The sequence below is a fragment of the Triticum aestivum genome, chromosome 7D (genome assembly GCF_018294505.1).
Source record: "Triticum aestivum cultivar Chinese Spring chromosome 7D, IWGSC CS RefSeq v2.1, whole genome shotgun sequence".
Lineage (NCBI taxonomy): Eukaryota > Viridiplantae > Streptophyta > Magnoliopsida > Poales > Poaceae > Triticum > Triticum aestivum.
The window spans coordinates 7,619,425-7,691,513 of NC_057814.1; the positions used below are offsets into that span (position 1 = coordinate 7,619,425).

Genomic DNA, 72,089 nt, shown 5'->3' on the forward strand with positions numbered 1-72,089 from the left:
GGAAACAATTATGAATCTTTTCTTTGACAGTACCAAAGTGAAATGGTTTGCTCTTTATCATACTAACCTATCGCACAAAGTTCCGTTAAGTTTTGTGTGATTGAAGTTTTCAAGTTTTGAGTGAGATGTCGATATGATGAGAATAAGGAGTGACAAGACCCTAATATTGGGGATGCCCAATGCACCCCAAGGTAATATTCAAGGAAGATCCAAGCAACTAAGCTTGGGGATGCCCCGGAAGGCATCCCCTCTTTCGTCTCCAACATTATCGGTAACCTCACTTGGAGCTACATTTTTATTCATCACATGATATGTGTTTTGCTTGGAGCGTCATTCTATTTTGTTAGGATTTGCTTGATGTTATTTAGAATAATGTTTTGCATCTTGATTTTCAATAAAAATGTCAAGTATAGCCTTTGTCATGCTTATTTTGCAAGTCTACATGTTGCTGTTTGAAAACAGAAAGTTTATCGGTGTTGCAAACATTCCCAAGAAAAGTAAGAATGTGATAAAATGTTGGAACTTTTTGCAAAATAAGCTCTGATAATTTTTTACAGTGTGTTAAATTTTCATAATTTTTTAAGTTGAATAAGTATGGATCCTCTTGCATTCTTTACAGATTGTACTGTTTTGGCAAATTGCTGTTATGTTTGCATTGTTTGCATATCTTTGCTTATTTAATGATTCTACTTGAGGATAGGAGTATTAAATATGTAGAGGCATTTAGTATGAAATGTTAAATTATAATTTTAGTGATTTGCTATAGTAGAGAATGTAAGGTTTTGGATTGATTTATACTAACTTATCTCACGAGTTCTTGTTGAGTTTTGTGTGGATGAAGTTTTCAGTATTAGGTAAACCGTGATATGAGAGGAATTAAGGAGACACAAAAACTCAAGCTTGGGGATGCCCAAGGCATCCCAAGATAATATTTCCAAGAAGTCTCAAGCATCTAAGCTTGGGGATGCCTTGGTAGGCATCCCACCTTTCTTCTTCAACAATTATCGGTTAGTATCGGTTGAGCCTAAGTTTTTGCTTCTTCACTTGATGTGTGCTATTCTTGGTTTGTCATTTTATTTTTGTTTTGCTTTTTGCTTGCTGTTTTAATAAAACACTTAGATCTGAAAGTTTTTAAATAAGAGAGAGTCCTCAATTAGCTACCCATTTACTTAACTACTCGCATGATCTTCACTTATATCTTTTTGGAGTAGTTTGTCATTTACTCTCGTGCTTCATTTATATCCTATGAGTAACTTGTTGAATAAATTGAATGGAATGAAGTTGAAATTATGTGTTCATATCATGCCTAGTGGTAGCTTCACATTGGGTTTTGAAAGTGAAATCTTTTGAAGCTTGACAATCACAATATTGGTCATACAAGCAATTCATGAATGATTAGTAGAAGGAAGAGGACTTTCACATGCAAATACACTATCATGTAAATCTTTCGTGATTGTGAGCCCCCATCAAAATATTATATGCCAAAATTGTTGACGTTGGACAAGGAAGACAACGTAATGATTTATGTTTATTCATATTCACATAGAAGTTATATTGTCATAGATCCTTCAACATGTGGTGCTTGCCCCCCATCTTTGCTAGCCAAAAATTATGCACTAAGTAGAGATACTACTGTGCATCCAAAAACCTTTAAACCCAAATCTTATTTTCAAGAGTCCACCATACCTACCTATGGATTGAGTAAGATCCTTCAAGTAAGTTGTCATCGGTGCAATAAAACAATAAAAATTGTTTCTAAAGTGTAAGATCATTTAGTGTAAGAGAAAATTGAGCGTTGTACGAACTTGTGATGGCAAAGAAATAAAAGCGACAGACTGCATAATAAAGGTTGCCATCACAAGGGGCAATATAACATGACGTTCTTTTGCATACAAACAAATAAGCGCATGGCAACCTCTGCTTCCCTCTGCGAAGGACCTATCTTTTACTTTTATGTATTTACTTTTATGCAAGAGTTAAAGTTCTTCTCCCTATTCCTTTTTATTTTCTCCTTTGGCAAGCATCATGTGGTGAGGAAAGATCTAGGCACATATATCCAGTTGGATATGGGTATCATGAGTTATTATTGTTGACATCACCCTTGAGGTGAATACGTTGGGAGGCGAAATTATAAGCCCCTATATTTCTATGTGTCGGGTTAAAACGTTTTACTCATGTGTATGCGGTGAGTGTTAGCAATCATAGAAGACTATATGATGGTTGAATATGTGGAGCTCTTACTTAGACTCTGTTGAATAAGTTGAATTGCAATTGCTTAGTGACTGAGAACATAGGTTGTTGAGTTTCAAGAGAATTCATTGTTTGAACCTTAACATGTGAATTGGTTGCTACTTTAACATGTGAACTGGTTACTACTTTAACATGAGAAGTTTTATAAGAAAGAATTATTGTCATGATGCTAGGAAAAGTGATTGAAATTATCATTGATCAAACTTATGCACTTTGCTAGCATTCACACTTCATAAATTATTTCATTTATCATTTACCTACTCGAGGACGAGTAGAAATTAAGCTTGCGGATGCTGATACGTCTCCAACGTATCTATAATTTATAAAGTATTCATGCTATTTTATTATCGTTCTGGGATGTTTTACAATCATTTTATAGCAACTTTATATCTTTTGGGGACTAACCTATTGACCCAGTGTCCAGTGTCAGTTGCTGTTTTTTGCTTTTTTTTACATCACAGGAAATCAATATCAAACAGAGTCCAAACACCGCGAAACTTTTGATGGATTTTTTCTGGACCAGAAGACATCCAAAGGGCCACAGAAGCACCTGGGGGTGCCCCGAGGGGGGCACAACCCACCAGGGCGCGCTTGGGCCCCCAGGCGCTCCCAGGTGGGTTGTGCCCACCTCGGTGGCCTCCCGCACCCCCTCTTCGTCCTATAAATCACCAAATATTCCAAAACCATCGGGGGTAGCCCTAGATCAGAAGTTCCGCCGTCGCAAGACCTCTGTACCCACGAGATCCAATCTAGACCCCGTTCTGGCACCCTGCCGGAGGGGGAGATCATCACCGGTGGCCATCTTCATCATCCCGGCGGCCACCACGATGAGGAGGGAGTAGTCCACCCTCGGGGCTGAGGGTTTGTACCAGTAGCTATGTGTTAAATCTCTCTCTCTCTCTCTCTCTCTCTCTCTCTCTCGTGTTCTTAAGATGTCACGATCTTGATGTATCGCGGGCTTTGTTAATATAGTCAGATCATATGGTGTTTTTCCCTCTCTATCTTGTGATGAATTGAGTTTTTCTTTTGAGATTTCGTTTTTGATTGAATACTTTTATGGATTTGACAGCACTTGATATATGTCTTGCATATAAATACTCGTGGTGACAATGGGGTATCGTATTGATTCACTTGATATATGTTTTTGCACTCAAATCAAGGATTCCCGAGGTGATATTGGGGTAATCTATGCATAGGGGTTGATGCACGTTCTTGTCTTTATTTCTCCAGTAGAAATCTTGAGGCACTTTTTGAGGTTCTTTGTGTTGGATTGAGTATTATGAATCTGAAATTATTTGATGTTATTCTGGTACGAACTCTTGGATAGATCGATCGAAAAGAATAGCTTCGAGGTGGTTTCGTACCCTACAAACGATCTCTTCTTACGTTCTCCGCTAGATAGGAACTTTGGAGTGATTCTTCATCACACTTTGAGGGATGGTTATGTGATCCAATTATATTAGGATTGTTGAGAGATTACACTAGCGAAAGTACGGACCCTAGGCCTTGTTTTCAAGCATTGCGATACTGTTTGTGCTCACTTTTGTTACTTGTTACCTTACTGTTTTTTATTTTTCCTATTACAAAAATCAATATCTACTATCCATATTACACGCTTATCACCATCTTTTCGCCGAAGTAGTGCACCTATACAATTAACATTGTATTTGGTGTCTTGGGGACACAAGAGACTTTTTGTTATTTGGTTGCAGGATTGTTTGAGAGAGACCATCTTCATCCTACGCCTCTCACGGATTGATAAACCTTAGGTCATCCACTTAAGAGAAAATTGCTACTGTCCTACAATGCGCTTGAAGGCCCAACACGTGTCTACAAGAATAAAGTTGCGTAGTAGAAATCATGATAAGATTTGCTTTGCCTATGTAACTTATTAGTACTAAAGGGATCGACTAGATGTCAATTGACTAATTATCATATTTGAGTCAGTCACCTTTTGCCTCTTCACGGTTTCTTTTGGCCGTGACTACTCGGAGCAAGTAATGACGCCACCGCCAGAGTTATGCATGCAACGACGACTCCCTTTTGTGATGGTGCCGCATCAATGCATACACGGAAAGCAGCATCATATATAACTGCATATATATTACAAGCATACCTACGTATGTACGTACAAATATGCAGAGGCCAAATGCAACACATCCCCATCCGCGTAGCTCATAAGTTACTATACTAAAGCGGGAAGGGTTTGGTTTTTCTGGTTTTTTTTAATCTTTTCCAAGCTTCTACTGTTCATTTACATCCATGTCAGTGAATAGTACTAGTGAACAGTATCACAAGTAAACATTACCCTGCATGAACAGTACCGCCACTGAACAGTGCTCCGAATAATCTGATTTTTCCCTTAATTTTTTACTTTCAACGGAGTAAAAATACGCACGTTGTTAACAAAAACTGAGTTTTTTTACACATTATTTCTCTTCTCCTCCTCCTCCTCCACCATCGCGTCCATATATATAGGGTTAAGATTTAGGATTTTTCTACACGTCATTTCTCTCCACTAGCGTACCAACGCAGAGCCGTCTCAATCGTTTCTGATCCCTTCCCATGATGGTGTTGCCGAGGCACAAAACAGTAGGGGCAACACCGCCTCTTCCTCAACACCTCGATTTCCCACGAGGAATCAATGCCAAGGCTGCCGCCGGTCAGCCTTGAAGGAAATATGCCCTAGAGGCAATAATAAAGTTGTTATTTATATTTCCTTATATCATGATAAATGTTTATTATTCATGCTAGAATTGTATTAACCGGAAACTTAGTACATGTGTGAATACATAGACAAACAAAGTGTCACTAGTATGCCTCTACTTAACTAGCTCGTTGAATCAAAGATGGTTATGTTTCCTAGCCATAGACATGAGTTGTCATTTGATTAACAAGATCACATCATTGGAGAATGATGTGATTGACTTGACCCATTCTGTTAGCTTAGCATTTGATCGTTTAGTATGTTGCTATTGCTTTCTTCATGACTTATACATGTTCCTGTGACTATGAGATTATGCAACTCCCGAATACCGGAGGAACACTTTGTGTGCTACCAAACGTCACAACGTAACTAGGTGATTATAATGGTGCTCTACAGGTGTCTTCGATGGTACTTGTTGAGTTGGCATAGATCAAGATTAGGATTTGTCACTCTGATTGTCGGAGAGGTATCTCTGGGCCCTCTCGGTAATGCACATCACTATAAGCCTTGCAAGCAATGCAACTAATGAGTTAGTTGCAGGATGATGTATTATGGAACGAGTAAAGAGACTTGCCGGTAATGAGATTAAACTAGGTATTGAGATACCGACGATCGAATATCGGGCAAGTAACATACCGATGACAAAGGGAACAATGTATGTTGTTATGCGGTTTGACCGATAAAGATCTTCATACAATATGTAGGTACCAATATGAGCATCCAGGTTCCTCTATTGGTTATTGACCGGAGATGAGTCTCGGTCATGTCTACATAGTTCTCGAACCCGTAGGGTCCGCACGCTTAACGTTCGGTGACGATCGGTATTATGAGTTTATGTGTTTTGATGTACTGAAGGTAGTTCGGAGTCCCGGATATGATCACGGACATGATGAGGAGTCTTGAAATGGTCGAGACTTAAAGATCGATATATTGGAATCCTATATTTGGACATCGGAATAGTTCCGGGTGAATTCGGGACTTTACGGAGTACCAGGAGGTTACCGGACCCCCCCCCCCCCGGTAAGTATATGGGCCTTATTGGGCCATAGTGGAGAGAGAGACAGGAGGCCAGGGCAGGCCGCACGCCCTCTCCCCCTCTGGTCCGAATTGGACTAGGAGGGGGTGCTACCTCTTGAGCACTGCGTTGGTTTTTCCCTTGAAGAGGTAAGGGTGATGCAGTAAAGTAGCGTAAGTATTTCCCTCAGTTTTGAGAACCAAGGTATCAATCCAGTAGGAGACCACGCTCAAGTCCCTCGCACCAACACAAACAAATAAGAACCTCGCAACCAACGCAATAAAGGGGTTGTCAATCCCTTCACGGTCACTTATGAGAGTGAAATCTGATAGATATGATAAGATAATATTTTTGGTATTTTTATGATAAAGATGCAAAGTAAAATAAAAGGCAACAGAAATAACTAAGTGTTGGAACATTAATATGATGGAAAATAGACCCGGGGGCCATAGGTTTCACTAGTGGCTTCTCTCAAGAGCATAAGTATTACTGTGGGTGAACAAATTACTGTCGAGCAATTGATAGAATTGAGCATAGTTATGAGAATATCTAGGTATGATCATGTATATAGGCATCACGTCCGTGACAAGTACACCGACTCCTGCCTGCATCTACTACTATTACTCCACACATCAACCGCTATCCAGCATGCATCTAGAGTATTAAGTTCATAAGAACGGAGTAACGCTTTAAGCATGATGACATGATGTAGAGGGATAAACTCATGCAATATGATATAAACCCCATCTTGTTATCCTCGATGGCAACAATACAATACGTGCCTTGCTGCCACTGCTGTCACTGGGAAAGGACACCGCAAGATTGAACCCAAAGCTAAGCACTTCTCCCATTGCAAGAATGATCAATCTAGTAGGCCGAACCAAACTGATAATTCGAAGAGACTTGCAAAGATAACCAATCATACATAAAAGAATTCAGAGAAGATTCAAATATTGTTCATAGATAAACTTGATCATAAACCCACAATTCATCGGTCCCGACAAACACACCGCAAAAGAAGATTACATCGAATAGATCTCCACTAGAATCATGGAGACTTTGTATTGAGATCCAAAGAGAGAGAAGAAGCCATCTAGCTAATAACTATGGACCCGAAGGTCTGAGGTAAACTACTCACACATCATCGGAGAGGCTATGGTGTTGATGTAGAAGCCCTCCGTGATCAATGCCCCCTCCGGCAGGACGCCGGAAAAGGCCCCAAGATGGGATCTCACGGGTACAGAAGGTTGCGGCGGTGGAATTAGGTTTTCGTGGATACTTCTGTTGGTTTGGGGGTACGTAGGTATATATAGGAGGAAGAAGTACGTCGGTGGAGCAACATGGGCCCCACGAGGGTGGAGGGCGCGCCTGGGGGGTAGGCGCGCCCCCCTGCCTCGTGCTCTCCTCGTTGATTTCTTGACGTGGACTCCAAGTCCTCTGGATCACGTTTGTTCTGAAAATCACGTTCCCGAAGGTTTCATTCCGTTTGGACTCCGTTTGATATTCTTTTTCTGCGAAACACTGAAATAGGCAAAAAAAACAGCAATTTGGGCTGGGCCTCCGGTTAATAGGTTAGTCCCAAAAATTATATAAAAGTGTATAATAAATCCCATTAAACATCCAAAACAGAATATAATATAGCATGGAACAATAAAAAATTATAGATACGTTGGAGACGTATCAAGCATCCCCAAGCTTAATTCCTGCTCGTCCTCGAGTAGGTAAATGATAAAAACAGAATTTTTGATGTGGATTGCTACTTGGCATAATTTTCAATGTAATTCTCTTAATTGTGGTATGAATGTTCAGATCTGAAAGATTCAAGACAAAAGTTTAATATTGACATAAAAATAATAATACTTCAAGCATACTAACTAAGCAATTATGTCTTCTCAAAATAACATGGCCAAAGAAAGTTATCCCTACAAAATCATATAGTCTGGCTATGCTCTATCTTCATCACACAAAATATTTAAATCATGCACAACCCCGATGACAAGCCAAGCAATTGTTTCATACTTTTGGTGTTCTCAAACTTTTTCAATCTTCACGCAATACATGAGCGTGAGCCATGGACATAGCACTATATGTGGAATAGAATGGTGGTTGTAGAGAAGACAAAAAGGGAGAAGATAGTCTCACATCAACTAGGCGTATCAACGGGCTATGGAGATGCCCATCAATAGATATCAATGTGAGTGAGTAGGGATTGCCATGCAACGGATGCACTAGAGCTATAAGTATATGAAAGCTCAACAAAAAGAACTAAGTGGGTGTGCATCCAACTCGCTTGCTCACGAAGACCTAGGGCATTTTGAGGAAGCCCATCATTGGGATATACAAGCCAAGTTCTATAATGAAAATTTCCCATTAGTATATGAAGGTGACAACGTAAGAGACTCTCTATCATGAAGATCATGGTGCTACTTTGAAGCACAAGTGTGGTAAAAAGGATAGTAGCATTGTCCCTTCTCTCTTTTTCTCTCATTTTTTTATATATGGCTTTTCTCTTTTTTTATGGCCTTTTTTTTATTTAGTCTGGAGTCTCATCCCGACTTATGGGGGATCATAGTCTCCATCATCCTTTCCTCACTTGGGACAATGCTCTAATAATGATGATCATCACACTTTTATTTTCTTACAACTCAATACTTAGAACAACAATATGACTCTATGTGAATGCCTCCGGCGGAATACCGGGATATGCAATGAATCAAGAGTGACATGTATGAAAGAATTATGAACGGTGGCTTTTCCACAAATACGATGTCAACTACATGATCATGCAAAGCAATATGACAATGATGGAGCGTGTCATAATAAACGGAACGGTGGTAAGTTGCATGGCAATATATCTCGGAATGGCTATGGAAATGCCATGATAGGTAGGTGTGGTGGCTGTTTTGAGAAAGGTATATGGTGGGTTTATGATACCGGCGAAAGGTGTGCGGTATTAGAGAGGCTAGCAATGGTGGAAGGATGAGAGTGAGTATAATCCATGGACTCAACATTAGTCATAAAGAACTCATATACTTGTTGCAAAAATCTATTCGTTATCGAAACAAAGTATTACGCGCATGCTCCTAGGGGGATAGATTGGTAGGAAAAGACCATCGCTCGTCCCCGACCGCCACTCATAAGGAAGAAAATCAATAAATAAATCATGCTCCGACTTCATCACATAACGGTTCATCATACGTGCATGCTACGGGAATCACAAACTTTAACACAAGTATTTCTCAAATTCAAAACTACTCAACAAGCATGACTCTAATATTACCATCTTCATATCTCAAAACAATTATCAAGCATCAAACTTCTCATAGTATTCAACACACTCATAAAATTATTTTTTTACTAATCTTGAATGCCTATCATAATTAAAGCAAATTACCACGCTGTTTTGTAGGACTCTCAAATAATCTAAGTGAAGCATGAGAGAACAATAGTTCCTATAAAACAAATCCACCGCCGTGCTCTAAAAGATATAAGTGAAGCACTAGAGCAAAACTATATAGCTCAAAAGATATAAGTGAAGCACATAGAGTATTCTAACAAATTCCGAATCAAGTGTGTCTCTCTCAAAAGGTGTGCACAGAAAGGATGATTGTGGGAAACTAACAAATAAAGCCTCAAATAATACAAGACGCTCCAAGCGAAACACATATCATGTGGTGAATAAAAATATAGCTCCAAGTAAATTTATCGATGGATGTGGACGAAAGAGGGGATGCCTTCCGGGGCATCCCCAAGCTTTGGCTTTTAGGTGTCCTTGGATTATCTTGGGGTGCCATGGGCATCCCCAAGCTTAGACTCTTGCCACTCCTTGTTCCATACTCCATCAAATCTTTACCCAAAACTTGAAAACTTCACAACATAAAACTTAACAGAAAATCTCGTGAGCTCCGTTAGCGAAAGAAAACAAAACACCACTTCAAGGTACTGTAATGAACTCATTATTTATTTATATTGGTGTTAAACCTACTGTATTCCAACTTCTCTATGGTTTATAAACTATTTTACTAGCCATAGATTCATCAAAATAAGCAAACAACACACGAAAAACAGAATCTGTCAAAAACAGAACAGTCTGTAGTAATCTGTAACTAACGCAAACTTCTGGAACTCTAAAAATTCAGCCAAAATAGGAAGACCTAACTAATTTGTTTATTGATCTGCTGCAATTTGAATCAATATCATATCACGTTCTGGTACTTTTTAACAATTGTTTTCGTGAACAGAAAGTTTCTGGAATTTTCAGCAAGATCAAATAACTATCATCCAAGAAGATCCTATAGGTTTAACTTGGCACAAACACTAATTAAAACATAAAAACAAATATAACCAGAGGCTAGATCAAATATTTATTCCTTAACAGAAGCAAAAAGAAAAAAACTAAAAACAAAATTGGGTTGCCTCCCAACAAGCGCTATCGTTTAACGCCCCTAGCTAGGCATAAAAGCATGGATAGATCTAGGTATTGCCATAATAATAGGATAGATCACGAAAACTCATTTCATATTCTCTACGTTCAGCAGCAAGTTTTCTTTGAGGCAAGAAAAAGTAATCAAAAGGGCTAAATTTAATGGGACAGAAGTCCCCAAGATCAACCTTTGGAGGTATAGGTTCCTCCTTCGGCCCTTCATATTGCACAACCAATTCATCATTATAAGCGTTCTTTTGACAAAATTTCGTAAGCCTATACTCCAGAGAGTATCCTAGCTCATTATTTCGAATAGCAAAATCATTATTAAGTTCAGAAATTCTATCAACTAGAACATTGGTAGGAACCCTTTTTCTAAGGTTTTCATTAAAAGCAAGATAGTCTAGAGATTGAAAAAGCATTATTTCCTCTTAATCAAAGAGGATAGTCTCTATGGGAGGACGGCCAGCGTCCACCCTATAGTGTGCAAAGATTTCTTTGGCCTCTTTAATTATAAATCTGAACTCATGAGCCAAAAAGATAGTAGCGGCACGCTTAACAGAAGAATGCTCAATATTAGAAAATTCTAGGAAAATCCTTTGCATGCAAGGGTGCATGTGCATAAATTGCCTTTCAAGTTCAACTACAAGCATGGCAATAGCGTCCGCAAGACTACTAGTTCTATGAAGAATAGAACTACCCATAGAAGGAAAAGCACCGGAACAAGTAAAGAAATTTTGAATAACCCTTTTTCCAATAGTATTACCACTACCGATTCGGAATTATTTTGTATGTAAGATAGGGGTTCTTCAGCAAGAGCATCAGAATTTTCCATGTTATTATTATTGTCCATATCGACAATAATTTCCCCAATTTCAGACATAACGGCAGCAAACTCAAGGAACACGAGAAAAGAAGGAACGAAAAGGAGAGGGCGAATAAAACAGCAAGGGTGAAGTGGGGGAGAGGAAAACGAGAGGCAAATGGCAAATAATGTAATGCGAGGGATAAGAGTTTGTGATGGGTACTTGGTATGTCTTGACTTGACTTGACCTGGCGCGAATCTCCCCGGCAACAGCGCCAGAAATCCTTCTTGCTACCTCTTGAGCACTGCGTTGGTTTTTTCCTTGAAGAGGAAAGGGTGATGCAGTAAAGTAGCGTAAGTCCTCAGTTTTGAGAACCAAGGTATCAATCTAGTAGGAGACCATGCTAAAGTCCCTCGCACCTACACAAACAAATAAGAACCTCGCAACCAACGCAATAAAGGGGTTGTCAATCCCTTCACGGTCACTTACAAGAGTGAAATCTGATAGATATGATAAGATAATATTTTTGGTATTTTTATGATAAAGATGCAAAGTAAAATAAAAGCCAATAGAAATAACTAAGTGTTGGAAGATTAATATGATGGAAAATAGACCCGGGGGCCATAGGTTTCACTAGTGGCTTCTCTCAAGAGCATAAGTATTACGGTGGGTGAACAAATTACTGTCGAGCAATTGATAGAATTGAGCATAGTTATGAGAATATATAGGCATCACGTCCGTGACAAGTACACCAACTCCTGCCTACATCTACTACTATTACTCCACACATCGACTGCTATCCAGCATGCATCTAGAGTATTAAGTTCATAAGAACGGAGTAACGCTTTAAGCATGATGACATGATGTAGAGGGATAAACTCATGCAATATGATATAAACCCCATCTTGTTATCCTCGATGGCAAAAATACAATACGTGCCTTGCTGCCCCTGCTGTGACTGCGAAAGGACACCGCAAGATTGAACCCAAAGCTAAGCACTTCTCCCATTGCAAGAAAGATCAATCTAGTAGGCTAAACCAAACTGATAATTCGAAGAGACTTGCAAAGATAACCAATCATACATAAAAGAATTCAGAGAAGATTCAAATATTGTTTATAGATAAACTTGATCATAAACCCACAATTCATCGGTCCCGACAAACACACCAGAAAAGAAGATTACATCGAATAGATCTCCAATAGAATCGTGGAGAACTTTGTATTGAGATCCAAAGAGAGAGAAGAAGCCATCTAGCTAATAACTATGGACCCGAAGGTCTAAGGTAAACTACTCACACATCATCGGAGAGGCTATGGTGTTGATGTAGAAGCCCTCCGTGATCAATGCCCCCTCTGGCAGGACGCCGGAAAAGGCCCCAAGATGGGATCTCACGGGTACAGAAGGTTGCGGCGGTGGAATTGGGTTTTCGTGGATACTTCTATTGGTTTGGGGGTACGTAGGTATATATAGGAGGAAGAAGTACATCGGTGGAGTAACGTGGGCCCCACGAGGGTGGAGGGCGTGCCTGGGGGGTAGGCGCGCCCCCTGCCTCGTGCTCTGCTCGTTGATGACGTGGACTCCAAGTCCTATGGATCACGTTTGTTCCGAAAATCACGTTCCCGAAGGTTTCATTCCGTTTGGACTCATATTCTTTTTTGCGAAACACTGAAATAGGCAAAAAAACTGCAGTTTGGGCTGGGCCTCCGGTTAATAGGTTAGTCCCAAAAATAATATAAAAGTGTATAATAAAGCCCATTAAACATCCAAAACAGAGTATAATATAGCATGGAACAATCAAAAATTATAGATACGTTGGAGACGTATCAGGGGGGCGGCGCCCCCCTTTCCTTCCTCCCTCTCTCCCCCTTCCTTCTCTCCTAGTCCAACTAGGGAAGGGGGGAATCCTACTCCCAGTGGGAGTAGGACTCCTCCAGGGTGCGCCAAAGAGAGGCCCCTCCTCCACTCCTTTATATACGGGGGAAGGGGGCACCCCATAAACACACAAGTTGATCACTGATCTCTTAGTCGTGTGCGGTGCCCCCCTCCACCATAATCCACCTCGGTCATATTTTCATCGTGCTTAGGCAAAGCCCTGCGCCAGTAGCTTCATCACGCCGTCATGCTGACGAAGCTCTCCCTCGAAGCTCTACTGGATCGTGAGTTCGTGGGACGTCGCCGAGCTGAACGTGTGCAGATTGCGGAGGTGTCGTGCGTTCGGTACTAGGATCGGTCGATCGTGAAGACGTACGACTACATCAACCGCATTTTCATAACGCTTCCGCTTTCGGTCTACGAGGGTACGTGGACAACACTCTCCCGTTGCTATGCATCACCATGATCTTGCGTGTGCGTAGGAAATTTTTTGAAATTACTACGTTCCCCAACAGTGGCATCGGAGCCAGGTTTATGCGTAGATGTTATATGCACAAGTAGAACACAAGTGAGTTGTGGGCGATACTAGTCATATTGCTTACCAGCATGTCATACTTTGATTCGGCGGTATTGTTGGATGAAGTGGCCCGGACCGACATTACGCGTACCCTTACGCGAGACTGGTTCTACCGACGTGCTTCGCACACAGGTGGCTGGCAGGTGTCAGTTTCTCCAACTTTAGTTGAATTGAGTGTGGCTACGCCCGGTCCTTGTGAAGGTTAAAACAGCACATACTTGACGAAATATCGTTGTGGTTTTGATGCGTAGGTAAGAACGGTTCTTGCTCAGCCCGTAGCAGCCACGTAAAACTTGCAACAACAAAGTAGAGGACGTCTAACTTGTTTTTGCAGGGCATGTTGTGATGTGATATGGTCAAGACATGATGCTAAATTTTATTGTATGAGATGATCATGTTTTGTAAAAGAGTTATCGGCAACTGATACGTCTCCAACGTATCTATAATTTTTTATTGTTCCATGCTATATTATATTCTACTTTGGATGTTTATTAGGCTTTATTATACACTTTTATATTATTTTTGGGACTAACCTATTAACTGGAGGCCTAGCCCAAATTGCTGTTTTTTTGCCTATTTCAGTGTTTCGAAGGAAAAGGATATCAAACGGAGTCCGAACGGAATGAAACCTTCGGGAACGTGATTTTCGGAACAAACGTGATCCAAAGGACTTGGAGTCTACGTAAAGCAATCAAAGAGGAGAGCACGAGGCAGGGGGCGCGCCCACCTCCCCCAGGCCGCCCTCCACCCTCGTGGGGCCCAAGTTGCTCCACTGACGTACTTCTTCCTCCTATATATACCCTTATACCCTGGAAACATCGTATACAGAGCCAAAACCCTATTTCCACCGCCGCAACCTTCTGTACCCGTGAGATCCCATCTTGGGGCCTTTTCCGGTGCTCCGCCAGAGGGGGCATTGATCACGGAGGGCTTCTACATCAACACCATAGCCTCTCCGATTATGTGTGAGTAGTTTACCTCAGACCTTCGGGTCCATAGTTATTAGCTAGATGACTTCTTCTCTCTCTTTGGATCTCAGTACAAAGTTCTCCTCGATCTTCTTGGAGATCTATTCGATGTAATCTTCCTTTGCGGTGTGTTTGTCGAGATCCGATGGATTGTGGGTTTATGATCAAGTTTATCTATGAACAATATTTGAATCTCCTCTGAATTCTTTTATGTATGATTTGTTATCTTTGCAAGTCTCTTCGAATTATCAGTTTGGTCTGGCCTACTAGATTGATCGTTCTTGCAATGGGAGAAGTGCTTAGCTTGGGTTCAATCTTGCGGTGTCCTTTCCCAGTGATAGCAGGGGCAGCAAGGCACGTATTGTATTGTTGCCATCGAGGATAAAAAGATGGGGTTTATATCATATTTCATGAGTTTATCCCTCTACATCATGTCATCTTGCTTAAAGCATTATTCTGTTCTTATGAACTTAATACTCTAGATGCATGCTGGATAGCGGTCGATGTGTGGAGTAATAGTAGTAGATGCAGAATCGTTTCGGTCTACTTGTCGCGGACGTGATGCCTATATACATTATCATACCTAGATATTCTCATAACTATGCTCAATTCTATCAATTGCTCGACAGTAATTCGTTTACCCATCGTAATACTTATGCTCTTGAGAGAAGCCACTAGTGAAACCTATGGCCCCGGGGTCTATTTACCATCATATTAATCTCCCATCAACAAGCTATTCTATTTGCGTTTATTTTGCTTTCTTTACTTTTACTGTTTACCATAAAAATACTAAAACTATTATCTTATCATATCTATCAGATCTCACTCTCGTAAGTGATCGTGAAGGGATTGACAACCCCTTTATCGCGTTGGTTGCGAGGTTCTTATTTGTTTGTGTAGGTGCGTGGGACTCGAGCATGGTCTCCTACTGGATTGATACCTTGGTTCTCAACAACTGAGGGAAATACTTACGCTTCTTTACTGCATCACCCTTTCCTCTTCAAGGGAAAACCAACGCAGTGCTCAAGAGGTAGCAAGAAGGATTTCTGGCGCCGTTGCCGGGGAGATCTACGCACAAGTCAAGACATACCAAGTACCCATCACAAACTCTTATCCCTCGCATTACATTATTTGCCATTTGCCTCTCGTTTTCCTCTCCCCCACTTCACCCTTGCTGATTTATTCGGCCTCTCTTTTCCGCTCGCCTTTCTTTCGCCATGTCGGAACCAAAAAGGGTTGGGGGTTCTCTCCCGAGTTTTAGTACTTTGGATAATCCTTCTATCCTCTCTAAACTCATAAATAATGATGCTATGTAAAGACCTACCAGAGTTATCAATGAGAGTCTTAATAATTTTGATGAAGATGATTCCGGAATCTTTCGTTATTTACTCGATGAATCTTTGAAAGATGCATGGGATAGACTATTAAGGATCCGGGCTAGCTATGTGCCCCAATACCATATTGAAATTTACTTAAAGAGCTTTTATGTTGCCCTGCCTTCTTCGTTTAAGCATGTCTTAGATTCTATATTTGAAGAAGGTTTTCTTGAAGGGGATTCCGTAGATACTTATGAAAAGATGAAGACCATATTTGGGCACCCCATGAATGAGAAAGTTGTATCCACATCTCTTTTGCTCTCCTACCAAAACGAATCCATCAAAGAGATGAAAGCTAGCTTAGATGCAAATTTCCGTAAAGTGCTTAATCTTTCTTCTACCATTAATAGCCACGTGCTTTATCAAAATAGAAAGATTAATGCCATAGATAATAAGTTTGCTCTTTTCTTCCCTAAAACTAAAGATGGCAATACCTAGATCTATCCTTGCTTTTATGCCTAGCTAGGGGCGTTAAACGATAGCGCTTGTTGGGAGGCAACCCAATTTAAATTTTTGTTTTTTGCTTTTTGCTTCTGTTTAGGAATAAATATTTGATCTAGCCTCTGGTTAGATTTGATTTTGTTTTTTAATTAGTGTTTGTGCCAAGTGAAACCTATAGGATCTTCTTGGACGATAGTTATTTAAAGTTTTAACGCAAACTTTCACGAAAACAATTGTTAAAAATCACCAGAACGTGATAAAATACTGATTCCAATTGCAGTAGATCAATAAACAAATTTTCCAGGTCGTCCTATTTTGGTAGAATTGTTTGAGTTCCAGAAGTTTGCGTTAGTTACAGATTACTACAGACTGTTCTGTTTTTGACAGATTTTGTTTTTCGTGTATTGTTTGCTTATTTTGATGAATCTATGGCTAGTAAAATAGTTTATAAACCATAAATAAGTTGGAATACAGTAAGTTTAACACCAATATAAATAAAGAATGAGTTCAATACAGTACCTTGAAGTGGTGTTTTGTTTTCTTTCGCTAACGGAGCTCACGAGATTTTCTGTTGAGTTTTGTGTTGTGAAGTTTTCAAGTTTTGGGTAAAGATTTGATGGATTATAGAACAAGGAATGGCAAGAGCCTAAGCTTGGGGATGCCCGTGGCACCCCAAGGTAATCTAAGGACACCAAAAAGCCAAAGCTTGGGAATGCCCCGGAAGGCATCCCCTCTTTCGTCTTCGTCCATCGGTAACTTTACTTGGAGCTATATTTTTATTCACCACATGATATGTGTTTTGCTTTGAGCGTCTTGTATGATTTGAGTCTTTGATTTTTAGTTTACCACAATTATCCTTGCTGTACACACCTTTTGAGAGAGACACACATGATTCGGAATTTATTAGAATACTCTATGTGCTTCACTTATATCTTTTGAGTTATATAGTTTTTGCTCTAGTGCTTCACTTATATCTTTTAGAGCACGGTGGTGGATTTGTTTTATAGAAACTATTGTTCTCTCATGCTTCACTTATATCATTTTGAGAGTCCTACAAAACAGCATGGTAATTTGCTTTAATTGTGAAATTAGTCCTAATATGCTAGGTATTCAAGATTAGTAAAAACTTTCTTATGAGTGTGTTGAATACTAAGAGAAGTTTGATGCTTGATGATTGTTTTGAGATATGGAGGTAGTGATATTAAAGTTGTGCTAGTTGAGTAGTTGTGAATTTGAGAAATACTTGTGTTGAAGTTTGCAAATCCCGTAGCATGCACGTATGGTAAACGTTGTGTAACAAATTTGAAACATGAGGTGTTCTTTGATTGTCCTCCTTATGAGTGGCGGTCGGGAATGAGCGATGGTCTTTTCCTACCAATCTATCCCCCTAGGAGCATGCGCGTAGTGCTTGGTTTTTGATGACTTGTAGATTTTTGCAATAAGTATGTGAGTTCTTTATGACTAATGTGGAGTCCATGGATTATACGCACTCTTACCCTTCCATCATTGCTAGCCTCTTCGGTACCGTGCATTGCCCTTTCTCACCTTGAGAGTTGGTGCAATTCGCCGGTGCATCCAAACCCCGTGATACGATACGCTCTATCACACATAAACCTCCTTATATCTTCCTCAAAACAGCCACCATACCTACCTATTATGGCATTTCCATAGCCATTCCGAGATATATTGCCATGCAACTTTCCACCGTTCCGTTTATCATGACACGTTCATCATTGTCATATTGCCTTGCATGATCATGGAGTTGGCATCGTATTTGTGGCAAAGCCACCATGCATATTATTTCATACATGTCACTCTTGATTCATTGCCCCTTCCCGGTAGACCGCCGGAGGCAATCATATAGAGTCATACTTTGTTCTAGTATCGAGTTGTAATCATTGAGTTGTAAATAAATAGAAGTGTGATAATCATCAATCATAGAGCATTGTCCCAAAAAAAGAGAAATGCCAAAAGAAAAAAGAAAGGCCCAAAAAAAAGAAAAAAAAGGGGCAATGCTACTATCTTTTTCCATACTTGTGCTTCAAAGTAGCACCATGATCCTTATGATAGATAGTCTCTTGTTTTGTCACTTTCATATACTAGTGGGAATTTTTCGTTATAGAATTTGGATTGTATATTCCAACAATGGGCTTCCTCAAATGCCCTAGGTCTTCGTGAGCAAGCAAGTTGGATGCACACCCACTTAGTTTCTTTTGTTGAGCTTTCATACATTTATAGCTCTAGTGCATCTGTTGCATGGCAATCCCTACTCCTCACATTAACATCAATTGATGGGCATCTCCATAGCCCGTTGATTAGCCGCGTTGATGTGAGACTTTCTCCTTTTTTGTCTTCTCCACATAACCCCCATCATTATATTCTATTCCACCCATAGTGCTATATCCATGGCTCACGCTCATGTATTGCGTGAAAGTTGAAAAAGTTTGAGATTAATAAAGTATGAAACAATTGCTTGGCTTGTCATCGGGGTTGTGCATGATGAGAGCATTCTTGTGTGAAGAAAATGGAGCATGACCAAACTATATGATTTTGTAGGGATGAACTTTCTTTGGCCATGTTATTTTGAGAAGACATAATTGCTTAGTCAGTATGCTTGAAGTATTATTACTTTTATGTCAATATTAAAATTTTATCTTGAATCTTTCGGATCTGAATATTCATACCACAATTAAGAGGGTTACATTGAAAATTATGCTAAGTAGCATTCCACATCAAAAATTATGTTTTTATCATTTACCTACTCGAGGACGAGCGGGAATTAAGCTTGGGGACGCTTGATACATCTCCAACGTATCTATAATGTTTTATTGATCCATGCTATATTCTATTCTTTTTTTTGAACAAACAAATGGCGCACCAGGCGCCCATACTATTGCATTAATCTGAGAAACAATTTACACGTAGAAGTACAAATCCCTGCATTTGAGTGTGCATTAATCTCTAAAGCAGGGGACAATGCCCTCTAGTATGAACAGGATTAGTGCAACTAAACCTATGGATAGGAGAAGCTACATGATCCTGTGTGATTGCTAACCTTGCAGCTTCATGCGCTATGCTGTTTTGATCTCTGTTAACATGGTAGACCTGAATGTTCTTGAACTCTGTCATTGCACAAAAGTCTGCTATATAGCTTCTTATCTGCCAATTCCCCGGTTCCTTCCTTGGCGATCTTGCTGCTGCAGCTTTTGCCACAGTGAGGTTGTCTGTTAGCACCGCAGCTTCCTGAATGTGCAGAGATTCCAAAAGATTTGCTGCCAACTTTAGACCCTGTGCTTCCGCTTGAACAGCTGAATTAGCTATCATCCCTGTGGCTGAAATTGATGCTTGAAGGTTTAAGTAACCTTGCTTGAGTTGAATGTAGACACCTATTCCTGCTTGTGCTCCTTCATTTCCGTTTTGGCTCTCCTGTAGATTCCATGCTACATCTGTGAAGAATGTGTTTTGTGTAGAAAGCTTGGATGCATCAATTGTGTTTCCCTGCCTTAGTTCCTCCCTTTTGTCCTGCATAGGTATCTTATTCTTGCATAGATTATTATGACCTGTTTCTAATTTAAAAGAGTTTGTAATTGCTTGTGCTGCAAAGGAGACCTGTACAGGGGAGCCTTCTTTCCTTTGGAAAAGCTTCTCATTTCTAACTTTCCATAGACACCACATGAATGTGAAAATATTGTTTAAACTTGCATGAGGATGGTCTGAACTGAGCAGATTTAAAATAATGGTGATGATTGAAGTGGAATTACTAATAAAGTTGTCCATTCTAATGTACCATGGTTTTGCAAACCAAGCTGCTCTAGCATAAGGACAAGTAAAAAAGATATGTCATTCATCTTCTTCAGCACTGCATCTTGAGCATTCTTTATCTATATGCTTCGAATATTTACCTGCTCTTTTACCTGTTGGAAGCGCTTTTCTAATTAGCCTCCATGCAAATGTTTGAACCCTCGGTGCAATGTCTTTGGCCTTCCATATCTGCTTTAAAAGGGCTTTTGTATTGTCTGGAATGACCCTTGGCTACGGCTCTCCTTCCTGTTGCATCACCTGTAGGCATAATTTATAAGCACTTTTGGAGTTGAATTGTCCTGTTTGAGTTAGTTTCCAACACAAAAGATCTTCTCCTCCGGATTGGATAATGGGCGTTCGGATTATTTCTGCAGCAGTATCATGATCAAAAAGGTTGCAAATAAGATTAGTATTCCAAAGTTTCTGATTTGGCAGCCAAAGGTCTCTGACTATTGCAGGGTAAACAAAATGACTATCTTGGATAATCAGATGATCGTAGATTGTGCTCCAGCCTTTATACCAAGGAGAGCTCCAAATAGATATGTTCCCTTCGGTAAGTTGATAAAAAGAGTTGTTGATGAGCATAGGTCTAACTTTGAGAATAGCTGTCCAAAAAGTAGATTTAGGAACATTATGGTTGGCTCTCCAAAAGGAAGTATCAGGAAAATATTTAGATTGAAGGACTTTGGAAATGTGACTGTTGGGTTGTTCCACTATTCTCCAAGCAGCAGATAGAATCATAGCTCTGTTAGTGGCTTGCATGTTCTTGATACCTAATCCACCTTCATTCTTAGGGGAACATATGTCCTTCCAGGCTCTAAGGCAAAGAGATTTAGCACTGGTTTCTTCTTTTATCCCTGTCCACCAAAAATTTCTAATGATAGCATTAAGCTTTGACAAGAATTTCTTAGGAAAAAGAATGTTAGACATATAATAAACAGGGATTGAAGCAAAAATAGAATTAATTAGGGTGAGTCTTCCTGCATGCGAGAGTTCATTTGCTTTGTAGCTAGGAAGTTTGGCCTTGAATTTGTCAATGACAAAGTTGTAGGCAGATGCCCTGTCTTTGGCATCTTATACACTTATATATTCTGTTTTGGATGTTTATTGGGCTTTATTATATTCTGTTTTGGATGTTTATTGGGCTTTATTATACACTTTTATATTATTTTTGGGACTAACCTATTAACCGGAGGCCCAGCCCAAATTGCTGTTTTTTGCCTATTTTAGTGTTTCAAAGGAAAAGGATATCAAACGGAGTCCAAACGGAATGAAACCTTCGGGAACGTGATTTACGGAACAAACGTGATCCAAAGAACTTGGAGTCTACGTAAAGCAATCAACAAGGAGAGCACGAGGCAGGGGGCCTCGCCCACCTCCCCCAGGCGCGCCCTCCACCCTCGTGGGGCCCACGTTGCTCCACCGACGTACTTCTTCCTTCTATATATACCCATATAGCCTGGAAACATCGTATACATAGCCAAAACCCTATTTCCACCGCTGCAACCTTCTGTACCCGTGAGATCCCATCTTAGGGCCTTTTCCGGCGCTCCGCAGGAGCGGGCATTGATCACGGAGGGCTTCTACATCAACACCATAGCCTCTCCGATGATGTGTGAGTAGTTTACCTCAGACCTTCGAGTCCATAGTTATTAGCTAGATGGCTTCTTATCTCTCTTTGGATCTCAATACAAAGTTCTCCTCGATCTTCTTGGAGATCTATTCGATGTAATCTTCTTTTGCGGTGTGTTTGTCGAGATCCGATGGATTGTGGGTTTATGATCAAGTTTATCTATGAACAATATTTGAAACTCCTCTGAATTCTTTTATGTATGATTTGTTATCTTTGCAAGTCTCTTCGAATTATCAGTTTGGTTTGGCCTACTAGATTGATCTTTCTTACAATGGGAGAAGTGCTTAGCTTTGGGTTCAATCTTGCGATGTCCTTTCCCAGTGACAGCAGGGGCAGCAAGGCACGTATTGTATTGTTGCCATCGAGGATAAAAATATGGGGTTTATATCATATTGCATGAGTTTATCCCTCTACATCATGTCATCTTGCTTAAAGCATTACTCTGTTCTTATGAACTTAATACTCCAGATGCATGCTGGATAGCGGTCGATGTGTGGAGTAATAGTAGTAGATGCAGAATCGTTTCGGTCTACTTGTCACGGACGTGATGCCTATATACATGATCATACCTAGATGTTCTCATAACTATGCTCAATTCTATCAATTGCTTGACAGTAATTCGTTTACCCATCGTAATACTTATGCTCTTGAGAGAAGCCACTAGTGAAACCTATGGCCCCCGGGTCTATTTACCATCATATTAATCTCCCGTCAACAAGCTATTTCTATTGCCGTTTATTTTGCTTTCTTTACTTTTACTCTTTACCATAAAAATACCAAAAATATTATCTTATCATATCTATCAGATCTCACTCTCGTAAGTGACCGTGAAGGGATTGACAACCCCTTTATCGCGTTGGTTGCGAGGTTCTTATTTGTTTGTGTAGGTGCGTGGGACTCGAGCGTGGTCTCCTACTGGATTGATACCTTGGTTCTCAAAAACTGAGGGAGGGAAATACTTACGCTACTTTACTGCATCACCCTTTCCTCTTCAAGGGAAAACCAACGCAGTGCTCAAGAGGTAGCAGCAACTGGCAGGAGCCATATGGTTGTCGCTTTATTGTATAAAATGCAATTGCCATGTAATTGCTTTACTTTATCACTAAGCGGTAGTGATAGTCGTAGAAGCAATAGTTGGCGAGACGACAACGATGCTACGATGGAGATCAAGGTGTCGCGCTGGTGATGATGGTGATCATGACAGTGCTTTGGAGATGGAGATCAAAGGCACAAGATGATGATGGCCATATCATATCACTTATTTAGCATTATAAGATGATCTCTCACTAAATTTCAAGGTATAAGTTTTCTCCCTGAGTATGCACCGTTGCGAAAGTTTGTCATGCCGAGACACCACGTGATGATCGGGTGTGATAAGCTCTACGTTCACATACAACGGGTGCAAGCCAGTTTTGCACACGCAGAATACTCGGGTAAACTTGACGAGCCTAGCATATGTAGATATGGCCTCGGAATACTGAGACCAAAAGGTCGAGCGTGAATCATATAGTAGATATGATCAACATAGTGATGTTCACCATTGAAAACTACTCCATCTCACGTGATGATCAGACATGGTTTAGTTGATATGGATCACGTGATCACTTAGATTATTAGAGGGATGTCTATCTAAGTGGGAGTTCTTAAGTAATTTGATTAATTGAACTTCAATTTATCATGAACTTAGTACCTGATAGTATTTTGCATGTCTATGTTGTTGTAGATAGATGGCCCGTGCTGTTGTTCCGTTGAATTTTAATGTGTTCCTAGAGAAAGCTAAGTTGAAAGATGATGGTAGCAACTACACGGACTGATTCCGTAACTTGAGGATTATCCTCATTCTGCACAGAAGAGTTACGTCCTGAAAGCACCGCTAGGTGCCAAACCCGCTGCAAGAGCAACACCAGATGTTATGAACATCTGGCAGAGCAAAGCTGATGACTACTCGATAGTTCAGTGTGCCATGCTTTACGGCTTAGAACCGGGACTTCAACGACGTTTTGAACATCATGGAGCATATGAGATGTTCCAGGAGTTGAAGTTAATATTTCAAGCAAATGCCCGGATTGAGAGATATGAGGTCTCCAATAAGTTCTACAGCTGCAAGATGGAGGAGAATAGTTCTGTCAGTGAACATATACTCAAAATGTCTGGGTATAACAATCACTTGATTCAACTGGGAGTTAATCTTCCGGATGATAGTGTCATTGACAGAATTCTTCAATCACTGCCACCAAGCTACAAGAGCTTCATGATGGACTATAACATGCAAGGGATGGATAAGACAATTCCCGAGCTCTTCGAAATGCTAAAGGCTGTGGAGGTAGAAATCAAGAAGGAGCATCAAGTGTTAATGGTCAACAAGACCACCAGTTTCAAGAAAAAGGGTAAAGGGAAGGGGGAATTTCAAGAAGAATGGCAAGCAAGTTGCTACTCAAGTGAAGAAGCCCAAGTCTGGACCTAAGCCTGAGACTGAGTGCTTCTACTGCAAAGGGACTGGTCACTGGAAGCGGAACTGTCCCAAGTATTTGGCGGATAAGAAGGATGGCAAGGTGAACAAAGGTATATGTGATATACATGTTATTGATGTGTACCTTACTAATGCTCGCAGTAGTGCTTGGGTATTTGATACTGGTTCTGTTGCTAATATTTGCAACTCGGAACAGGGACTACGGATTAAGCGAAGATTGGCTAAGGACGAGGTGACGATGCACGTGGGAAATGGTTCCAAAGTCTATGTGATCGCGGTCGGCACGCTACCTCTACATCTACCTTCGGGATTAGTTTTAGACCTGAATAATTGTTATTTGGTGCCAGCGTTGAGCATGAACATTATATCTGGATCTTGTTTGATGCGAGACAGTTATTCATTTAAATCAGAGAATAATGGTTGTTCTATTTATATGAGTAATATCTTTTATGGTCATGCACCCTTGAAGAGTGGTCTATTCTTTTTGAATCTCGATAGTTGTGATACACATATTCATAATATTGAAGCCAAAAGATGCAGAGTTGATAATGATAGTGCAACTTATTTGTGGCACTGCCGTTTAGGTCATATTGGTGTAAAGCGCATGAAGAAACTCCATTCTGATGGACTTTTGGAATCATTTGATTATGAATCAGTTGGTACTTGCGAACCATGCCTCATGGGCAAGATGACTAAAACGCCGTTCTCCAGAACAATGGAGCGACCAACAGATTTGTTGGAAATCATACATACTGATGTATGTGGTCCGATGAATGTTGAGGCTCGCGGCGGGTATCATTATTTTCTCACCTTCACAGATGATTTGAGCGGATATGGGTATATCTACTTAATGAAACATAAGTCCGAAACATTTGAAAAGTTCAAAGAATTTCAGAGTGAAGTAGAAAATCATCGTAACAAGAAAATAAAGTTTCTACAATCTGATCGTGGAGGAGAATATTTGAGTTACGAGTTTGGTCTTCATTTGAAACAATGCGGAATAGTTTCGCAACTCACGCCACCCGGAACACCACAGCGTAATGGTGTGTCCAAACGTCGTAATCGTACTTTACTAAATATGGTGCGATCTATGATGTCTCTTACTGAATTACTGCTATCGTTTTGGGGTTATACTTTAGAGACGGCTGCATTCACGTTAAATAGGGCACCATCTAAATCCGGAGACGACACCTTATGAACTGTGGTTTGGCAAGAAACCAAAGTTGTCATTTCTTAAAGTTTGGGGCTGCGATGCTTATGTGAAAAAGCTTCAACCTGATAAACTCGAACCCAAATCGGAGAAATGTGTCTTCATAGGATACCCAAAGGAGACTATTGGGTACACCTTCTATCACAGATCTGAGGGCAAGACATTCGTTGCTAAGAAATGGATCCTTTCTAGAGAAGGAATTTCTCTCGAAAGAAGTGAGTGGGAGGAAAGTAGAACTTGACGAGGTAACTGTACATGCTCCCTTATTGGAAAGTAGTTCATCACAGAAATCTGTTCCTGTGACTCCTACACCAATTAGTGAGGAAGCTAATGATGATGATCATGTGACTTCAGATCAAGTTACTACCAAACCTCGTAGGTCAACCAGAGTAAGATCCGCACTAGAGTGGTACGGTAATCCTGTTCTGGAGGTCATGTTACTTGACCATGACGAACGTACGAACTATGAGGAAGCGATGATGAGCCCAGATTCCGCGAAATGGCTTGATGCCATGAAATCTGAGATGGGATCCATGTATGAGAACAAAGTATGGACTTTGGTTGAGTTGCCCGATGATCGGCAAGCCATCGAGAATAAATGGATCTTCAAGAAGAAGACAGGCGCTGATGGTAATGTTACTGTCTACAAAGCTTGACTTGTTGCGAAAGGTTTTCGACAAGTTCAAGGAGTTGACTACGATGAGACTTTCTCACCCGTAGCGATGCTTAAGTCCGTCTGAATCATGTTAGCAATTGCCGCATTTTATGATTATGAAATTTGGCAAATGGATGTAAAGACTGCATTCCTGAATGGATTTCTGGAAGAAGAGTTGTATATGATGCAACCTGAAGGTTTTATCGATCCAAAGGATGCTAACAAAGTGTGCAAGCTCCAGCGATCCATCTATGGACTGGTGCAAGCATCTCGGAGTTGGAATAAACGTTTTGATAGTGTGATCAAAGCATATGGTTTTATACAGACTTTTGGAGAAGCCTGTATTTACAAGAAAGTGAGTGGGAGCTCTGTAGCATTTCTAATATTATATGTGGATGACATATTGTTGATTGGAAATGATATAGAATTTCTGGATAGCATAAAAGGATACTTGAATAAGAGTTTTTCAATGAAAGACCTCGGTGAAGCTGCTTATATATTGGGCATCAAGATCTATAGAGATAGATCAAGACGCTTAATTGGACTTTCACAAAGCACATACCTTGATAAAGTTTTGAAGAAGTTCAAAATGGATCAAGCAAAGAAAGGGTTCTTGCCTGTGTTACAAGGTGTGAAGTTGAGTCAAGACTCAATGCCCGACCACTGCAGAAGATAGAGAGAAAATGAAAGGTGTTCCCTATGCTTCAGCCATAGGCTCTATCATGTATGCAATGTTGTGTACCAGACCTGATGTGTGCCTTGCTATTAGTTTAGCAGGGAGGTACCAAAGTAATCCAGGAGTGGATCACTGGACAGCGGTCAAGAACATCCTGAAATACCTATAAAGGACTAAGGATATGTTTCTCGTTTATGGAGGTGACAAAGAGCTCGTCGTAAATGGTTACGTCGATGCAAGCTTTGACACTGATCCGGATGACTCTCAGTCACAAATCCGATACGTGTTTATATTGAACGGTGGAGCTGTCAGTTGGTGCAGTTCTAAACAAAGCGTCGTGGCTGGATCTACATGTGAAGCGGAGTACATAGCTGCTTCGGAAGCAGCAAATGAAGGAGTCCGGATGAAGGAGTTCATATCCAATCTAGGTGTCATACCTAGTGCATCGGGTCCAATGAAAATCTTTTGTGACAATACTGGTGCAATTGCCTTGGCAAAGGAATCCAGATTTCACAAGAGAACCAAGCACATCAAGAGACGCTTCAATTCCATCCGCGATCAAGTTAAGGAGGGAGACATAGAGATTTGCAAGATACATACGGATCTGAATGTTGCAGACCCATTGACTAAGCCTCTCTCACGAGCAAAACATGATCAGCACCAAGACTCCATGGGTGTTAGAATCATTACTGTGTAATCTAGATTATTGACTCTAGTGCAAGTGGGAGACTGAAGGAAATATGCCCTAGAGGCAATAATAAAGTTGTTATTTATATTTCCTTATATCATGATAAATGTTTATTATTCATGCTAGAATTGTATTAACCGGAAACTTAGTACATGTGAATACATAGACAAACAGAGATGAGTACCTCCCTGCTAAACTTGACTAGCTCGTTGAATCAAAGATGGTTATGTTTCCTAGCTATAGACATGTGTTGTCATTTGATTAACGGGATCACATCATTGGAGAATGATGTGATTGACTTGACCCATTTCGTTAGCTTAGCATTTGATCGTTTAGTATGTTGCTATTGCTTTCTTCATGACTTATACATGTTCCTATGACTATGAGATTATGTAACTCCCGAATACTGGAGGAACACTTTGTGTGCTACTAAACGTCACAACGTAACTGGGTGATTATAAAGGTGCTCTACAGGTGTCTCCGATGGTACTTGTTGAGTTGGCATAGATCAAGATTAGGATTTGTCACTCCGATTGTCGGAGAGGTATCACTGGGCCCTCTCGGTAATGCACATCACTATAAGCCTTGCAAGCAATGCAACTAATGAGTTAGTTGCGGGATGATGTATTACGGAACGAGTAAAGAGACTTGCCGGTAATGAGATTGAACTAGGTATTGAGATACCGACGATTGAATCTCGGGCAAGTAATATACCAATGACAAAGGGAACAACGTATGTTGTTATGCGGTTTGACCGATAAAGATCTTCGTAGAATATGTAGGAACCAATATGAGCATCCAGGTTCGGCTATTGGTTATTGACCGGAGATGAGTCTCGGTCATGTCTACATAGTTCTCGAACCCGTAGGGTCCGCACGCTTAACGTTCGGTGACGATCGGTATTATGAGTTTATGTGTTTTGATGTACCGAAGGTAGTTCGAAAGTCCCAGATATGATCACGGACATGACGAGGAGTCTCGAAATTGTCGAGACATAAAGATCGATATATTGGAATCCTATATTTGGACATCGGAATAGTTCCAGGTGAATTCGGGAATTTACCGGAGTACCGGGAGGTTACTGGAGAACCCCCCCCCCCCCCCCGGTAAGTATATGGGCCTTATTGGGCCATAGTGGAGAGAGAGAGAGAGAGAGGAGGCCAGGGCAGGCCGCGCCCCCCTTTCCTTCCTCCCTTTCTCCCCCTTCCTTCTCTCCTAGTCCAACTAGGGAAGGGGGAATCCTACTCCCAGTGGGAGTAGGACTCCTCCAGGGCGCGCCATAGAGAGGCCGGCCCTCCCCCCTCCTCCACTCCTTATATACGGGGGAAGGGGGCACCCCATAAACACACAAGTTGATCATTGATCTCTTAGCCGTGTGCGGTGCCCCCTCCACCATAATCCACCTCGGTCATATCGTCGTAGTGCTTAGGCAAAGCCCTACGCCGGTAACTTCATCATCACCGTCATCACGCCGTCGTGCTGACGAAGCTCTCCCTCGAAGCTCTACTGGATCGTGAGTTCGTGGGACGTCGCCGAGCTGAATGTGTGCAGATCGCGGAGGTGTTGTACGTTCGGTACTAGGATCGGTCGATCATGAAGACGTGCGACTACATCAACCACGTTGTCATAACGCTTCCGCTTTCGGTCTACGAGGGTACGTGGACAACACTCTCCCCTCTCGTTGCTATGCATCAACCACGTTGTTATAACGCTTCCGCTTTCGGTCTACGAGGGTACGTGGACAACACTCTCCCCTCTCGTTGCTATGCATCACCATGATCTTGCGTGTGCGTAGGAAATTTTTTGAAATTACTACGTTCCCCAACAAGCCTTCCATTGATTCCTCACGGGCGGTGCGGTGCGGTGACACGCCCCCTCCCGCCACGCGTACACACGACACCGCCCCCCGGTCGCTATATAAAGCAGCGCCTCCCTCGCCGGTGGCCGCACCCGCCCGCAGCCCCCTCTCTCCCCGTGCACAGCCACCGCCGCTGCCGACCTCTCTCCTCTTCCACTCGTCCCATTCACAGCCGCGACGATGGGCGAGAGGTTCCGCGGCGATGGGCCAGCGGCCAATGGCTTCGCCCGCCGCTCGCTGCACGAGTAGGAGGCCTACCTCCTGTACGAAGCGAACATCCCGGCGCCTCCCGGCATGCGCGCACCGGGGCGGTGGAGGCTCAGCGCTGGGGGCGTCCCCGTCTCCACGCTGCCCGACGTCACCAAGCGCCCCGACCACTTCGCCGACGAGGTCGAGCGCGTGCGGGCGTCGCTGCCGGAGGAGCAGCGGGCCCTCTCGGAGTACGCCGCCGGCAACCACCAGGCGTGGGCGGCATACTTCGAACACCGGCAGGCGTAGCGGCCGGCCTCCACCAACAACGCGTCGGTCGTGCGGAGGATGAAGAACATCGACGGCCGCCGCCTATGGTAGGGCGCCCCCGGCCGCAGGCTCCACGCCGTCCTCCAGCACCTCGAGGGCGGCAACGAGCCTTGCCGCCGTGACGTACCTTGCCGCCCCGGTCCTGCGCCGGAGCGCCGACCAATGGATGCCAAGGAGGACGGCGTCCTCTTCTTCCTCCTCCCGCTCCTCCTCCCACTCCTCCGGGTCGCCGGCGCTGTTCAGCGTCAAGGCCGAGCCCGCGAAGACGTCGCTCGGCCGGCGCACCCGCAGCGACGGCATCGTCATCAACGAGGGCGGGCGCGCCTCCTCCTCGGCTCCTCCCCGCGTCGTCAAGCCGAAGACGGAGCCGGGGCTCGCCGCCGTGAAGACGGAGCCAGGGCTCGCCGGAGTGAAGACGGAGCCGGGGCTCGACGATGCGGCGGCCTTGAAGTGGGCGCGCGAAGACTGGGCGCAGACGGAGCTGGAGCGCCAGCGCCACGTGAAGGAGGAGAAGGACGACGAGGACAACGGCGGCGGCGGCAACTTCGCCGCACTCAGCGCGTTCTTCAACCTGTAGTTGCGGCCTTTGTTTTTTTAAGTATTTAACTTTGTTATTAAAAAACTATTTAAGTCGCCTAAGTAATGTCATGGTTGCCGAATTTTAGCCGAATCTTTGTCCCTTTGACTGAATTTTAGTTGAATCTTTGTTCAAAACTTTAAATAAGGCGTCTGGGGGCGACCCTGGGGCCGGCAGCTGGGAATCCGATCGCCCGCAGGCGGCGGTTTTACGAGCCCCCTGGGGAGCCAACAGCTGGAGATGCTCTAAGGCCCCCAACCTGAATAGGTATGTTACCCTTAAGGTTGTTCTGACTAAGGTTCAAAAGCGAGAGTTGTTGCAAGTTCCCTAAGGTGGGTGGTATAGGGCCTTCAAATTTATTGTTTGCTAGATTGAGCTCTGTCAACTGAGTAAGCTGGCCAAGGGATGATGGCAACGACCCAATGAAGCAGTTCACTTGGAGGTTAAGACCTTGTAACTTTGTTAGCTTCCCAGTCCATTCTTCAATCATACCCGTTAAATTGTTATATTCAAGTCCTAGAAAATATAAGCTACCAAGGTTCCCTACACTTGACAGAACGATGCCTGAAAGCTTGTTTCCGCTAAGATATATTTCAGTGAGGCTACTAGAGAAGTTACCTATCGTATTGGGTATGCCTCCCTGTAGCTGATTGTCAGCCAATGCCAGCACTTCAAGACTAGTACAGTTTGTTAACCCATTGAAGAATTCCCAGCTTTGTTTGTCAACAGCTTCAAGATTGTTTTGCTGAAGGTTTAAATAATAAAGGTTTGAAAGTTTCCCTAAAGAGCTGGTAATTTCGCCAGTTAAATAGTTGGTTCCTAATTCTAACCTTTTCAGCCGTGAAGCATTTCCTAGTGAAGCCGGTATTTGACCTTCAAACATGTTGTTATTCAAGTAAAGCTCTTGGAGATTCGGTAGGTCGTCGCCTATGCTAGGTGGTAGTATATTGTTTAGCATATTTGACTCCAAGCCTAATTAATATTTGAAGAGATTTAGAAAGATTAAAGAGACACCATGGAAATCCACCTGACAACATATTTCCTCCTAGGTTCAACCTCCACATATTTGTCAGTTTCCCAAGCTCATCAGGAATATGTCCAGTTAGATTGTTGTACGCAAGGCCAAGTCTTTGCATGTTGGTGGTGTTGCCAAGGATAGGCGGGATTGTTCCTGCGAGATTATTCCAAGAAAGACGTAAAACAGAGAGGTTGGAGAGGAGGGCTACTTTTGCAGGAATTTCACCAACTAGAAAGTTTTTAGATAGGTCTACTGATGGTCCATGGGGAGTAACTGGCCAGAGAAACCATTTATGGAGAGGTTGGGAGTTGTGAGGAACGTCAAGTTCCGAATGGAGGAGCTGATTTGGCCACCCAAGTTTAGGCCAGAGAGTTGGAGCGCCACCACGCGCCCTGGGTGTGTTGAGCTGCACTTTACTCTCCCGGCCACATGCAGTGGCTGGAGCTGGAGTTCCAAGAGCTCAACCATCCAGAGGGATCAGAAACGATCTCATGCCTGAAAGCTTGCAGCCAGAGCACATCTGTGGTGTCGTCGTGGAGCGTTGAGCAATTGATTTTGATAAGAAAGCAGCAATAATGTCAAAAATATGAGCATGGTGAGTTCTCCAGGTCGCTGGGGACGCATTGAGGCCATTGTTGCCTGCAAAATATGACATATAAACATCATGGCATAGTACGACGGAGGCACGGTGCTAAGTCAGTGGAAGGAAAGCTTACGGGCACTTACTGATGCACATGCCGGGGGTTTACCCTCTCTTCGAAAAAAAAGGTTTATAAAAAACTTTCTTGAGTTTGACCAAGTCTAGGAAAAACATACCAATATGTACTACACTAAATTGGTTTAATTAGCTTTATCATATCAATACATTTTTATATATTAATATGTATGTACAACACCAATTAATATGTGATATTGTAGATACAAACATTTTTCTTTTTTTAAACGGACATAAAATAGTTGCTTCTTTTTTAATAAGATAAGAAGAGTACAAAGAGTTCACTGAGTTACAGGAATTAGGACAAAACTATAATTTCAAATGAATTGGAACATAGTGAGTAGTATTCCCTCTGAACTAAAACCACAACACTTCTTTTCGAACGAAGAGAGTAATTTTTGAACGGAGGGAGTATTAATTTTGTCATGTTCGACCTTGATTCATGCAAACTTTGGCTGATGGTTAACAATTACGTAAGTATAGAGCTGGATAATAGACATTTATATAGCACAATAAGCTTAACTTTGTGTAAGCACTCGCTCTTGATTTGAAATAAGCCAATAAGCATACCGCTGGATCGGTGATACAATAGTACTATGGAGAAGAGAGGAAAGTACCGTTGTTTGTGGCCGGACCGCCGGACAGAACGAACAATGGGACGACAGCCTTTTCTGGTCCGAGTGCAGTGTTGGATGGTGCCCGGCTAGCTGAATACCCAAGGGTTTAAAACCACATTTACACAGCAGCCTCACGTCCACACACTTGCATCTCACTCAAATCCCCATGCCTTATCCTAGCTTACCTTTCAACCAGAACCAGACAGAGATATTCTGCGTTGATGTGGATCGGTTTACTGGTCTGAGATTCTCATTTTTGATTTTTTGCGATGAGCATGCTTCCACAAGGTATTCTGTGAATATATAGGGTTCGATTAATCTTGGTTTCCTTGGATGGATTAGCGCGTCAAGTAAACGTGTACCTATCCGATATGGATGGCGACAGTGCCTGCCACGTGCGAATGCCGTGATTTCCACGGCGGTTAAGTTGATGGTGGATGTGAGAAAATATCCAGCGGAAACCAAATTATGCGAAACATGGATAAAATCCAAGTTAAATTTATGTTTCAGAATACTAAGACAACTGCAGAAATACAGTATGTTTGGAAGTGACTTCAGACACAGGTTGTACAAGTCAAGCTGGAAATGACGATGGACGACTCGTGGATAAACGGTAATGAAGGCAGTAGCAGCCATGTTGCATCTTCACCAGGTTCCCCGGCCCTAAGAAGTTGTAATCATATACAGTATAGTCGTGTGTTCAGACATGTAAAAGCTAGTACTAGTACAATCATACTGCTGCTTGTGCATGGATGAACGGGCTCTAACCGATATGTAAATGACTTTATTTGCAACACCAAGGCAAGGCAGAGGTGATGCCAAGAAAAGCAAGCCAAGCTAGCCAGGATACAGTTGGCGGTGGTGGTATCCAAGGTTTCAATGTATTCTCTCTCTGCACGGAGTCGCCGACATTTCCAAATTAAGCTAAGCTCACGCAAGTAGCCCCAAAACGGCAATACCAGTAGGATGCCGTGCAGTCGCAGACCCGAATTTTTGGGACAGCGCCAAATGCTGTACTACAAGTGTATATATATATGTACTTACAAATAAAATGGCACGACGTTTCAAGTACTCAGTACGTGTATTGTATCCCCTGCCGACATAACTAGGTTCGTAGTAGTCAGTATGGTTACTTTCAGTTGTCCAAGGCATTGCAGAGACTAGTCAAGTGTAACCAATACCTTCTCGATATTAAATTATTATATTAATATTTTTTCATCAAAAGTAAACTAATAGACAGAATATTTCTGCTGGTAGACAGGGCCAGGTGCCACGCTCGTTTTGCGGGCCCCATCCACGTCACCTGGTCGGTTTGCCAATCTCACCGGCCACATAGTGACCATGCTCCAGTTCACTAGTTAACTAAGTACTCCTCCTATATATAGTACTTAGCCAGAGCCGAGGGAGAGATTAGCGATAGCTCTTTCATAATCTATTGAGATGGTTGGGTTGCATCCATTCCTTATGGATGGATGGGTGCTAGCTAGTTGTATTCCTGATGGACGGGGCTGGCTAGCTAGTTGCATCAGTGCTTGCTTGTACTCCCAGGGCTGTTTGGATCATCACCCTGCAGGTCTGCTGCTCTAGTGTTACCAGTGCTACTTACAGTGTAGTGTAGGGTAGGTTACTTGATGGCGGGTGTTTGCGGGCGCGGCACCATCAAGATTCACATCCATCCCATCCAGGCATCCTTCGGTTCGTTTCCAAAACGAAACGGTCGACAACGCGTTGGACACAATATAGATGTGCATGAGAATCTTGATGATGCTGCGTCCGCACACAAGCGCCTTGGCCTTGGCATTGCCGGCCTTCTTCATCTTCTTCATGTATGAGTGACATGATCAGGTGAGACATCTATCATCCCACCCATACATCTCCTGCCATATCCATGACCCAGGAATGCAGGGTTACTGGTTTATTCTAGCTTTGATTCATTCTGTTTGTTTTCAATTTAGTACCACTTCTAGTTACTGGTTACTGTTTTCAATTTTAGCCTCCTAAATATGGTTCTACACTTTCCCCTACTGATTGATTTCTACCATCTCATATAATATGGTCCCACTTTAAAGATAGATAGATAAAATACGTGACATTATAATGTACTGCATATATCAGTGTGTAAAATAGTACAGGCGGCGGGAGGTTGCCGACGTTGGTGAAGTGGAATGTCAGTACCTTGCGACCTTCTCTGTGAGACCGCCTCGCTCCATCTTGGCAAGGCAAGCGTTTTCTCTTTGCTCTAAGCCTGCCGTGCCGGCTTGGGGGACCAGAGGAACCCCAAGTTCCCAACTGTACTGCTTCATTTGTTGCTTCTCTTCCAGTTCAGATAGTGTTGGGCCATACTGGTCGAAATTGCCAGTCTACAGCTTAAGCTTCCTGTTCTGCATATAGATCATGTTCGTACATACTCCGTTCAGAAAGTCCTGCCAGTGTGATGTCACAGCAAGTATACGGTCCAATTTCTTCAGTGTATCTTCCAACCAAACACACATGCCTCAAGACCTGCAAACGTTCCCAAATAATTGTAAGCGTTATTATTGACAAAAGCGCATTCTTTTGCCTCAGAAATTATTTACCGGGTACTGTAACTCAGTCAGCGTCAACTCAAACCTGTCTCAAGTTCAGAGAAAACAAACACATAGCAGTTAAGCAGCAATCATGCTATTTACAAACATTCCTAAACATGACCAAAAAATTAATTATCTCAGTGGAAGATAGAACATGAAGGCCTACTGCTGGACCAAAGAAATCTGCAAACACTAACTGCCAATCAGCACAAATAAATCTTGCACAAATCTGGTCGAACAGAGAACTGGAAGCATAGTATGGAATTAAGTTCCGTCCTACCACCACCCAACCAAGTAAAGTCCAACAAATTCAGGAATTCAGACCCAAATGTGTCAAGACATGCATAGTCAAAACCTGTAACAAACTATCTTTCATGGTGATATATTGAACCAAAGCAATGATTTTTCAATCTTATGCCAAGTTATATACGGAGTAGAACCAAACATTTGCTTACATATTTGGAGTAAACACACACAGATTGCGTGTGTACATTGCTGGCAAGATTACATTTCCAATCCATATCATTCAGTCAGATGTGCTGTTAAGGTGAGCCCAACAAGTTCAGAAAACAGATACATATGCATGCAGCTCATAATGATGATTTCAGAACCAGAACAGATTACTTTCCATCAAGAGACCAGAACAAAAAATATGCCAAAATAGCAGCAGGCTGCATGATGTTCAGATGGTCAAAGCAATGACTTTCTCCCTCTAATGTGAAATTATTATATATAGGTGTAGACAGAACTAAACATTTACTTACATATATGGTTTAAACACAGATCGTGTGTACACTGCTGGCAAGATTACATTCTAATCCACATTCACATGTGCTGTTGAGGTGAACCCAACAAGTTCATCATGGCTTCATCAGATGTATGATAGAAAGTCTACTTTACAAAAGGCACAATGATTCACAGGGTACGTACAGCAGAGCAGAATGTATGTATGGTTTCTCCAAACTTCATATGCTGAGCGCCTGGCAGCTAACAAGTTCGGCAGCCGCAAATTTCTTTGAGCCAACCATTCTCCAAATATCGACGTCTTGCTCCCAAGAGACATCTGGGTTTTGGCATGTCGAGCCAGTTGCATCCATAGGCTTTAGAGCGTCCGTTTGCAGGATGCTGATCATGCTATTTGCATCCTTGATGACCAAATGGAGCTTCCCAAGAAGCCCCGCAAGCAAGTACGGACACTTTGACTCTGCAAAGTCACCAACAGGCACCTGGCTAACAACAGCCTTCCATGTATCCTCGTTGGGATCGTACATCTTTATCTTGCCACTATCAGAACAAGTTGGGGGCTCCAAAGCATATAGGTCCCCATCCACAACAGCACTTAATTTTGTCCCGGCTTGCCTCCCAGGCCAACCCTCGCTCAGGCCTACAGGCATGTCTGACCATGAGTCCGTCGCAGGATCGAACACCTCCCCGCCAACATCAACAAAGAATGGCCAGGAATATAGGCTCTGAGGCACATACAGCTTGCCTCCAAATGAGACTATTCCTGTAGCAACCGGCTTCAGTAAGTCTGCCAGGAATGCAGTCGGCAGAGTTTGTGCTTTAGAGAAGGGCATGCTTGGCACATCTGCCCAGATTCCTGTGGCTGGGTCAAACACTTCAGCAGATTGAAGCGGAGCCAATCCAGTTTCTTCCCTGATGACACCGCCAACAACGTACAGCTTGTTGTTCAACAGGCCAGTCCTGCCAAACGCTCGCGCGGTGCTCATCGAGTTTACTTCCTGCCACAGATTTACAGCTGGATCATACTTCCACACGCTTTTGATTGCTGTGGCTCTATAGAACCCACCCAGAACATAGAGGCATCCATCGACCGTTCCAACAGCGCAAGCACAGAAGGGAATCTTGTCTAACCAATCCTCTTGGCCAAGCAAGCCTCTAATGACACCAGAGATCCTAATCCCAGCACTCACCAAACCCCCTAAACGGCTTCCCCCACGAGCAACCACAGGCATGAGCGGCAGTCTCTGCCATCGGCTGCAAAGCGGATCAAAAGCGTGCCATGACAGCTTGCCATTGGCCGCCTTGGTCAGTATGTAAATCCATTCTTCATCCACACCAAGCTCCTTCCTCACGCGATACAACTCCATGCCAGTGATGGTGGCCTTCCAGCTCCGTGAAACCCTCTTGCTGCTAAGATACCACACCCTTGGCATCCTCGCGAGGATTTGCAGGGAGATCTCATCCGGGAGGTCAGGAATCAGCCTCGGGTGGTAATGACCAGGGCGAAGCTTCTTCGAGGAACCTGATTTCGACGCTTCCTTGTGCTCCAAAGTTTGCTTCCCGTTGCTGGGGAAGCTGAGAGATGCCCCCATTTGAGCACTTGTTTCCCACTTCTTGTACCTACAAAAAGGCCCAAAAGAAAAAGCTGAATGTCAGCATGGCGTTCACTTATAGGCACTCCACAGCTACCTGTAAATCTGCACTCCATCTCTGAACTGTGATGGTGGACAACAATTCAATCAAACTTGCAAAGGGGGCTGGCATCTCATATAAAGTCACAGTGCAGACTGAGCTAACTAATGTGTCCGTACTACTTGACTAGATCCAAGTTTCAACCATCTTAGCATGTGAGAGACCATGAGGATCTTGAGAGTGGCTAGTGATAGTCGGTAAGCAGAGCGACTATTGTTCTATCACATTCGCAGCTAGCCAAGAGTTGATTAAGGATACAGCCAAATCCTAACTGCAAGAAAATCTTGTCTTAACGACGAATTGGCCACGGCAAATTTCTTGCTCTTAACAAAAAGATTAATACACAAGAGATTAGTCATTCGAACAACCAAAACGGCCTCAAATTCATGCCATGCGACAGAAAGACTGAATGAAAATACACTGATCCCGCCCCGCGCATACGGTTTTACCTGGCTGTCTACTGCTGCCGCGCTGCAGGGGCGGAGGAAGGGGCGCCGCCGGTGGAGAGGGCGAGGCCGAGGACGGCGTGGGCCTTGAGGTCTTGCGGCCTGGCGAGGTCGACGAGGCGGTACTCCTCCGCGGCGGCGAGGCTAGGGTTCGGGGAGACGGCGGTCGCCGCTGCGGGGACGGGGCGGTGGGGAGGAGCAGGCAGGGGGGAGGCCGCGGGAGAAGAGAGGAGGAGGCGTGCGGGGGCGCGGCTTCGGGGCTGGAGCATGGCGGCGCGACGGCGAGAGCGCGGAGGAGGGGGGAGTCGTGTGGAGTTGCGTGGCTCTGCTTCGAGCTCGATGGTGACCAAGTAACCGTCCACTTATTTATTTATTTACTATTAAATTATATTTTGGGAGTTTTTTCTCCCTTTCTCTTTCTTTCTTTATTATTATTATTATCCTTTTTCCTTGACGCGTAGAGCACACCTACGAATTTTACCAGCCAGTCGACGCGAAAATACGAATCAGTGGTCTTCGGGCGATTTTGTTTGGGACGCCAAGCAACTAAAGATGCCCTCCCTAGCCGGCGGTTTTGTCTACTTGTTCGGTGCAACAGCCATTGCCTACTATGTCAATGTGAAATACTAGTAGTAGTAGGCATCTTAAGGTGTTCAGACTCCAAAAAGAAAAAACGGAAATATTCAACCAGCCTCTCAAGATGCCGTGCATTATTCCATTTGCCCATCAACTCCTGGATCAGGAATCGTTGAAAAACAGCCTCCAGACTTGGATGTAGTCTGGGTATATAACGAATGCAACACATTTTGGATAAAATGGCATTCTCGAACAAAATCATCCAGCTGATTCCTGCCTGGGCAGCAAACAACTCTTAGAACAGCTAAAGAAGACGAGGCATGCAATGTAGATGCATAACCAAATCATTTAACGGTAGAGCCCATTCATGTCCTGTTTTAACCTCAAATACTTCCGAGTCTTCAGCCTTTATAGGGGTAGATAAGCGTCGTACCGATTCTCGCGGCGACAATATGCAGGATAATAAAGATAACATGTTCCATGGCACATCCCTAACAATTAACTCCACTACAAAATTCAGTCTAGAGAGAGTTCAAAATCACGACAACGACGACACAAAGACGATGAAACACGGCAGGCAGAAACACGGCTTCTGGTGGGACGGTTTTTCGCACTCTACTCCTCCTTGATGGCGCCCTTGTCGCTGACGTAGATACCGTCCAAGAACTTCCTGATATCCTTGTTCTTGACGTGGCATTTCTGCATGACAGCAAAGGAGAGGAAGACTGGTGTTAGTGGTCTGAGTAGAGGACTGAAATCAACAGGAAACTGCGATGCACGGCATATGTGTTGTTCAAGTCAGATGAATAGATCAGTGCAAATAACTGTGGAATAGCAGTGCATGTCTCAGCATCCATCCAATGATCATAATAACTTGAATAATTCGAGTGAAACAGAACAAATGCACTGCTACAGGAACCAAAATGGACGGGAAAGCCCTTGTTGCACATAGAAACTGTTAACAAGACATACAATCACCTTGCACACAGCAAACATCATTTTGGTTATTATGATAACATGAAACAATCGGTAAAATCCATGCACTACCAAAAGAAACCCTAACTAATGAACTGGGCCAGTAAGCACATGTCGGACTCAGGTTAGTCCATTTCCACCATGTTTATACCAAAATCAAACAGATGAAACTTCCGACTAGACATTTTCAACTGCTGCTACTGGATGCATAGCATTTGGGAAGATTATCATTGTTCATTAAAAACACATGAGCTTGCATGATTTAACTACGAACATCCTAATTAACAGTTGAAACTCCACAAGATGGCTGCTGTGAATAGAGATGATACATAATGGGTTGGGCATTAGCGCCTAAACATGCAGCACAACGCTCAACAAGCAGCAAAACAGCACAAGTTGCCCTGTTTGCATCATGCTGAACAGCACAAGCGGACATATATGCATCGCAAACAAAGAACAGTAGACATCCAACATCTAAATAAAACTGCAATGATTTCAACGCACATCTATCATACTAGTATCACCAAGGAGCATAAGCAAACATGATCCATGGTCATTTGCATCACATCAACCAAATTATTCAGGCAAAATCATTATGCACATGAGCAAAAAGGAAGTGTCTGGATCCTGTTTGTTAGATTCACCTGGTTGATGAGGGCGGCGGAGCGGGAGACGAGCTCGATGTCGTTGCCGTCGAGGACGATCTCATCCTTGACCTTCTCGGACCGCAAGATGGTGACCCCGTCGAGCATGTCCACCTTCCTCACCTGCAACCAAACCACAGCCGCCAAATCCATCAACCACACGCAAGCAGATCCACGAAACCAAATCCGCACATCAACCGCGGCGGGCGGCGGCAACAACAACAAGAGAGGTCAAACAAAGCGGCTACCTTCTTCTCGCCGAGGAAGTTCCTGATCTCGATGCCGCGGTTGGCGGCGGTGATGGAGGCGTTGATGGGGAAGTGGGCGTACACGAACCGCATCTTGTAGCGGAAGCCCTTGGTGACGCCGGTGATGAGGTTCTGGACGTGGGAGATGGCGGTGCGGATGGCGGCCATGGTCTTGCGGGTGCCGAACCAGGCGTCCACCTTGAGCTTGCGCCCGCCCTCCTGCAGCTGGAAGTCGAGGTTGAGGTGCTTGAAGTTGCGGGTCAGCGTGCCCCGCGGCCCCGTCACCGAGATCATCTTCGCGGACACCTTGACGGTCACCTCCTCCGGGATCTCCATCGTCTCCGACGCCAGGATCGTCTTCATCTTCGCCGGTGATGGGGGTTGGGGCGAGGGGAGAGGAGGTGGCGGCGGCGGCGGCGGCGGGGAGGAGGAGGGGAGGGGCGAGGGTTTGGGGAGAGAGGAGGGGTGGGGACTGAGGGTTGCGTGTTTATAGGCTGGGCTATCGGTTGGGTTATTGGACCGGGCTTCTCTGGGCTCCACACCACACGGCAACATCACGGCCTTTTCTCTCAAAGAAACCTTGCTCCCCATCCATCATCTCTTGCAAGTTGGTAAAAAAAAAACATTTCTTGACCCAAAGCTTGTGTTTTAAAAAAATACATATGGTGCAAACACAAAAAAGAATAAAAGTTCATATTCAGTTACAATTGTGAAGATGAGTTAGAATTGAAAAGTTTGGGAATCAAAAAGGATAATGTGATGAAAAAAAAATGTATGGGATACGAGCTCTGCCCGCCAAAAAGTTTACAGATTTAAAGCTGGTTTTCGTTATATTTTCCGGTGCGAGTTTTGGTTTATTTCATCTCATGGTTTATTCCCCCCTTCACTTCGATCGGTTTGTCGTCCCCAAGTAGAGATGCTAGAATGCTCGTGGTATAAGATGATTTTTACTACATTAGTTACTACAGTATTTAGCTAGAGAAAAAAAAAACATACTCTCGTGATCGGTATTAAATCTGGATTGCCACAGCTACAGTATAAGAAAAGTTGGGCGCAGGGATGGCATTAGCCCGTCCTCTGCAAAATTGCGATGACTCGGTTTTACATACAAATATTGAAGCCAAAGTTTCAAACATTTGCCAAACATTCGGTGGAATGCATACAGGATGCAGAGAAAATGGCGAGTAGCCAAGCAGATCATAGACAAATTCGAAAATCACAAGTGGCGGCCAGTAAGAAAGAAAAAAGTAGTTTATGCGACTAACACGTGTCGTTAACTGATTATCTATCTACACAATCGGCTTCAGTAAGCCCAAAGTAATCAATTCCGACCGAAGCAGCAGGAAACCCAAATGATGATCTATCTTTACAGGATCTATATATAGCTTCAGGTCTTCCATGTAAAATTTCCGAGCCTTACGAAACACATAACTTCGGGACCGCATCCAAGCTGTTTGCTAAGCAAGCCGCTTAGCCCTAAACTGTCAGTTCCACTCAACAGCCTAGCGTCGTAAAATGCCCCATCGCCGGTGGATTCAGGCTGAAATATAAGAACCCTATCAACAATTACGTGGAAGAGAAAGCAAAGCAAAGCAAAGCATCTCAAAGATATCGATGTTTGTCTGTTATAAGGCCCTAAATCTAAATGGTACCATCGACGACACATCAGGATTCACATTATCATTATTTCCCAAGCCTGGTAGTATCTGAGGGGGCCTTGGTTCCTCTCTCCTGCCTTCGGTAGAGCGCTGCACAAGGAAAAGGCTGCTGATAAGCGACAGTGCAACACATACCCTCCGTGTTGGGTGGAAAACACAGCACTAGTAGAGCAAAGGGAACATCAGCAGCTACCTGGTAGCCAGTGTTGGTGGTCGCCATCTGTACCGGATTCAGCAATTGCACCAAGGATAGTTGAGGTAATAGCACTACTGTTGCCAGGAGCAGAAGAGGGCATCCTGGCCAAATTTTGATTCCGGGGAGGAGGGAATGCATGACAGGTTTCATCTGCTTCCCAAGGGGATGGATTTGACACCTTCGGCTGGCTACTTGTTTGCTGGCGAGCAATCAAGGAAGCAATAGCAGCATCGAATGAATCGCACGTGGCAGGAATCTGCTGCTGGAAAATCGAGCTATTTTGCAAAGGCAGTTGTTTGCTGTCTTGAGAGGGCACAGCTTGCGATAGCAGTGCTCCAAAACTGATATTGGATATGCTGTCAATCCATGAAAGCGGTGTCACTTTGCTTTGGTTATCCTATATAAATTTGGAAACATACAAAGAGGGTCAAAGTCTTCTCAAGTACAAATGACATCATTGTTGCCATTAAAAACATGAAATTGCATACTCACCGCCACAGCCTGTTCTGTGTTGCACTCAACGGATGGACTGGTAAATTTACTTGGAAACTCAAAAGGATCTGAAGGTTTGTCGCCCAAAGTCTTTTCTGCAGAGTGCACTGGTGCCAAGGATAATTCGCTGATTTGTTGCTTCAAATTAGGCTTGAACCAACCATACCTAAAGTAAGCAAAAGATAATTAGTTTTTTTTTTGTATTCCCTTGATTTCTATAGCATGCTGTTTGGCACGACAAGTCTTCCAAAGCTGAACCATCATTGCTAATTTCTTCTATGAAATGCTGTTAATAAATACAAAATCATGATTATCTGAAAGTACCTTAAATTAATCTAGTGGGTATTAAAAAAAAGCCATTTATATATGTATATCACAATAAAGGTGACCATTTCTGGGTAAGAAATTGAACCTTAAACGGAATGTTGAAGGGCTGCCAACAGCAACATAAACATCAGCAGCAGTGCAAGAATCATGAAGAGTCCATTTTTTACTGCTGGCTATGCTATCTGGTGTAGCACTGTATGGGAAGAGCATGAGATCGCCTTTTGCACAACTAGAACGACCCCATTTTGTGTTCAGATGTTGCACAATAGAGGACACCTTCTTTCGCGGAGCCAAAGTCAACTCCAGGTAAGGATTGTGCTTCTCCTGTTACATAAGTGGTGGGATAAACCAAAAGAAGACAAGAAATGTGAGCTTTAAAGAACCATCAGATGCAGTACTTATATGAATCTCTCTTGCAAAAAATGAGATAATCACCTGCTGTAGAACCTTTTGAGTCGCCTCATCTATTGGGAAAAACTGAAGCTTCATCTTTCCAGAATAATTTGGTGGTTGAGCAGACAAGTTTGTTAAATTGATAAATGGTACTTCCATAAAGCTACCACCCTCCAATGCAACCTTACTGCCAGTAAACGATTGACCATCTCCTTTTCTACATTTAGCCCCAACATTGCCTGAAAAGTAATATGGTTAAGAACCTGACAGGGACAAATGCTCGTTACAGTTCAAATGTACTGCTAACAAGCACTTATTTTTCTGCTTCAGTTTGTTGATTAGCCTGGCATGAAGTTCAGTACAAATGTAGAACGAAATTAAGAATAGGGCACTAAGGCATCACCTGGTGATTTGTGGGTATATTTGCCTGGCTTCAGGCAATGCATCTTATTACCACCAAGTTTGACCTTTGCTTCTGTATCAGTTGGTTTACAGTTCTGCTGAGGAGCTTTCATGATTCTCTGATATTCGTCAGCAGTAGCAGCTACGAGGTTCAATATTGATCTAGCCCTAGGAAACTTCCACCTTTCCTGCAGGTAATAAACTGTGGAACCGGTTATCGAATCCATAGAATTTAATTTACAATAACTCTTTTCAATTTGATAAAGGGAAAATACAAGATGTGTTTCAGATAAGGAAATTGGTGAGTATCGGACATAATCCAAATGGTATTCCCTCTGTACAGAAATATAAGAGTGTTTAGATCACTAAAGTAGTGGCGGCCCATAATAGTAGAGATGTATAACAACAGTAGCTTAACCAAAGGGATAGACTTGAACTCTTCCACACCCCCTTGCCAGAGGTTTTAAGAGAACAACCTTTTGGGGATACCGATTCCACCCATTCGCAGCAAAGGAGCTAGCACTTCCTTAAGCTTTCCACCGTTCTTGCTTATTCCCCTTACTTACCCGATGAAAGAAGTGATCTAAACGCTCTTATATTTCTTTACGGAGGGTGAAATAAGCATGTTTTAATTTGATTTAGCGAGAATTATTTCTATTGCACTTGATAGTCAATTTATAATGCATTGGCACAAACTTGCCAGCAGAAGTGAAACACTGACTCTCTTTTTTTTATGTACGTATACACCAACAAAAGGATAATATTTGTTCCAGTTAGGGTTAAAAACAAATATTTTGTTCCAGAGAATTTCAGGTCACCATTCTTAAGTCCAGAATCGCATTGGCAATGAACCACGCAACTGATCCCTAATTGTGGTTGCTACCAACCACACAGTTATAGAACAACAAGTTATGCGCAAGCCCCACCCAGGTGGCGGTGGATCTAAACCGACAAATTCGTTCGCGCTGGGACTAGGGGAGAATTTAGGATGCCTAACAAAGCATACATCGCCCTCTCATCCACCACATGAACAGGAGCATCATTCTCTTGTTCAGTAACAAGACTGTCCGAATCAACAAAATCTGATTGCGAACTTGGTTACCATGCTACCCTCGATTTGCTAGACTCACACGCCAGCACCGCATCATTCCTATTCGAGATTCATCCACGCATCAAAACCCTCAAGCCAATCCCCCTCCGTCAACTAATTGATTAACCTAGGGTTTCCACGCTTAGACCAAGTACCCTTAGAAATCAAGGCGGGATCGCGGGATGGGGGGAGGTTTACCCTTTCCTTGGCGCGGCACCGGAGGGCGGCGACCGGGGGAGGGTGAGGCGGCACCGGCGGGATGCAGGAGCTCCTCTCGTCGCGGGCGCGGTTTGGGGGGAGATGCGGCTCGATGTGCCGCTCCCTTCCCGCCTGGGTGAGGTTTGGGGCGGCGCCGGGTGGCGACGCGCTGGGGCGGGGCAGAGCTGGGTGGCGGGGGAGACGGGGAGGAGGAGGAGGCGGCGGCGTCCGGCGGCGGTGCTGGTCGCCGGGAGAGAGGGCAGGCGGGGGAGGGTGAAGGTCGTGGGGCCTGGCTTTTGGTTAGCCCGTTACCAGTGGCGAGGAGATGTCCTATCTTCTGTTCGACAGCGCAGGCGACGCTGAAGCGAGCGCCAATGGCCCGGCCCAACTCTGACGCGAGTTCAATTCATCTTTTTTTCTTTTCTTTTTCCATTTTTGAAAGATGTTCCGAATTTCAGAAGATGTTCGGGATTTCAAACAAAAAACGATCATGAATTTAAAAAATAATCCTGGATTTCGAAAATTTGTTCCAGAATTAACAAAAATGTTCAGAAATTTGAAAAAGTGTTTCACATTTTAAAAAATGTTACGAATTTCGCAATATGCTTATGAATTTGAAAACAGACGTTCGGTGTGTACAGAAAAATATGTTGGTCGTATATTAAAAAAAGCTCATTATATATTACGCAAAAGTCCATTGTGTGTTAACAGCATGTTCAACGTATATTGAAAACGTCATCGTTCATTAAAGAATTGTTTGCCTTGTATTAAATTTTTTTTAAAAATGAAAAAAAAATCAGATTTAAGAAAAATAGGATAGTTTTTTAAAACATGAACATCTCCTCTCCCCTATCTTGAAAAAAAATAGGGTAGTGTTCCCATGTTGCTTCGTCTTTTGTCTGACCTCCACCTTGGTACTCCCCTCCTCCCACCATTCTTCCCCCGCACCTATTTTTTCCCTCCCACCTGATTCTTTTCTTAACTTGTTTTGATTATTTGCTTTTCTGATTTCCTTCTTTCTGCTTCTGCCTTCCCGATTTCCTTTCGTCCCTAAAATCACCCAGTACCCATCCGACGCCATCTCTCCGGTGCCTGGACGCCCGCCCGCCTCACGTGCTTGTAAAGTCACCATCCCACGTCTTGTACACGACACCAGCATGTTTGTCGGCCTCCACTCACGCACGCCAAACTGTGACGTCTGCGATGGCGATCCCATGGCGTTAGGTCACTATCGGCTGCAACCGCGCACGCCGACAGCACCAAACGACGCCCTTATCAAGGAATGCATGGGCTTCCCCACCCCTGCGGGATTCTTCGTATCATCTGTGTCAGGGTATCATCACCGCAAGAGGTCCCGGTAAGATCATCCCCATTTTCTTTGATATACTACGTTTCTTAGCTAATGTCCTCCTAGTATGGATCATGATCGTCGGGTTAACAAAGACTTGACCATCTCGTAATAGTAGCTGATATATATACTACATCAGTTTGCATGAGAACAACCACTTGATTGTCTGTCCATGTCTTTCTATAGTACTTTGTCTAGTTTTAAATGTTCACTTTATCAACTTATTATTAGAAGGTTTGCACCAATCAAAGAAATCATGCACCCTTGGCTTGATTAAATGTGTGTTTGCTAATTTATATTTAAAGTTTTCCTTGTTTTATCTTATTACTCCATGGCTAATTATATTTGGAATCTTATGGGTGCAAAGGACTTTCCCAATAAGAAGGTGCTAACCTTTTCACGGGAAAAATATTAAAACTAAAAGGAAATTGCAATTCCGAGATTCTTTAGTGTTCCGGGCAACAATATGTTCCAAACAGATGGACATTGCTAAATCAGAGAGCATATGGTTCAGCAAGAAAACACATTCATCACTTCATTTGACATATTCAGTCAAGTAAGAAAATTTTGGAATCCAAGACAGAATACAAACTATTGTACTTCTGAATACACATTTATTTGCCAACAAGAAACTATCTATCACATGCAGGTGTGTTTGCTCCCGCTCCCCGGAGCATATCAATATGAGATGCTCTTATATAAACATGATCTTGCTTAAATGTTAATTCAAAATGTTCATCCAAGGCCAGATCTCGCTTACAATGTCAATATTGTTGTCAAGACTAATAAACTGCACATGCACCCCACGCAAGTAGGACAACTTGATTAGATCTACAGGTATATTTTTATCACTTCTAGTAACCTCATTGATTGTTTACATGCCATCATTTATACCAAGCATACACGAGTGGTGATTTTTTTCTGTCATAGCCCAATTAGGCTGACACATATTTTACATTAGTGCTACTTTGGTCATCAAGAGCTTTCTCTCCTATCTAAAAAAGAGTAGTGTTTGAGAGTGCATCTAATCCCTAGGTGGTTTTGGTAATTCATCACAACATATACATCATTGAGCTAATGCCTACTCAAAGAATATTTCGGGAAAGTTCAATCTAGGTACAACAATTGGATGTGAATGTGGACCCCTCAAAATGCTAAGGACAAGCATTGACAAAGCTCCACAATCTACATTTCCATTTAAGTGATCCAAGATCACATTGAGACCATAGGAAAACCAATACTAATAAAAGGGGATGATGTTTCGATGATGGTCTAACTGCTCAAATTCTTACAACCAGACTTACCGAGATACACTTGACATAGGCACTGCCTAAACCCTAGCATCTCGGTTTCACTGAGTTGGCCCTATGGTCCCACCGAAGAGCACGTGTCAACCCTCTGTTGCAAATTCAAATTGACTCGGAATTTTCGACCGGTTTCAATCAGTGACACTGAAGTGTGGAAAGTGCTCAGGTCAGCTTGATCGGTCCCACCGTGAGGTTTTATCCGGCCTCACCGAAAAGCCTAAAGTTCAAACCTTTTCCACAGGTAGGTCTCACCGAGTGGTTTCACCCGGGCCCATCGAAGTGTGCATAAAGGTGTGTAATAGTTGGATTTTTTGGTGATGGCTATATATACCCCCTCCCCCACCCATCCACCAACTCTCATAGAGCAACTAGTTCAAAGCTTACACTTCCCATTCATTTCCTGAGAGAGAACCACCTAGTCTTGTGTTGAGATCAAAGGGATTCCACCCCAACCATAGAACCTTGATCTCGAGCTTCCCAATTGGTTTCCACCCAAACCCCTCTCCTACCACATAGCCAAAATCTGCGAGAGAGTGTTTGAGTGTTAAGGAGACTATCTTTTGAAGCACAAGAGCAAGGAGTTAATCGTCAACAACAACATCTATTACCTTTTAGAGAGTGGTGTCTCCTAGATTGGTAGGTGTCACTTGGGAGCCTCCAAATCTTGTGGAGTAAACCAAGAGTTTGTAAGGGCAAGGAGATCGCCTACTTCATGAAGATCTACCCAAGTGAGGCTTATCCTTCGTGGGCGCAAGCCATGGTGGAATAGGCAAGGTTGCTTCTTCGTGCACCCTTCAGGGACTCTCACAACCATTATCCTTCTTGGATTGAAGCCTACATCAACGTGGATATATGATAGCACCACCTACCGGAACCATGGAAAAAAAATTGTGTCTCCATTGCGTTTGAATATATCCAAACCCTTCCTCTACCTACTTTCATATGCAAAGCCTTTACTTTCCACTGCTACTCTATTAGACTTGCACGTGTAGGGTGTTTGTAGACTTGATAGAACTGCTAAAATCTGCCAAGAACTAAAATTGGGAAAGGCTAGGTTTTTAATTGTCAAGTACTCTAATCACCCCCTCTAGACCTACTTACTATCCCATAGTGTTCCTGTATCACTTCATCTTAATGTCAGATCTCCACCTAGGTATGGCCCCGCCTCCCACCCTCCTTCCCCACACTGATTTTTCTCTCCCATGTGTTTTTTGAATCGTTTTGTTTTTTTACCTTTCTTCTGCCTCCCCGGTTTCCTTTAGCCACTAAAATCACACACTAACCATCCCACGTCGTCTCCTCCGCTCCTTCGATCGCACACCCCGTCTTGCATGCCTGGAAGCCCCTGCCTGCCTCACATTATTGTAAGTCGTCATCCCACGTCTCGTGCATGATGCCAGCGCGTTTAACGGCCTCCACTCATGTGCGCCGATCCGTGACGCCTACGGTGGTGACACCCACGACGCTAGGTGAGGCTCAGTGGCTACCGCGCATGCCATCGGCTCCAGACAACACCCCATCGAGGAATACATGGGCTTCCCCACCCCAACAGAGATTCTCCATATCTGTCAAGGCGTTGTCGTCGCAAGAGGTTCAGGTAAGATTATCCCCGTTTTCTTTGATATACTACGTTTCTTAGCTAATGTCCTCCTAGCATTGATCATGTTATCTGATTAACAAGGACTTGGCCATCTCGTAATAGTAGCTAGTGAAGTGGATCTATATACTACTTCAGTTTGCATGAGAACAACTGCTTGATTGCTTGTCCAACGCTTTAGTAGGATAGTTGGCTTGTTTCTGTAGTACTTTGTCCAGTTTTAAATGTTCACTTTCTCGACTTATTAGAAGGATTGCATCGGTCAAAAATTCATGTGCCCTTGGCTTGATCAAATGTGTGGTTGCTAATTTATTTCTAAAATTTTCCTCATTCTATCTTATTATTCCATAGCTAATTATATTTTGGAATCTGATGGGCACAACAGACTTTCACAATAAGAAAGCACTAACCTTTTGATAGATAAAATGTAAAGATTGAAAGGAGATGGAAATTCATATATTCCTTTATTGTTATGGGTAACAACAGGTTCCAAACAGACGAGATGCTAAATCAGATAGCATACTATTCAGAAAGAAAACACATTCATCACTTCGTTTGAAATATTTGGTCAAGTAAGCAAGGAATCCAAGATAAAATACCAACTATTGTACTTCTGAATACACATTTATTTGCCAACAAGAAACTATCTATCACATGTAGGTGTGTTTGCTCCCCGGAGCATAGCAATACCAGATGCTCTTGTATAAACATGTCCTTGCTTACAATATTAATTCAAGGTCAGATCTTGCTTACAAGGTCAATATAATCACCTTTTAATTTCTGTTAAGATAAATAAACTACACGTGCACCCCACAAATATAGAAAAACTTGATTATATCTACAAGTATATTGTTATCACTTCTAATAACCTCATTGACTGTTTACATGCCATCGTGTATACCAAAAATACACGAGTGTTGATTTTAATTTATTTTATGACGTCGTGCCCGTTAGGCTTTCAAATATTTTACATTAGTGGTACTTCTGTCATGAAACTTATGAAGAATGTATTCCCTTGAACAATATTTCAGTTGGATTTATGTTACATGTGTGGTGGAATGAGAAAATGGAAGGCCCTTAACTGAAAGTGAGCAAAATATATTTATCAATTAACAAAATGCCCAAATTGCTATGATATACTCTACGCTTCCTTTGGATTTGGTGTCCACATTTTTGGAATCCAATAATTCTGGTATCTGAGCAATGATTTTTGGATTCATTTATTCTGGTACATCAATCATTCGCACTTTTCTTCACGGAATATAGCCGAAAGCTACCAATGTAGCATTTTGGTCACTCCCTTTTCTATAGAAATGTTGCATTTGGTTATTATTTTTCTATTTCAAACAATGAATTGACATAAGCTTTTTTGAACATATTTTGTCACTAGTTACTATCTACAAGTCATATGGTGCGAGTAAATCATGTTTTTGATCTATGTTTGCGGGAGAGAGAGGCAAGAGGGAGATACATTTATATTTTTTTTTATCACTTCTAATAACCTCGTCGGCTGTTCACATGCCATCGTGTATACCAAGAATACATGCGTGTTGATTTTAATTCTTTTTATGGCTTAGTGCCCATTGGGCTTTCAAAATATTTTACATTAGTGGTACTTCTGTCATGAAACTTATGAAGAATTTATTCCCTTGAACGATATTTTAGTCATTCGGATTTGTGTTACATGTGTGGTGGCATGAGAAAATGGAAGGCCCTTAACTGAAAAGCAAGCAAAATATGTTTATCAATTAACATAATTTTTTATAATCATGTGTTTTGATATGTGTTTGCGGGAGAGAGAGAGGGAGAGAGAGAGAGGGATACCTCTCCGATACACGGAGTGACAAATCCTAATCTCGATCTATGCCAACTCAACAAACACCATCAGAGACACCTGTAGAGCATCTTTATAATCACCTAGTTACGTTGTGACGTTTGATAGCACACTAATCTCATAATCAGAGGAACATGTATAAGTCATGAAGAAAGCAATAGCAATAAACTAAATGATCATAGTGCTAAGCTAATTGGACGGGTCTTGTCCATCACATCATTCTCTAATGATGTGATCCCGTTGATCAAATGACAACACATGTCTATGGCTAGGAAACTTAACCATCTTTGATTAACGAGCTAGTCAAGTAGAGGCATACTAGGGACACTCTGTTTGTCTATGTATTCACACATGTACTAAGTTTTCGGTTAATACAATTCTAGCATGAATAATAAACATTTACCATGATATAAGGAAATATAAATAATAACTTTATTATTGCCTCTAGGGCATATTTCCTTCAATCTCCCACTTGCACTAGAGTCAATAATCTAGATTACATAGTAATGATTCTAACACCCATGGAGTCTTGGTGCTGATCATGTTTTGCTCGTGAGAGAGGCTTAGTCAACGGGTCTGAAATATTCAGATCCGTATGTATCTTGCAAATCTCTGTCTCCCTCCTTGACTTGATCGCGGATGGAATTGAAGCGTCTCTTGATGTGTTTGGTTCTTTTGTGAAATTTGGATTCCTTTGCCAAGGCTATTGCTCCAGTATGTCACAAAAGATTTTCATTGGACCCGATGCACTAGGTATGACACCTAGATCAGATATGAACTCCTTCATCCAGACTCCTTCATTTGCTGCTTCTGAAGCAGCTATGTACTCCGCTTCACACGTAGATCCCGCCATGACGCTTTGCTTAGAACTACACCAACTGACAGCTCCACCGTTCAATATAAATACGTATCCGGTTTGTGACTTAGAGTCATCCGGATCAGTGTCAAAGCTTGCATCAACGTAACCATTTACGACGAGCTCTTTGTCACCTCCATAAACGAGAAACATATCCTTAGTCCTTTTCAGGTATTTCAGGATGTTCTTGACCGCTGTCCAGTGATCCACTCCTTGATTACTTTGGTACCTCCCTGCTAAACTAATAGCAAGGCACACATCAGGTCTGGTACACAGCATTGCATACATGATAGAACCTATGGCTGAAGCATAGGGAATGACTTTCATTTTCTCTCTATCTTCTACAGTGGTCGGGCATTGAGTCTGACTCAACTTCACACCTTGCAACACAGGCAAGAACCCTTTCTTTGCTTGATCCATTTTGAACTTCTTCAAAAACTTTATCAAGGTATGTGCTTTGTGAAAGTCCAATTAAGCGTCTTGATCTATCTCTATAGATCTTGATGACCAATATATAAGCAGCTTCACCGAGGTCTTTCATTGAAAATTCCTATTCAAGTTTCCTTTTATGCTATCCAGAAATTCAGCATCATTTTCGATCAACAATATGTCATCCACATATAATATCAGAAATGCTACAGAACTCCCACTTACTTTCTTGTAAATACAGGCTTCTCCAAAAGTCTGTATAAAACCATATGCTTTAATCACACTACAAAGCGTATATTCCAACTCCGAGATGCTTGCACCAGTCCATAAATGGATCGCTGGAGCTTGCACACTTTGTTAGCACCTTTTGGATCGACAAAACCTTCTGGTTGCATCATATACAACTCTTCTTTAAGATATCCATTAAGGAATGCAGTTTTGACATCCATTTGCCAAATTTCATAATCATAAAATGCAGCAATTGCTAACATGATTCGGACAGACTTAAGCATCGCTACGGGTGAGAAGGTCTCGTCGTAGTCAACTCCTTGAACTTGTCGAAAACCTTTCGCAACAAGTCAAGCTTTTTAGACAGTAACATTACCATCAGCGTCAGCCTTCTTCTTGAAAATCCATTTATTCTCTATGGCTTGCCGATCATCGGGCAAGTCAACCAAAGTCCACACTTTGTTCTCATACATGGATCCCATCTCAGATTTCATGGCCTCAAGCCATTTCGCGGAATCTGGGCTCATCATCGCTTCCTCATAGTTCGTAGGTTCGTCATGGCCAAGTAACATGACCTCCAGAACAGGATTGTCGTAGCACTCTGGTGCAGATCTTACTCTGGTTGACCTACGAGGTTCAGTAGTAACTTGATCTGAAGTTTCATGATCATCATCATTAGCTTCCTCACTAATTGGTGTAGGAATCACTGGAACTGATCTCTGTGATGAACTACTTTCCAATAAGGGAGCAGGTACAATTACCTCATCAAGTTCTACTTTCCTTCCACTCACTTCTTTCGAGAGAAACTCCTTCTCTAGAAAGGATCCATTTTTAGCAACAAATATCTTGCATTCGGATCTGTGATAGAAGGTGTACCCAACAGTCTCCTTTGGGTATCCTATGAAGACACATTTCTCCGATTTGGGTTCGAGCTTATCAGGTTGAAGCTTTTTCACATAAGCATCGCAGCCCCAAACTTTAAGAAACGACAATTTGGGTTTCTTGACAAACCACAGTTCATATGGTGTCGTCTCAATGGATTTAGATGGTGCCCTATTTAACGTGAATGCAGCCGTCTCTAAAGCATAACCCCAAAACGATAGCGGTAAATCAGTAAGAGACATCATAGATCACACCATATCTAATAAAGTGTGGTTACGACGTTCGGACACATCATTACGCTGTGGTGTTCCGGGTGGCGTGAGTTACGAAACTATTCCGCATTGTTTCAAATGAAGACCAAACTCGTAACTCAAATATTCTCCTCCACGATCAGATCGTAGAAAATTTATTTTCTTGTTACGATGATTTTCTACTTCACTCGGAAATTCTTTGAACTTTTCAAATGTTTCAGACTTATGTTTCATCAAGTAGATATACCCATATCTGCTCAAATCATCTGTAAAGGTCAGAAAATAACGATACCCTGCCGCGAGCCTCAACACTCATCGGACCGCATACATCAGTATGTATTATTTTCAACAAGTCTGTTGCTCGCTCCATTGTTCCGGAGAATGGAGTCTTAGTCATCTTACCCATGAGGCATGGTTCGCAAGTATCAAGTGATTCATAATCAAGTGATTCCAAAAGCCCATCAGCATGGAGTTTCTTCATGCGTTTTACACCAATATGACCTAAACGGCAGTGCCACAAATAAGTTGCACTATCATTGTTAAACTTATATATTTTGGCTTCAATACTATGAATATGTGTGTCACTACTATTGAGATTCAACAAAAATAGACCACTCATCAAGGGTGCATGACCATAAAAGATATTACTCATATAAATAGAACAAACATTATTCTCTAATTTAAATGAATAACCGTCTCGCATCAAACAAGATCCAGACATAATGTTCATGCTTAACGCTGGCACCAAATAACAATTATTCAGGTCTAAAACTAACCCCGAAGGTAGATGTAGAGGTAGCATGCCGACGGCGATCACATTGACTTTGGAACCATTTTCCACGCGCATCGTCACCTCGTCCTTAGCCAATTTTCGCTTAATCCGTAGCCCCTGTTTTGAGTTGCAAATATGAGCAACAGAACCAGTATCAAATACCCAGGCGCTACTACGAGCATTAGTAAGGTACACATCAATAACATGTATATCAAATATACCTTTCACTTTGCCATCCTTCTTATCCGCCAAATACTTGGGCCAGTTCCGCTTCCAGTGTCCAGTCCCCTTGCAGTAGAAGCACTCAGTCTCAGACTTAGGTCCAGACTTGGGCTTCTTCACTTGAGCAGCAACTTGCTTGCCGTTCTTCTTGAAGTTCCCCTTCTTCCCTTTGCCCATTTTCTTGAAACTAGTGGTCTTGTTGACCATCAACACTTGATGCTCCTTCTTGATTTCTACCTCCGCAGCCTTTAGCATCGCGAAGAGCTTGGGAATCGTCTTATCCATCCCTTGCATATTATAGTTCATCACGAAGCTTTTGTAGCTTGGTGGCAGTGTTTGAAGAACTCTGTCATTGACACTATCAACAGGAAGATTAACTCCCAGTTGAGTCAAGTGATTGTGGTACCCAGACATTCTGAGTATATGTTCACTGACAAAACTATTCTCCTCCATTCTGCAGCTGTAGAACTTATTGGAGACTTCATATCTCTCAGACCGGGCATTTGCTTGAAATATTAACTTCAACTCCTGGAACATCTCATATGTTCCATGACGTTCAAAACGTCGTTGAAGTCCTGGTTCTAAGCCGTAAAGCATGGCACACTGAACTATCGAGTAGTCATCAGCTTTGCTCTGCCAGGCGTTCATAACGTCCAGCGTTGCTCTTGCAGTGGGTCTTGCACCTAGCGGTGCTTCCAGGACGCAATTCTTCTGTGCGGCAATGAGGATAATCCTCAACTTACGGACCCAGTCCGTGTAGTTGCTACCATCATCTTTCAACTTAGCTTTCTCTAGGAACGCATTAAAATTCAAAGGAACAGTAGCACGGGCCATTGATCTACAACAACATAGACATGCAAAATACTATCAGGTACTAAGTTCATGATAAATTAAAGTTCAATTAATCATATTACTTAAGAACTCCCACTTAGATAGACACCCCTCTAGTCATCTAAGTGATCACGTGATCCATATCAACTAAACCATGTCCGATCATCACGTGAGATGGAGCAGCTTTCAATGGTGAACATCACTATGTTGATCATATCTACTATATGATTCACGATCGACCTTTCGGTCTCAGTGTTCTGAGGCCATATCTGCATATGCTAGGCTCGCAAAGTTTAACCCGAGTATTCTGTGTGTGCAAAACTGGCTTGCACCCGTTGTATGTGAACGTAGAGCTTATCACACCCGATCATCACGTGGTGTCTCGGCACGACGAACTATAGCAACGGTGCATACTCAGGGAGAACACTTATACCTTGAAATTTAGTGAGATCGTACTAAGCAAAATAAGATGCATAAAAGATAAATATCACATGCAATCAAAATAAGTGATATGATATGGCCATCATCATCTTGTGCCTTTGGTCTCCATCTCCAAAGCACCGTCATGATCACCATCGTCACCGGCTTGACACCTTGATCTCCATCGAAGCATCGTTGTCGTCTTGCCAACTATTGCTTCTACGACTATCGCTACCGCTTAGTGATAAAGTAAAGCAATTACATGGCGATTGCATTTCATACAATAAAGCGACAACCATATGGCTCCTGCCAGTTGTCGATAATTGTTACAAAACATGATCATCTTATACAACAATTTATATATCATCATGTCTTGACTGTATCACATCACAACAAGCCCTGCAAAAACAAGTTAGACGTCCTCTACTTTGTTGTTGCAAGTTTTACGTGGCTGCTACGAGCTTCTAGCAAGAACCGTTCTTACCTACGCATCAAAACCACAACGATTTTTCGTCAAGTGTGCTGTTTTAACCTTCAACAAGGACCGAACGTAGTCAAACTCGATTAAACTAAAGTTGGAGAAACAGACACCCACTAGCCACCTGTGTGCGAAGCATGGCGGTAGAACCAGTCTCATGAACACGGTCATGTAATGTCGGTCTGGGCCGCTTCATCCAACAATACCGCCGAATCAAAGTAAGACGTTGCTGGTAAGCAGTATGACTATTATCGCCCACAACTCTTTGTGTTCTACTCGTGCATATAACATCTACGCATAGACCTGGCTCGGATGCCACTGTTGGGGAACGTAGTATTTCAAAAAATTTGCCTACGATCACGCAAGATCTATCTAGAAGAAGCATAGCAACGAGCGGGGAGAGTATGTCTACGTACCCTCGTAGACCGAAAGCGGAAGCGTTTAGTAACGCGGTTGATGTAGTCGAACGTCTTCACGATCCAACCGATCCAAGTACCGAACGTACGGCACCTCCGCGATCAGCACACGTTCAGCTCGATGACGTCCCTTGAATTCTTGATCCAGTTGAGGCAGATGGAGAGTTCCGTCAGCACGACGGCGTGGTGACGGTGATGATGAAGTTACCGGCGCAGGGCTTCGCCTAAGCACTACGACGATATGACCGAGGTGTGTAACTGTGGAGGGGGGCACCACACACGGCTAAAAGATCAACTTGTGTGTTCTAGGATGCCCCCCTCCCCACGTATATAAAGGAGGGAGGAGGGGAGGGCCGGCCGGCCCCTAGGGCACGCCTAAGAGGGGAGTCCTACTAGGACTCCTAGTCCTTGTAGGATTCCACCAAAAAGGAGAGAGGGGGAAGGAAGGAGAGGGAGAGAGAGTAGGAAAGGGGGCGCCGCCCCCTTCCCTTATCCAATTCGGACTGCTAGGGGGGGCGCAGCCTGCCCTGGCTGCCCTCCTCTCTCTCCAATAAGGCCCATATTGGCCCATTAGTTTCCCCGGGGGGTTCCGGTAACCTCTCCGGCACTCCGTTTTTACCCGAAACTGTCCGGAACACTTCCAGGTGTCCGAATAACATGGTCCAATATATCAATCTTTATGTCTAGACCATTTCGAGACTCCTCATCACGTCTGTGATCTCATCCGGGACTCTGAACAAACTTCGGTCAACAAATCACATAAACTCATAATACAAATCGTCATCGAACGTTAAGCGTGCGGACTCTACGGATTCGAGAACTATTTAGACATGACCGAGACACATCTCCGGTCAATAACCAATAGCGGAACCTGGATGCTCATATTGGCTCCTACATATTCTACGAAGATCTTTATCGGTCAAACCGCATAACAACATACGTTGTTCCCTTTGTCATCGGTATGTTACTTGCCCGAGATTCGATCGTCGGTATCATCAAACCTAGTTCAATCTCGTTACTGGCAAGTCTCTTTACTCGTTCCGTAATGCATCATCCCGCAACTAACTCATTAGTCACATTGCTTGCAAGGCTTATAGTGATGTGCATTACCGAGAGGGCCCAGAGATATCTCTCCGATACACGGAGTGACAAATCCTAATCTCAATCTATGCCAACTCAACAAACACCATCGGAGACACCTGTAGAGCATCTTTGTAATCACCCAGTTACGTTGTGACGTTTGATAGCACACTAAGTGTTCCTCCGGTATTCGGAAGTTGCATAATCTCATAGTCAGAGGAACATGTATAAGTCATGAAGAAAACAATAGCAATAAACTAAACGATCATATGCTAAGCTAATGGGATGGGTCTTGTCCATCACATCATTCTCTAATGATGTAATCCCGTTGATCAAATGACAATACATGTCTATGGCTAGGAAACTTAACCATCTTTGATTAACGAGCTAGTCAAGTAGAGGCATACTAGGGACACTCTGTTTGTCTATGTATTTACACATGTACTAAGTTTCCGGTTAATATAATTCTAGTATGAATAATAAACATTTATCATGATATAAGGAAATATAAATAACATTTTATTATTGCCTGTAAGGCATATTTCCTTCACTTCAAGATATATGTTAGACACAATTGATGTTGACCTCTAATATATGTATGCTCTCTTGCACTGCATGAGCAATTTCATAGGTTTTTGAAATATTTCAAACATCTTTGGAAAAGACAAAAATATTCTAATTTGTGAACAAAATTTTAAACCAGAACATTTTTTGAAATTCAAATCAATTTTTGAAGAGTCATTTTTTTCAATTTCAGAACAATTTTTGAAAGCAACTTTTTTTCTAAAATTCCAAAAAAAGTAAATTTCTCAACATTTCTCGAAATTCCAATTTTTACAAAATTTCCAAACTTTTTTTAGAATAGAACATTATAAAAAATAAAAAATAAACCAATGGATAAACCTAAAACAAAAAGAACAGGATAAATACCAAATCAGAAAAAAGAAAAAAGAAAAATTAATAAATAGAAACCAGATGGAAGAAAACCAAAAGAAGGAACAAACACACATTAGAAAAAAAGACAAAGAATTAAAGGTGCAGCAGTGAATGGTAAACTCGGCCAGTCCAGGTCGCCTGCGTGCGGGTGGCATCCGCTAGTTTACGCATGCGGGAGCTCTTGTTCGGCGCCTTAAGCGCTCGGAACAGGTAGCCGGCGCCCACGCACACACCTCATGGGCCGGCCCAGGAATGCACATCGTAGGGAACCTATAAAAGCGTGAAAAATAGCAAAAAACTAAGGCCATCCCCAGGATTCAAACTCACATCATTACGTTCAGGTAGGAGTTCGACTAACCACGACACCTACTCGACTATTGTGACCGATAATAGCTCTAACCTTATAAGAAATGTGCCCGTGCTATTTATTGCATAGTTCCATCTACTGCACCACTTAGTTTTTTTTTGACTTATTTGAATAATAATTGTGAATTTGAAAACATTCATCATTTTTAAAGAAAAGTTTACAAACTTGAAAAAAGTTCATCCTTTTTTAAAGTTCATTAAAAACTGAAAAAAAGTTCATCAAATTTGAGAAAAGTTCACAAATTTCAAAGAAAGTTCAACGAATTTTTAAGACAAGTTCATGGATTTAAAAAACGTTCACTGAATTAAAAAAAGCCATTGAATTAGAAAAAAAGTTCACATTTTTTGCAAAAAATTTCATCAAATTGTAAAAAAAGGTTCATCGATTTTGAAAAAGAGTTCATTTGTTTTAAGTAAAGTTCATCAATTTTAAAAAATTCATCAATTTGGAAAAAGTTCATCAAATTTGAAAACAAGTTCATGGATTTTGAAACAACATTTCATCCAATTTGAGAAAAGTTCATTGAATTTTAATCAATTTTGAAAGAAATTAATCAAAAATTGAGAAAAAGGTCATGGATTTAGAAAAAAGACCAGAAATTTAAAAGATGTCAACCAATTTGAATAAGTTCATCGAATTTCAAAAAAAGTTCGTCGATTTGGACAGGAATTTCACATATTTGCAAACAATTTCTGCTAGTCGGCCGTTTGAAATTGTGACCAACTCGTGTTTTTTTTTCCGGTCTAAAACATTTGGAAAAAATCCAAAATGGGCCGGCCCAGCGTGATGACACTTCACGCGCCCGTTTTGCAAAACACACACTAACTGGTGTCTGAGGCGCCGAATAGGTATAGCTGACGCCTGCAGGTGTTAACTACGATTTGCCTATCTCTCCTACTGCGAGACGGTTATAGTTCTCGCCTTGAGTTCTTTAGTTTTTTTTACTTCTTGGCTAGACTGGTTCAATTTTTCATTAGTTTCTTTGTGTTTTCTATCGGGTTTTTTTCTTCATGTTCTCTGCCGAGGTTTTCTTTTTTCAACCTTTTATTTTCTCATTTTTCTTCAATACATGTCTAATTTTTTTTCAATACATGTTGTACATTTCTCATATACAAGTGGAACATTTCCCTGATATAACATGAATAATTTTTAAATAATTGATGATTTTTTTCAAATAAATATTCTTAACATTTATATGAGTAGATGTTAAGCATTTTAAAAATACTCATTGAACGCTTTTTTAATGGTACACAACAATTTTGAAAATAAAAAAAACGTTTGATTCATCATATAAAGAGTTTCGAATTACATGTTTAATTATTTTTCCAATAAATTTTAAATATTTACAATACAGGTTGAACATTTTTTTCATGGTAGTAACTTTTTTTTAAAAGCACGTGAACATTTTTAAATTGTAATAGTATTTATTTAAATTTTTTAAAAATATTTTTGAAACACTTGAACATATTTTCTAAATGTGGCAAACTTTTTTGTATGGTGCAATTGTTTTCTTAATTATGTGAACATTCTTTTACATATTATAAACTATTTCTAAAAAGGCACAAACATATTTTTGACGCGCTAGAATATTGTATGAATGCTAAAAACATTTTTTTGAAGTTGTGTGAAGATATATTTTGCACCACATGAACATTTTTTAAATATGTGATAAATACTTTTCAGAAATTTAAGTAATTATTGTTGGAACATATGTATTTAGAATATTAATGAGAATATAAACAAATGTATAAAATAAAAAGAAAAGGAAAAATGGATAGAAGACCAATGGGCTGAGTCAAAAAATGAAGAAGCCTTCTACTCGGCCAGGCCACTAGAGTCGTTCCTTGAGGTAATGTGGAAGTAGCTCTCACAGCAAGCGAGGTATAGCCCTTTGTCTATATTACCAACAACTCACCAAGAGATCGTCACATTTGGATCAGACTAAACTTATTTGCACCACTTGTTTGCTTGTCACAATAAAGGTTTGAGATGTTTAGACAAAAGTAAAAGGAATAATAAGACACGTAAAATTATGTGTGTGTATGGTGGTATTAATGATGCAGGTAGCGTTTCAAATTATCTTAAACACTAAAATTAAAGCCCTAGGTGTTTTACCAAGAAACATATTGATATTTTAAACCATCTCAATTTATAGATATGCTAAACATGAACCCCAACCACACTGAATCACTTGAAATAGTAAGACACGTAAAACTTCCGTCTCCATATCCTTGCAAAAACCAACCATTCCTAGCCACTTGAAATAATAAGGCACTAGAGATACTCCCATGTTCAACAAACCAATAGAAACATACCAAAATCTTTAGGTTTTTGCTGGTTTCTTCAGGATCTTGTATAATCAAGCGCATAACGCATGCTTATGAGCATAGTACGTTGGAGGAGCTGTCTAAACACAACCGAAACATGTTAGAACATGTGACACGAGTTACAAACCTCAATCAAATTTGAGCACTACATTGCTAGTAATTTATCCCATATATGAGACAGCTACAACTCTAATTTAACATTGGACCAAGGATTTTGCCAAACTCAGTCATGTATGTTTCATCATTTTGTTTAAGCTCTAATAATAAATTGATAGTTTATTTCTATGAAGAAATACAGAAACAATGCTCTCCACAAAACACATAATGAAGTTATGGTTACAAAGTATCTCGAGGATGTGACAGAGATGAGACGGAAGAGTGCCATACCAGTGCACACCGAACGAGTGCAGCTTGCATACCTAAAAAGAGCATAGCATATCAACACATCATACTATTGAACAGAAAAAATATGTGCAAAACACACAATGTCGGGTTAGAGCATGCTTACGTGTAGCACATGTCGTATATAAGAGGCTGCATGCCATCAATAGTGAACTTCTTGTCATCTCTCAGGAGTGGTAATGTGCAGGACAGCTTGTCCCCTGTGTTTGATAAGTCTACCATTCGTTGAGATGATATCATCAAGAAGAAACTACTATGTGTAATTAGTTCTAGTAACATTACGTTGATCGTAGCATGTTTGCATAGGAAGAAATCAAACTCTGTTGGGTAGCGGATTTGCCCATCAACCACTATGCCTGGAATTTTTACAGAAAGAGGTTAGAAAACCCATCTTGTCCAAATCAGTCATTTTACCATTGTGCTTTGTGAAATGACCTGGTAGAACATTTCAAATCTTTTCCTGGTATTTGCAATCACTTGTGATTAGTCTTGTATGGTGCCTTTTCTGGCTTCTCGTTGTATAATGCCTTCCATGCCCGAAACAAGGAGTTATGATTAATCAATCCCGTTCCTAACAGGATGAAGACACCGAGCATCGCTAGTCATAAAATTGGTAGGATCTTTTCTACCTATGGGATTTCCTTCTTGAAAACTTGTATGATCGGACCCTCACTTACACCATTCATAGGGACGCAACGAAACAAGTATACCTATTTCTTAATGATGGTCAAAAGAACACAAATCAGAACATGTGTAAATTATGTACCTATAAAATACCAACTATTGCGTCCTCTACTTAAATTTTCTCTTGGAATCAAAGTATGAGCTTCTTGAAAGAAAAAGAAAAAAATTGAACATCTGCCTTATGTGGTATGGACAGTTAAGATTTAGGTGCAACACATAGAAAACCTTACTTACCAATATTTCTAAGGGCTTGATTGAACTATTCACGGTGACCTTGCATGTCAATACCACCATGATACTTGTTACCTTAGGCTAGTCATGGGAGGCAACAATCTAAATGGAACCCCCACAATCGCAAATATGCTACATACTTAAACTAGAATATGTCATTTCCATTTACTAAAGAAAATAAATTTTAGGAAATAAATGGAAGGATTTGAATGAGGTATTCATGGTAAACTTGCCAACAAACATTTCTCTGATACCCGTCACCTTAGACCAGTTTTGGTAGGCAATAACCTAAATGGAAACCCCGCAAATCGAAAAAATGTTACAAATTTATACTGGAGTGTGTACTTTCTATTTACCGAAGAAACTAATTCTTACATAAGAAATGGAAGGCCTTGAATGACCTCTTCGCGGTGATATGGTGCACCAAGATCACCATGATACTTGTGACCTTAGACTTGTTTTGGGAGGCAACACAACCCAAATGGAAATCCCACAAATCGCAATCATGTTACAAAATTAAACTAGAGTATGTACTTTTCCTATTTACCGAATGGTATTTGTGGTCACTTGGGAATAATCTTGTATGGTGCCTCTTATTGATCACTAGGAAGGTAATTGCTGATTCTCATTGTTTAACACCTTCCATGCCTGAAATAAGGAGTTATGATTAATGAATTATGTGAGTAATAGGCCGATGACACGGCGCATCGCTGGTCATCAAAGCCCCTTCAATAAAAGCCCTGATCAACCCAGTCATAAGCTTTAGGGAGGTCAATCTTGCATGCACATTGAGCTGACGTCGAGTCTCGCTGGTGTTGAATATGACGTACGCATTCAAAATCCATCACTGCATCATTGACTACATTCCATGCCATTCATGCAAATCACCCAAAAAAAGCAAATAAGCCATAAAATTGTAGTTGTTATCTCACCTACCCTATGCGAACAATGTCGATGATATGAACCCAATTTCTTTCACAAAAGAGACACACTTCTAAAACAACACAAGAAGTAAGGCTGTCAATTCAAGGAATAAATGACTCGAAAATTGGAAATGGTTAAGCCGCACATTCTCTTCTCTCCTCTTTGCAACCATGTTATATGAGAAGGGGCCAAAAATAGAAGTAAAAAACATAAAAGAGAAAATGTTGATCGAGCCCTTTGTCTCCGTTACCAACAACTCAACAAGAGATCATCACGTTCATATCGAACTATACTTACTTGCACCATCATCCTGCTTGTCACAATGAATGTTTTTTGATGTTTATACAAAAAATGTATAAATACTATAAGTTGTGGTAACTGTATAATATTTGAAAATATTATTTTGTGTGTGCGTGCGCGAACACGTGTATGTGTGGTGGTATCCAGGATAAAAGCAGGGTTTTCAGCTTATCAGAAAAATTAAAATTGAAGCCGTAGATCTTTGACCTAAAGAAAGTATTGATATTTTAAATTTTCTTGAGTTATAGATATGCTAAACATGAACCCCATGCACCCTGAATAAATTGAAATGGTAAAACACATACAACTTCCATCTCATATCCTTGCATAAAAACCAATGTTAGTAAATAGAAACAGTAAGGCACTAGAGATACTCCGATGTACATCAAACCAATAGAAACATGACAAAATCTTATAGTTTCTGCTGGTTACTTCAGGCTCTAGTAGAATATCCCACATAGCACGTGCTTATGAGTATAGTACACATGAGGAACTGTCAAAAAATATGTGAAATATGATAGAACATGTGATGGGAGTTACAAACCTCAGTCAAAGTTGAGCACTATGTAGCTAGTATTTTAACCCATATCCGAGAGAGTGGCGGATCCACGAAGGAAATGTCTGTGTGCATACTCCTAAAAAATCTACCTAATCCAAGTGTTATAGAATATTTGGCAAAAAACACAAACATCTTAATCAAGGCGCACAACATTATAATTCACAAAATATTCCAAAATTGCAAATACAAATATTCTTACATTAAAGATACACATAAGTAGAAAACTATAACACTAAGTAACTCTATGATGTTCGTTAATGATCATCATCATTATGTCATCCTCAATTAATTTCAAGAACACATCTCACTCAATAAATGACACTAAATAATAGTTCATGAGATCATCACCCATGTTATGTCTCAACTTGTTGTTCACTACATTCATTGTCAAAAATAATGTTTCAATACTCATCATGGCAACCGGTAAGATTAATACCAATTTGATAAGAAAGTAGACCAAACCATAGAGAAGATGCTTTTTTGTTTCAACAAGCATAATAGAGAGCTCAATAATATTGCGCATTGATCTGTACCTAATATTTTGTCACATATCATCTATAAAAGTAGCAAGTTGGAATTCAAGCATTACCAAATCCAGCCTTGATATGTCCTTTGGATAGAATTTGGTAAGTTTCATTACTTGAGTAGGGAAGCTAGAGCCAAGATAGAAGTTTACAAGGCGGGTGAGGACGGAAGGGAGACATAGATGGAGAGGCATCTAGCCAGATGGGTAGCTTGCCAGGAGCTGACAATGGCAAGGTGGGAAGGTTTGGGATCGGCAAGACTATGATTTTCGTCTTCCAACGCTCTCCTAACGATGGTGAGGTGGGCGATGGAGCGGTGAGAGGAGGAGAGGGGCAACAACCGACAAGGGGAGGTTAAGAAAAATAGAGGGTAGAGGCGCATGCAGTCGTGCGACTACGCGAGGGTCTCTCTCTCTCTCTCCTGATGTTCATGCACGAGACAAAACTGGGAGGAAGACACCTACTCGGTTGAGACAATGGGGGCCCTAGACAGCCCTTTGGGGCCAAAACTCTAAACTATATAGTTAAAAAAATCTTGATATTCTGGGTGGGCGAAAGCCCCCGTGCCTACGTTGGTTGTGCCAGTGACTGAGACAGATACAAATCTAATCTATATTGTTTCAACATTCTGTTTGAACTATAATAATAATTCACGGTTTATTTCCATGAAGATATACAGAATGAATGTTCTCTACACAAGACACCATGAAATCTTGTTTACAAATCCTCTCCATGACGTGACAATGCACACACACACACACACACACACACAGAGAGAGAGAGAGAGAGAGAGAGAGAGAGAGAGAGAGAGAGAGAGAAGAGCGCCAAACTAGTCGACACCGACCAAGTGCGGCTTGCCTACCTGAGAATAGCATAATAGATCAAGACTTCATACTATTGAACAAGACAATATTCAAAACACACAATGTTAGGTAAGAGCTTATGTGCAGCAAATGTTGTTTATAGGAGACGGCATGCCATGAGTCGTGAACTTGTTGCCATCTCCCAACACGTGGTAATACACATGATGGCTTGTCCCCTACATTTGATAACTTCACCATTTCTTAAGATGATATCATGAAGAAGAAATTACTACGTTTAGTGAGTGCCAGTAACATTACCTTGATCCTAGCATGGTAGCATAGGAAGATATCAAATTCTGTTGGGTGGCAGATCTGGCTATCTACCAACGTGCTTGCAATTTTATAGAAAGATGTGACAAAAACCATCTTGTATATATGAATTAGACATTTTGCCAATGTGCCTTCTGAAATGACCTGGTAGAACATTTCTACTCCTAGTATTTGCCATCACTTGGGAATAGTGTCGTATGGGGCCTCTTCTGCAACAGTATGAAGGATATTTGTGGCTTCTCGTTGTATAACACCTTCCATGCCTTTAACATGAGTTAAAATTAATGAATTTTGTTACTAGTAGGCCGAGGACATAGAGCATCGTTGGTCATAAAATTAATTAGTAGGACCTTTTCTACCTCGTAGATTTCCTTATAGAAAACATGTATGATCTGACCCTCACTTACGCCATCCGTCGCGACTAAATGAAACAAGTATAACTATTTTGGAATGACGATCAAGAGAACATAAATAAGAACACATGTGAATTATGAACCTATAGAATATGAGTTGTTGCATCATTTGCTTGGGCTTCATCTTAGAATGAAAGTAGGAGATTCCTCAAAGAAAATAGTAAACAACTGCCTTACGTGGTATGGACATTTAAAATTAGAACAATTCCATTTCTGCCCCTAACTCGAACCCACCACTCACATTTACCCATAATTTTCAAAGAAAAGGGAAAATAGTAAACAACTGCCTTACATGACATGGACATTTAAAATTAGAACAATTCCATTTCTGCCACTAACTCGAACCGACCACTCACATTTACCACTGATTTTCAACTCAGTACTACCGTATTTCATTTTGTGGCATCATAGAAATACCCCCGAGTGATGTTTCCTTCAAGTCTTCTATACTTTCGAAGCTTCATGACATTCCTCTTTAGCCGCCGGTGCTTTCCGTTGTAGCATCCCCGAGCATCTCCATGGATGGTAGTTCCTGTCCTTTGGTGTTTATGTTTTTAAGGAGAATAAATATTTTCAAGTATGCTACAAAAGAACGTAAAGTAATGATAGCTAAAGAGCAACACCCGAAGCTTAGAAAGCAGAGTAGACCTGACAGAAACATCGCTCAGGGATATTTCTGCAACACCGCACAATGAAATAGGGGCAAAACTGAGCAGGTCTAAAAATTTGGGGTAAATTTGAGTAGTGGGTTCAGTTATGGGTAGAATGTAAATGTACATTTAAAATTTAGGTGGAACTCATAAAAAACATCGCTCAGGGATATTTCTGCAACACCACACAATGAAATAGGGGCAAAACTGAGTAGGTCTAAAAATTTGGGGTAAATTTGAGTAGTGGGTTCAGTTATGGGTAGAATGTAAATGTACATTTAAAATTTAGGTGGAACTCATAAAAAACCTTACCTAACAATGTCCTCAAGACCTTGAGTGAGCTAATTGCGGTGATGTCGTGTGTGAACATCACCATGATACTTGTCACCTCAAGCTAGTCTTGGAAGGCAACAACCTAAATGAAACCCCACAAATGACAAATATTTTATAAAATTAACTTGATTATGTCATTTCTATTACTGAATAAAATAAGTATTACAAAAGAAATGGAAGGCCTTGAATGAGCTCTCCACGAGGACCTTGTTTATGAACATCACCCTAATTATTGTCACCTCAGACTAGCTTTGGCGCGCAACAACCTGAATGGAAATCCCACAAATCACAAAAAATTTATATATTTTTTCTAGAGTTTGTAATTTCTATTTACTAAAGAAAATAAATATTACAGAAGCAGTGGAAGGCCTTGAATGAGCTCTTCGCAGTGACCCCTATGCGCCAACGCCACCATGATACCTGTCACCTCAGAACGATTTTGGGAGGAAACAAACTAAATGGAAACCCCACAAATCACAAAAATTACAAAATTAAATTAGAGTATGCACTTTCGATTTACTGAGTGATTTATGATCACATAGGAACAATTTTGTATGGTGGCTCTTCTGCACCAGTAGGAAGGTAACTGGTGGTCCTCATTGTACAACATCTTCCATGCCTGAAACTTGGAGTTATGATTAATTATTTTTTAGTAATAGGCCGATGACAACGAGCATCATGGGTTATAAAAGCCCCTTCGAGGAAATCCCCAATCAACCTAGTCATAAGCTTTAGAGAGGTTAATCTTGTACGCACACTGAGCTAAAACTGGGTTGCGCTGATGTTGAATATGATGTATGCATTCAAAAGCCACAACTTCATCGGTAGTCATACAAATCACCCAAAAAACAAATAAACCATAAAATTCTAGATGACAACTTAGTTTCCCTAGGCGATCAAAGTCGATGATATGGATCCAATTGCTTTCCAAAAAGAGACACAAGTCTGAAAATAACACAACAAAAAGGTTTTGGTTAAGCCGCACATTCTCATCTCTCCTCTTTGCAACCTTGTTTTATAAGAAGGGGCCAAAAATAGAAGTAAAACATAAGACGTTGACTAAGCCCTCTGCCTCCATTACCAACAACTCAAGAAGAGATCATCATGTTCGGATTGAACTAAATGTACTTGCTCCATCTCTCTGCTTGTGACAATAAATGTTTAGATGTTTATAAAAAATAATATGAATACTATACGTTGTGGTGACTGTAAGCTGTTTCGAGTTATATTGTGTGTGTATTGTGGTATCTAGGATGAAAGTAAGGCTTCAAAATTATCAGAAAAACTAAAATTGAAGCCCTAGATGTTTCACCTAGAAAAAAGTATGGATATTTTAATTTTTCACAACATTAGGTATGCTAAACATGACCCATGATCGCTGAATCACTTGAAATAGTAAGACACAAAAATTTCCCTCTTCATATCCTTGCATAAAGCAACAATTCTCAGTCACTAGAAATAGTTGAGCACTAGAGCTACACCCTTGTACATCACACCAATAGAAACATAAAAAAATCTCTAGGTTTCTGTTGATTTCATGAGGCTCTGATAGAATGAAGAACATAACTCATGCTTATGAGCATAGTACACAGGAGGAATTGTCAAAACACAAGCAAAACATGTTAGAATATGTGGCAGGAGTTACAAACCTCTGTCAAAGTTGAACAATACATAGCTAGTAACCCATATCCAAGAGAGTGGCTGATCCATGAAAAAAATGGAGGGTGCGCACATTCTTTAAAAAGTTGTCATAATACAAGTGTCATACAATATTTGGCACAAATTACAAATAGTTCAATCAAGTCACACTACATTATATTTCACAAAATATTCCAATATTGCAAATATAAATAGTCTTACCTGAAATAAACACATAAGTAGAAAACTACAACACTAAGTAACTCTACAACGTTCCTTTGCCATGAAATCATCAATTGTGCCATCCTCACTTACTTTCGAGAACATATCTTACTCAATAAATATCACCAAATAATAGTTCATGAGATCATCACCCATGCTATTTCTCAAATTCTTCTTCACTAGATTCACTGCCAAAATACTCTTTCAACACTGGACGTGTCCACCGGCAAGATAAATACAAAATTGACAAGCAAGTAGAACAAACCATAGAGAATATGTTTTCTTTTGTTTCAGCAAGCATAATAGAGAGCTCACCAATATTACACATAGATCTATACCTAACATCTTGTCTCATATCATCTACAATAGTAGAAAGTTGTAATTAATTAATGGCTAAAGAAATCCATGCTTACTTTGTCCTCGAAATATAATTCAACATGTTTCATTACCTTGAGTGCATCATCAGAAGCAAATGAGTTGAAGGGATTCAAAGGAGACGTGCAAACAATCAACTCCATGTTAACCTCATCAAACATATTGTCAAACTCTTAAAGTTTCATTACCTTGCTAAGCTAGAGGTTAGGCAAGCTGGAGTTAAGGTAAAAGTCTCCAAGGCGGGTGAGGCCGCGAGAGAGACACAACTAGAGTGGCGTCCAACTAGAAGGGTAGCTTGCCGGGGGCAGACAATGGTGATATGGGAGGGGTCGGGATCGTGATGTCCAAGATGACAAGGATCGACTTCCAATGCTCCTTCATGAAGATGAGGTGGACAGGGGAGCAGCAAGAGGAGAGGAGGGGCTACGGGCTGACAGCCAGTGGCAAGGGGAGGGCCAGAACATTAGGATAGAGGCACATGCAATGGCATGACCGCGCAAGGGTCTCTCTCTCTCCCCCTGATTCTCAGGCCCCAGTACCGGACTTGGAGGAAGATACCTACTAGTCTAGGAGAATGGGAGCCTGGGACAGTCCTTTGGGGACAAATTGCTAAACTAGTACATAGTAAAAAACTCAATATTCTAGGTGGGCCACGACCCACCAATACCTACACGTTGGTTCCGCCAATGTCTGAGACGGGTACAACTCTAATTTCCCTTTGGTTCAAGGATTTTGCCAAACCCTCTCATTTATGTTCCATCGATTTATTTTAATCTCTAATAATAAACTCATAGTTTATTTCTTTGAAGAAATACATAATGAATGCTTGCTTCACAAGACACAACGAAATTATGTTTACAAAGCATCTCAAGGATGTGACAGAGTTGACAGGGAAGAGTGCAATACCAGTCGACACCAAATGAATGCAGCTTGCATACCTAAGAAGAGCATAATTAAATTAAACTAGAGTACACACTTTCAATTTAATGAAGAAAATAAATCTTATAGTAGAAATGGAAGGCCTTCATGAATAACCTCGTCATGGTGACCTTGTGCATGAACAGCACCATTATTCTTGCCACCTCAGACCAGTTTTGGGAGGCTACAACCTATAAGGAAATATCACAAATAGCAAAATGTTACAAAAATTAATCTAGAGTATGTACTTTCTATTTACTGAAGAAAATGAATCTCAATGAAGCAATGGAATGCCTTGAATGAGCTCTTCGTGGTGACTTTATGCGTGAACATTAGCGTGATACTTGTCACCTCATACCAGTCTTTGTTGGCTACATCACAAATGGAAAGCCCACAAGTCGCAAAAGTGAAACAAAATTAAACTGGAGTGTGTTCTTTCTATTTACTGCTGAAGAAAAATAAATTTTGTTAAATAAATCTTATTCCACCCCACTTTCGATGCCATCACCTTACCACCACCATCCAGGCAGCTAGGATACCCCTTGACAGATCTAGGGCTGTCTAAATGCGTCCAACCCCAAATCAGAGCCCCCCTACTCGCTAGCACCCAGAAGGAACCCAAATATAAGTTGAACCATCGGAGCAATAAATTGTTACACTGGAACCCTAGCCTCCTTCTTT

At 41.6% G+C, this 72,089-nt stretch overlaps 2 protein-coding genes and 2 pseudogenes across 4 annotated transcripts; all 4 read right to left on the minus strand.

Annotated features, from left to right (window-relative positions):
• Positions 1-30,710: 30,710 nt before the first annotated feature.
• Positions 30,711-32,207, minus strand: LOC123164834 (LRR receptor-like serine/threonine-protein kinase EFR; annotated as a pseudogene).
• Positions 31,483-38,655, minus strand: LOC123164835 (F-box/kelch-repeat protein At1g22040). 3 transcript variants are annotated; one of them, XR_006482654.1, is made up of 4 exons: positions 38,326-38,655; positions 36,371-37,804; positions 32,874-35,375; positions 31,483-32,180 (listed from the first exon to the last, which is right to left on the minus strand). XR_006482654.1 is itself a non-coding variant. In XM_044582429.1 (3 exons), the coding sequence occupies exon 2, from the start codon at positions 37,774-37,776 to the stop codon at positions 36,406-36,408; it is 1,371 nt and encodes a 456-aa protein (XP_044438364.1). In that variant the 5' UTR covers positions 37,777-37,804; positions 38,326-38,655; the 3' UTR covers positions 31,483-35,375; positions 36,371-36,405. The 3 variants fall into 3 exon arrangements, 2 of the variants coding, with proteins under 2 accessions (XP_044438364.1, XP_044438362.1); XM_044582429.1 differs by having other exon boundaries at positions 31,483-35,375; XM_044582427.1 differs by lacking the exons at positions 31,483-32,180; positions 32,874-35,375 and having other exon boundaries at positions 36,122-37,804.
• Positions 38,656-39,226: 571 nt separating this feature from the next.
• LOC123164708 (60S ribosomal protein L9) lies at positions 39,227-41,224 on the minus strand. The gene is made up of 3 exons (XM_044582258.1): positions 40,766-41,224; positions 40,518-40,640; positions 39,227-39,597 (listed from the first exon to the last, which is right to left on the minus strand). The coding sequence occupies exons 1-3, from the start codon at positions 41,126-41,128 to the stop codon at positions 39,514-39,516; spliced, it is 570 nt and encodes a 189-aa protein (XP_044438193.1). The 5' UTR covers positions 41,129-41,224; the 3' UTR covers positions 39,227-39,513.
• Positions 41,225-41,932: 708 nt separating this feature from the next.
• On the minus strand, positions 41,933-45,490 carry LOC123165892 (TSL-kinase interacting protein 1-like; annotated as a pseudogene).
• Between the last annotated feature and the right edge of the window lie 26,599 nt (positions 45,491-72,089).

Bases quoted from the DNA above. Each gene is read 5' to 3' on its own strand.
- LOC123164835 (XM_044582429.1), bottom strand. From the start codon at position 37,776: ATGGGGGCATCTCTCAGCTTCCCCAGCAACGGGAAGCAAACTTTGGAG.
- LOC123164708 (XM_044582258.1), bottom strand. From the start codon at position 41,128: ATGAAGACGATCCTGGCGTCGGAGACGATGGAGATCCCGGAGGAGGTG. The intron at 40,641-40,765 runs GTAGCCGCTTTG...GTTTGGTTGCAG, and splicing joins ACTTCCTCGGCGAGAAGAAG to GTGAGGAAGGTGGACATGCT. The intron at 39,598-40,517 runs GTGAATCTAACA...GCTGTCATGCAG, and splicing joins CCGCCGCCCTCATCAACCAG to AAATGCCACGTCAAGAACAA.